The sequence below is a fragment of the Tasmannia lanceolata genome, unplaced genomic scaffold (genome assembly GCF_043159265.1).
Source record: "Tasmannia lanceolata isolate RefF3 unplaced genomic scaffold, GAP_Taslan_0.1 ptg000013l, whole genome shotgun sequence".
NCBI lineage: Eukaryota > Viridiplantae > Streptophyta > Magnoliopsida > Canellales > Winteraceae > Tasmannia > Tasmannia lanceolata.
The window spans coordinates 33,890,718-33,962,806 of NW_027518690.1; the positions used below are offsets into that span (position 1 = coordinate 33,890,718).

Sequence of the window (72,089 nt, forward strand, 5' to 3'; positions counted from 1 at the left end):
AATCTCGAAAACAGCGAGGAGAGAAAAATACCATCAACCCATTACTTACGCAGGAAGTTGATTGAAAATACTGAGCCCCCAGGGCCCTACGATCATAGCCCTTCAGCTCAGCCTCGTCACAGGGAAGGGCAGTTGTCACCCCTAGCTCCACCCCAACCCGGGGATTCGCAAGAACGCTGTCCTCTACACCAATCCTCCAGCCAGGCTTAAACAGTTCCCCTCGCATCTGGAAACTTTGCGGGGGAAGCTCCGCCCGCTCCAGAAGAAGCTTGGTCATTACCGCCCCTTCCATCCGACTGGGCACGTCCTCCGTAAAGATTGAAGGACGCGCCACGCGGCTGGCGGCCCTCCTGGCAGGATGCTCAGACCCCGGGGGTGAGGAACTAACCGGCCCCTTCTCTCCAACCGCTCGACCAGAGGGGCTGGAAGGCATAGATGTTGTGAGCCTCGCTTGCGACCGACCCAGCCTGGCCGCGGCCATAAAGTCAGAAGGAATTTTCTTCCGGCTCGACAAGCCCGTTGTCACCGCCGCAACCTCCTTCCCCTTACCAACGTCACCAGAAGAAGACATCTCTCCTGCCACAAACAAGAGAATAACAATCGCTCAACGCAAAGGAAAACCAAAATAAAACAAAAAAAAGAAGAAGAAAAGAAAAAAAAGAGAGAGGAAGAGGGGAGGGGCTCACCACGATAGCTGGCTGAACTCTCCCCCGTTCCCTCGCCCGTACAACGGACCCTCCTCTCCACAGCTCCCACCAAGCCAAACCTCTTCAGGCTCCTCTCCCACCTAAACTCGGAGACGTCAACAGCCTCCCCAGAGGCGAGCTTCCCCAAGTCAAACTTGCTATAGTCAGACTAGTCAGGAAGGGACTTCCTCCGCCACTCAACGGAGCGCCTCCAAGAACGAGGAAAATCCCAGCCAGCGTCCGATGAAGGGGTAACAAACACATACTCCTTCCACTTCTTGATGGACGAAGGCAAGTTCGCTGCAATCTTCACCTGAGGACGCTGGGTCAAATAAAGCCAGCTGTCCTCCCCCTTCACCAACGGACTAAGGGCCACGCAGGCCCGGAGCAGCGAAAGGGTGGGCTGAACCTTATGAAGACCCGCCTTGGCCACAAAGGCCAGGAGTGTGCGCCAACTATTAGGCGCCAGTTGGGAAGGAGCCACCTGGTAGAACTCGAGGGCCTCTATTATAATGTCCAAGAGTGGAAACCTAACCCCCGCCCGGAAAGCTTCCACGTAGAAAGCTACCTCTTCCTCCGTGGTACCCCCACACACCCCTTCTACAAAGGAGGGGACTCTAATCCCATAATCGTCGGGGATACGGAACTCCCTCCTAATTTTCTCAGCCGCCCCTTTTTCCAAAGTGTTCCTGAAACACGCCACCCGGCCGGGACGAATAACGGCGCCAGGCCGAATGTCCCCAATCTCCGCCCCACGAACATAAGAAACTCGAGCCGGAGATTCCGAAGTAGCGGCCCCCACCGACGACCCGGAGGTCCCGGAACTGTCCCTCAACTCCGTCGGCTGTCGCACATCCTCAGCGACGCCGCTCCCACCCTCTACAGACAACCGCCTCCTCTTTCTCACCGGAGCCCTCTCCACCACCTCTACCGACGCGGAAGAAGGGCTCTGAGGCACAGTCGCAACAGACATCTTAAGCTATGAAACAAAGACACAGAACTCACCGAGCGAAGCGTGGACGACAAACAACGCGTAGAAGAATCGTCGCGGAGAAAAAGCCCGTTCTAATCGAGGAAGACGAAGGAATAAAGTAAAAAATGAAATCCCCAAAAAGGCTTTAAAAAGGGCTAGGGTTTTGACACCTGTCGTTCGAACTCCCGTCCTTTCTAAGTCGATGGGACGCCCACACGTGGCGCCGATTGAGAAACCCAAGGCAACCGCCATGAGTCGAAGCGCCATACGGAAAGGACGTCTCTACCCCTACCCACGACATAACTTCCCCAGCAAGCCATCCATACACCTCCGCCAGATGGACAAAACTGCGTTCATAAAGAAAGGGCTTGGACCCCGTCACAAGGGCCCGACATACCCTTCCACAAGATGAAAAAAGGTACGACTAGATATCCCATACAAAATACCACCGGGCCGAAAATATCGAACGCAGCGACAAGGGCTCAGAAATGCGCGAGAAAGCAAGCATGCAACAAAAAAGCAAACACGAAAGGAGAAAACACACATCAGAAACAGGAAAAAGAAAGACGCCATTCATAAACCACTTCCTCCTGGCCCAAAGGCCTACAAAAAAGGGAGTAAGGACAATAGGCACGCAGGCCCGAAGCCCCCAAGATCCCTAAGACAAAAAAAAGAAAGCGCAGAGACAAGAGGCTTCCTCCAAAAATTCCGAACTCCCACCGCAATCAGCTCAGAGGGACTGGCCGCTGAAAGAGTTCTCCGCATCAGAAATCTCCCTATCACTCTGTTCCCCGTCCGAAGAGCTTCCCCAACGCCGATTCCCAGCCAAACGGGTCTGGTCATTTAACCAACGCACCCGGTTCCTCAGCAGATCGTTCTCCGCGCACAAAGCAGCAATCTCCCGATCCATGTCCCTCATCCGGCTAAAAACCTCCATTCCCCTACGATGGACGCACGAAAAGAAGGAACGGTTGCGGTGAATCATGAATAGCGTTAAAAAGGAAATGATTCGAAAAGGAAAGAGATATCATAAACAGAAACAGAAGAGGAAATTAAACTAGAAGAGGAAACAATTTGATTAGATTTAAGGGCATTAAAAATCAGCAATAAATCATGAATAGCGTTATAAGTGTATTGGGACGGAAGATTTGACTAGATTTGGGCCATTAAAAATCGGCAATAAATCATTTCCTTCCTCGTATATCTAAAAAGGGATAGCATTGTTGAGAGATACGAAGAGACGTAGAGAGACATTATACCCCAAGTTTCAAAACGAAAAGTTTCTTTACAAATTTGCAAAACCCAAAGTTTTTAGGGATTTTAATTTATAGCTTTCTCTCCCTTCATTATTTCTCTCTTTCTCTTTTGCGTTTTGGAATACTAAACGGATAAATATAAGGTGAATAATGGATATTTATGATAGATATACGGGGTAGAGCGAATCTACCCTGTATATACGGTGAATAATAGGAAACGTTTTGCCAAAGAATTGCGTTATTGAACTGTGCTATAGAGAATGGGCTCCACGTGGCACAACTCCAGAGTTCCACATTCCCTTTTATTCAGTAATTATAATTATCAATCGTTTTTAAATTTTGAGATGCAGTCAGGGTGCCACGTGGCAACACCCTAACTTACCACATTCAGCTTTATATATAGAGAGAGACGAAAATGATTGTGAGCTTGAGGGCCCAAACACATGAGTCCCACATTTTTTGTGGTGATCCAAACCATTCATTTACAAGGCCCCATCATAGATAGGGTGTGTACCAAAAATCAGCTCCATCGGATCATCCTAACAACTCCAAAAGCGAAGGGCAAAAATGGGCAAATTTGTGGCAAACGGTGTCTGTCCATTTTGCCCTCCACTTTTGGATGGGTTAGGATAATCCTATGGAGCTGATTTTTTGTACACACCCTATCTATGTAAGGGCCTTTCAAATGAATGTTTTGGATCATCTTAACAATGTGGGCTCACATGTGTTTGGGCCCTCAAGCTCATATAAGCTATATGAGTTTCAAGCTCACAATCATTTTCCTCATATATATATATATATATATATATATATATATATATATATATATATGAGGAAAGTGTTTCTACTCGGTCCCCTAGATAAGCTTATCTACTCCTCCCTTTAAAAAAATACAGTGGGCCCACGCTGTTTGGATGATCCAAAGCATTCATTTGATAGATCTTAACATAGATAGGGTGTGCCCAAAAAATCAGCACCAAAGGGTCATCCTAGCCCTTCGTTTTGTAGTGCCTTGTGGTGCCCAGAATGGACACATATAAACGTCCACGTTTATATGCGTCCATTTTGGACACGGTGTGCCCAACAAAACGAAGGGCTAGGATGACCCTTTGGTGCTGATTTTTTTGGGCACACCCTATCTATGTTAAGACCTATCAAATGAATGCTTTGGATCATCCAAACAGCGTGGGCCCACTGTATTTTTTTAAAGGGAGGAGTAGATAAGCTTATCTAGGGGACCGAGTAGAAACACTTTCCTCTATATATATATATATATATATATATATATATATATATATATATACATATGAGAAAATATTTCTAAGTTACCTACACACTAGCTTAAAATACAATGGGGGCCCACATTGTTTGGGTGATCCAAGAATGGTCCTCACATAGATAGGGTGTCCACAAAAAATCAGATCCATAGGATCATCCCAACCATTCAAACTATAGAGGCAAAAAATGGACTAATTTGTGAAGGTTTATACACGTCCATTTTACCTCCGCAAATCGTAGGGTTGGGATGATCCTATGGATCTGATTTTTTGTGGACACCCTATCTCTGTGAGGACCATTCAAATGAATGGTTTGGATCACCCAAACAATATGGGCCCCCACTGTATTTTAAGCTAGTGTGTAGGTAACTTATCTACACAAGTGTGTAGGAAATGTTCTCTCTCTCTCTCTCTCTCTCTCTCTCTCTCTCTCTCTCTCTTTATATATATATATATATATATATATATATATATATATATATATATGAGGAAATGGTTTGTCAGCAACTGCTCAGATAAGCTTATCTGAGCAGAGCTCACAAACCATGGGGGCCCACATTTTGGGGGTGATCCTAAGCATTCATTTGGAAGGCCCCATCATGGATGAGGTGTATACCAAAAATGAGCGCCATTGGATCATCCTAACCCTTCTATTTATGGAGGGAAAAAAATGGGCAAATTTGTGGACAAATAGTGTCTATCCATTTTCCCTCCACAAATGGACACCCTAAGATGATCCAATGGAGCTAACTTTTGGTACACACCCCATCCATGGTGGAGCCTTCCAATAATGCTTAGGATCACCCCCAAAATGTGGGCCCTCCTATGGTTTTTGAGCTCTGCTTAGATAAGCTTCTATATATATATATATATATATATATATATATATATATATATATATATATATATATATATATATAGAGAGAGAGAGAGAGAGAGAGAGAGAGAGAGAGAGAGAGAGAGAGAAGTGTAGCTACACACCAGCTAACTTAGCTACACACTCGTGCCTAAAATACAGTGGGCCCCACATTGTTTGGGTAATGCAAACCATTCATTTGAGGGGCCCTCACGTAGATAGGTTGTGCCCAAAATATCAACTCCATAGGATCATCCAACCCTATGATTTGTGGAGGCAAAAATGGACGTGTAAAAATCTTCACAAATCTATCCATTTTTTGCCTCCACAGTTTGAAAGGTTGGGATGATCCTACGGAGCTGATTTTTTTGGCACACCCTAACAATGTGAGGGCCTATCAAATGAATGGTTTGGATCACCCAAACAATATGGGCCCACTGTATTTGAAGCCGTCGGTGTAGCTAAGTTTGCTACACGAGTGTATAGCTTCACTTTCCTCGTACATCTATCTACTACAATATAAGAACGGGGAAAAGGGATTTTTTTTTTATCTCTCGATTTTTCTCCTTCATTCTCTCTCATAGGATTTTACCCTGAAGCGCTCACAAATTTATATTCATAAGCTTGGCAAGGTTGTCGTTCAGAGGAGGTGAAATCGCAGATAAAAATCTGCTTCTCATCTACGACTATAAAAAAATATAAAAAATCTGAGACATCTCAGAGAAGGATATTTATATTCATAAGCTTGACCTTGCCTACCCACCCTGACAATTCCATATCTTATCCTGCAAGGTTGTCGTTCAGACGAGGTGAAATCGCAGATAAAAATCTGCTTCTCATCTACGACTATAAAAAAAAAAAATCTGAGACATCTCAGAGAAGGATAAGAATCTGCTTCTCATCTTTCAATGCCCCTCCCTTGCCACGTACGCGCCCCCACCTGCCACGTATGGCAAGGCAAGAAAAAATCTGAAAGTTTTTAATATTTTTAAGATGCAATCTCGACAGCTGGTCTCGTCCTGTCCACGCGTCTCTCTCTTCCCCATACCCTTTCTCGAGATTAGTCAACAACTTTCTTCCACATTTAGCTCTCGCTCTATCTATCTCCCTCTCTCCCTTTGTTTCTCTCGAGCTACAGCTTACCATTTCATTTAATAATTTGGTTTGGTATTTGGGTATTTGGGTTTTGCATGTAATCAGGGTATTGAGTTTGGGTTTTGTATATAGTGTTTTGGGTTTTTGAAAATATATTTACTTCCTCAATTTTTATTGCAGGTGGAGTGAAAAAGACGAGAGAGAGAGAGAGAGGGGACCACAGGAGGAAGATGACCTGGCTTTTGTGGATGTGTTATTCGAGCTGGTTTTCCAATTTCAGGTTAGGCTTTTGTTGGGATTTCTTTTACACATCAAAAGAAGAGAAATAAAATAAATTAGGGATACGGATGTTATGCCTTTTTTCACCGAGAAGAACAAGAGATTGATTTTGTCTTAAACAAACTGAAGTGAATGTATTCCTTACCTGTAGCCAATCAGAACTATCCATGCAAACTTTATGTAAATTGTGATTTTCCTTCTTAATTTCGCTGCATTTTTTGAAACCCTAGGTTTATGTAAATTGTGATTTTCCTTATTTTTTTCTTCGTTTTTGTTTTTCTACATTATCTAATGCCTGTAGATCTAACGATTTATATTCTTGCTTAGGTTGTTATTTGTCAGTCCATTTGCTTTATTTAATTCTTGCATGTCCACCATGTGGTTGGGAGTAAATAGTAGTTCATAAATGAACACAGTAACTGTTAGCTAATGCATGGTTATGTATAAACCTTGAAGGTGTTTTGAAAGTTGCAAGGGCCTAAAATTATCATTTCATTTAGAATTACCGGAAAAGATACTACATTATTCAGCTGTGATTCATCTTCATTTTGGTTGAAGATTGCTGTAAAATTCTGTATTTGGGTGGTTGACATTAGCTAATTATAGCGTCTATAGATATAATTTCCAGACAATTAACAAATTACGATATTTCTAGGCTTTTCATTGTTTAAAATGCTTAAATTGAATTATTTACTAATTATCATAATTTGTTTAAAATACTTAAATTGGATTAGCTACTAATTATCATAATTGCTCTTCCAAGTGTTTTTTTTATTGAGCTTGGCTTGACTGAGGATATTTTGGTTGTTTCCCTAGCTATAGAAAATTGGTCGAGATTGGGTATTAGGGAACTTCAAAGTTGACCTTATTTTCAACCACCTCTTTTAAAGCAATTAAAATAATTACCATTCCTATTTTGAAAACCATCTGCTCTTTTCATTATTTATCTGCCCTTTTCATTATTTATTCTGTATATTACTATATTATGAAGCAATTTATACCTTGTGGAAGTTTCATGCGTGGAAATCCTGGGAATATTTGCCCAAATATTTCCAATAAATCAATCCAATCTTGATAAAGGTTCCTATGGGTTTTTTTGCCTTTGCTTAGGGGTTTTATGCGATGCGAATAGGCATGTGCCCAACAAATTGTAATGGCAAGTACCATTCAAAGAGCTTCTTAAGTACCAACTCTCTTTTTTTGCATGTAATTCAAATCAATTAGAATCAGTTACTGATATCCTGTTGTGTGATCTTTTATGTTGCCGTTTTTCCCCTTTTGCCACTTATCCATTTATCTACTCGATGCCTCTAAGTATTATTAATAGGAATGGATACCTCATAAAGCCACATGGGTTACATTTTTGTTTATTAATATCTTTTTACATTATCCATTTTATATTCTCTGGAATCTACCAATAGTTATCTTGAGCAAAATATATAAAGGTTCATCATTAACTCACATTTGTATTGATGTTTTCAAGAGTTTTTGCTTTATTTTTTCTTCTACTCATTAACTCACATTAATTTTGAGTCCAATAATCACAATAGGCTGCCACAATCGGCTACCACAATCTCAAACGAACAGGGCCTTAGATTAGGAGTTTCTGTAATGTCGTTTATTTTGTGATTTCTGCCCTTGGTTTAATATTTCTTTGGAGTTTGTTCATCTTTCTGAATAAATCTTCATCATTATAAAAATTTGTTTCTTCTTCTACTCATTCTTTCATAAGAGAATAAAAGGAAAAAATAAATGGGTATTTCCCTATTAAATTATTTCTTTCAAGCTGGCAGTTAACAACTCTCAATTGTAAGTTAAAGAAAGCATATATAAAGCCCGTGAAGGGAACAAAAATTACTGTAAAAAGACAGATAGTTTTTTGCTACAGTTTTTTCTTGGATTTATCCCTACAAACCATAGGTAGATAGACAGCTATATCTCTTCCTATTTACCTATCTATGATTTTACTTGATGCAGCTATAACATTATTTTGTTTGATTGTAAATACTGTTAAGTTTTTTTTTTTTTAATTTCTTTCATTTTTCCACGGAATCTAGCCTAATCCCAAATGTTGTGTATGGCATTTATTTATTTTTCTTTTCTCGCTCCTCTTCTTTTCCTTTTCCCCTACCTCACACCCCATCGCGGCCCTCTCCATTGGTTGAAGAACTTGATGTTAATTGGATTCAGAAATGCTACATGATTGAGTATTATTTATGAAGACTTTTCTTTTCATTACATGGTTGCATCACATTAAAAGAAATGACGTGATAGACTCAAGGCCCTGTTCGTTTGGGATTGTGGCAGCCAATTGTGATTATTGGACTCAAATTTACTGTGTGAACTCTGCCCTTAGTTTAATATTTCTTTAGTGTTTGTTCATCTCTTTCCTTTTTCAATGATGTTTCCTTGTGCTACTTATCCAAAAAAATGGCTCATTGTCCTTTTCCTTCAAACCGCATTTCAAAACTTTTGCCTTCTCAAATTAAATGCTGCCCAACTGCAGCCAGAACTCAAGGTTAGAGGCTTAGGTTTTATTGTACTCAACCATACAGTTCAAAATAATAGTGTGAATTGACAAACATAAATCAGTGTCATGAATACTTACATACGAATGTGTTCACATTGAATCTCACATCGGACAGCATCCTTTATCAGCTATTCTGCTCATTAATTTGAAGTTCATGAGAACACATTGTGCAATTATGAAAACATGTAGTGCAAATATCAGTATTCTTTTCAGTCATCTATCTTATCTTTCGTAGGCTGATTTCTAATTTATTTTACAGACACACGCACAGACAAATGAAAGGTGTAGACAGACCAAATATTAAGCTGAAGGAAATTCATTTACCCAAAAAAATTACAAGGTTGGAAAGGCTGCAGGGCCAGAATTAATGAGCAACATAATCTGAAGAAAATAATCCATCTCAAATGTATTCCAAATCCAGATCATTTATGCGCATTGCTGATTCTTTTCTCCATTTCCCCGTAGGAATTATGTACATTATCACGAGGGTGTTTCTCCTATCGAAAGTGCGCTCTCTGAACCACATTTGTTTGGTTGCTGCCTTTTCAGAAGGTTTCTTTTTCCATGCTCAGAAGAAATCCATTATAACTGAAGCAGAGCGTAGTAAGTATTTATAGTAATTAAGGGTCACATTTGTCATCTAGAACATAGCCAGGTCAATCAAAGGAATTTTGCTATTGAGTTTAAAGTTATCTACGAACAAACATAATTGCCAATGAATGGGATGTGATATGGTTTAAAAGAAGTTACTAATGTTGAAACCAAAAACTATTTTAAGGAGAGTACTGTATTTGATACTTTAGAGTGATCATAATGTTCTTTAAATGATGACTACTAATAGCAAACAAAGCCACAAGTGAGATTTATAGAATTCATGTGCTTTTTTGTATGTAATACCATGTGTTTTAATCATTACATTTGATTCCTATGGGTTTTACACAATATATATGGTAGATTAATGGGTTAATGCTACAACTGCTATTGCACTTACGTTTCCTTCTTAGCATTAAGATTTAGGTGTTTGAGAGGAATGATTGTCTTGGCTAACTATGTTATACTATTTCTTTTTTAGGAACAAGTCTGGGGAATCTCTTTTGTGATCCATTATAGACATTTGGATGCCATAATATCAGTGCAATTTAGTGCTAGCCACCAACCTCCAAGCAACTCCAAATTCTTGAAATTATTTTCAATCAATGCAATGGGACTCTGACCAAGCAGAGGATAAAAGAGATAAGCTTGTGCCCGAAAATAGGTTCAAATTATTTGTAGCCTCTTAGGTCTTTTCTAGCTATGTTTCCCGGCAATGGCAAACTACTGATTATGTAGTATGCATGCCTATTTCCATGCGGTAATTTTCTACAATTATACCAATTTTTTTTCTGTTTATGTAAATAAAATTATGGTACATATCAGGTTTCTTGGAAAATCTGATGGTGTCCATGCTCTTCCTCTTTAAACCAACCAACAAGTATTGGTGAAAATTTTGCAACAGATATTCTGATTTTGAACTTTGCTGTGCAATTTTTTTTGTCCTCTTTTTTCCCACCTTTCATAGCCATGTGTGTGTGCAATCTCTAATGCATCTTTTTCAGATGAAAGAATTATACTCACAAGTGACATGAATACGACTTTGCTTTGGATAATCAGAGGAAACACAACTTTTGCTAACTTTAAGAACACGAGGTCTGCTTACACACAATGCCTTTCAAAGTGTAACCTTCGGGTCGCATGGCCAATCAATTCTTTAGTCTCTCCTCTTTCCACTTCTAATCTTTGTCCCAGGTTATTTTCTATTTATTTCTCTTTGTTGCCCATCCCGTGCATCGCACGGAGTTTTGTACTAGTGTGTGTATATATATATATATATATAGATGAGGAAATGGTTTGTGTGCAGCTGCACAGATAAGATAAGTTATTTGTGCATGACTCACAAAACATAGGGGGGGAAAACATTTTTGGGGGGCTCCAAAGCATTCATTTGGAAGGTCCTTCCATGGATAAGGTGTGTACCAAAAATCAGCCCTATAGGATCATCCTAACCTATGAAAGGTGGAGGAGAAAATGGACAGACATTGTTTCTGCCCATTTTTCCCTCCACAAATGGCAGGGTTAGGATGATCCTATAGGGCTGATTTTTTGTACACACCCTATCCATGGAAGGGTCTTCCAAATGAATGCTTTGGATCCCCCAAAAAATGTGGCCCCCCCTATGGTTTGTGAGTCATGCACAAATAAGCTTATCTCACAGATAAGCTTTATCTGTGCAGCTGCACACAAACCATTCTCTCTCTCTCTCTCTATATATATATATATATATATTGAAAAACTGGGGCGACGATCCTAATCGAACACTTATCGGGCCCGAATTCGGCCCTTGATTGTTCATCTTCTTCACGAAACAATAATAAATTTTCAGAAAATTCACACAAATTTCGATTTCACACTACAGATTTGTTTGACATTCGATTAAGGCGCCGTTTGAGCCATTGGACTTGTCTCTGGACAAACTGCTCATCCATGCCAGAAAATCACCAGTTGGAGCAACCAGTCGCTGGCTGCACTCCGTTTTCTGACGATGCCCAAAACTTAAAAAAAACTGAAATTTCTTAATTTAAATCGCCACCAAATACAATCCAGACATCGGATCGACTAACCATTTGTTGCGTTGGACTCGTATGACCGCAAACAACATTTCTATGCCATTCATACAATGATCCGATTTGAGAATTGCTAGTGGCAATCAAAATACCAGTTTTCACAGCATGTTCACCCTTTCTGTTTGTGTTTTTGAAAAATGACTTTAGATTCCGAAAAAGACAAACAAAAGGAGATCGAAATGCCCACTGGTAGTTTATAGAAATATGCAACAGCTATTGACAAAATTTTAAAATATAGTGGGTATATATCTAGCAACCCGACTGGTTGGATGTAGTGGTGTCTTTTGCAATTTGTTCATGCCTATTGGCAGCATAGGAATAGCTGTTTGCACACCCTTGTTTTAGTTGATACACCCCTTTCTCTTTATTTTAACCTCCATTGGCTGTTGAAAAGATTATTAGAGTTGTATTAGCCAACAAATGAGAAAAAGTCCAATCCTTTCTAAGAGGTCATGGAGCTTACCTGACATGATGTGGGACAAGGCCATGCCATAACTTTGACAGTTGCTACCCTTAGAATTTGATTCAAAATTACAACATTAGAGGCACTAAGTTGTACACCAAGACTTGAAGAATACCTTCGGGTGGAACAACATGAAAAGAGAGATCACTGTTCAAAAGGATTGTAAAGTGCAGCAAAGACCCAAGAGAAATACGATCAAAACATACAAAAGAAATATCCAAGGCTTATCTCAAACAAAGATTAAAACCTCTTTAAGTCTAACTTCTTTAATTCTTTTTTTTTTTTGGTAGGTAAGCTACCTTCCTTGACTCTCAACTCTCTGACTGCCCAAAAAACCTCCCGGAAATGGCAACCAAGATGTTCAACATCACAACTTCATCATCCAATTCTGATTTCTCGGCCTGAAGGGTTGCACATTTTCGAAGCAAGCATCTAAGGGAAGCAGTTGTTTCTGCATCAAGCGGAATATCCACGGTCGCACAAAGTGCAAACACCCACAAACAATCATGCCTAGATAACGTGCTCACGGCTTCCAGTGTACTTACACGTTTTCTTAGCATTGAAGCTCGAGAGACGGCATCCATCCCTAGAATTACTGACACCATTGGAGTATCCTTCGGCCTCTCGGGATCATGGGAAATTTCACCAGAAACTTCATCAACCAATTTAACAGAGGGCAGCTCGCAGAAATTCTCAATGCTAATAATTTCATGGCGTGACATAGCCTGAAATTCATTAGGAGGAAAAAACCAAGACTTGGAAAATATTCACCGAAAGAGAAATGGCCTAAACTTCCTGACATTTTCTATTGATACCAGGATAAGTCCAAATAAAAATATAAAGTTGAAGGGCATTTTGGGTAGTTCCCAAGATTCCCTACCAATTAGTTAGTCAGGCAATTGAAGAGGAATCAGATGCATAGAAAATTTACCTTTCTGAGCTCTGAAAAATCTGCAAGGAAAGCTTCTTCCCATTGTTTTGATGGCAATAGGTGTTCGGGACACTTTGCAATGTCTGGGATATAGGGCATATAAGCCGTCTGTTCAATGTTAATTTTACTAGTGTTGAGTTTCACTACTTTCACCTTTGGAATTTGTGCAGCTTCCCACCTATGTATACGGAGCAAACGTGATATTAGTAGTACATTACTGATTCCCTACATTTTCTTCAAATTACAAGAACTACTTCTGGTTACAAAAAATGCCAACAACGAAGTCACAATTTTCAAATATAAAATAAGATCCTTCGAGAAGTATCCCTTATTGATAGCTTAATTGCTATAACTTATTCATTGACATCCTGGACTACATATTGTGGTGGCGCTGTCAGGTATCAGCTCATGAAGCTAGAAATCTTCTTCATGAGCCATAACTCGGAAATAATTAGAGAACAATTTTGTATTCCATTCTAATTCAAGGATCTGGTAATTTGCTCCGCGTATATCAAAAGAAATACCTGTGAATAACTATTATGCACTTTCTAACACAAGGGTGTAAGTCAAGCAGGATGCACTATGTACCAGAAGTAAAAATAAAAAAATACAGCTTTACTGGTTCACTCTGAGAAAGAAGAGGCTTGGTTAAGCTATACTTTTATGGAGCACATAATTGCCCTTGTGCTATGTCTCAACTATCGATAGCTAATAGAACTCAACATAGTCAATGAGTGGGCAATAAACAATAGTTGTGATCCCACGGACCATGCTACAGCCTTGAAGAAAATGCAATGAGTGAAGTGAGAGTCACCATGCAGAAAAAATGAGTGAAGTGAGAGCCTGTTAAAAATATAATTGATGAAGATTACAAAAGACGTGGAATAGAAGGAAGATATGAGGGAAAAAAAAGAATCTGTGGGGTTTGACAAACAGAGTTTTTATACGATGAAAGGCCTTGTAGTCCATTATTTTTCAAAAAGTATGGTACAGTCCACACCATAGGATGATCCAAACCGTCCATAAGATGGGACATAACCTAAATAGGTTGTGCCCCAAAAATCATTTCCATAGGTTGATCCTAACCCTCCAATCTATAGAGGGTAACCCTCCATTGTTTTCCATAGGTTGTAACCCTCTATAGATCAGATGGTTAGGATCAACCGTTGGAAATGATTTTTGGGGCACAACCTATTTAGGTCTGTCCCATCTTATGGACGGTTTGGATCATCCTATGGTGTGGGTTGTACCGTACTTTTTTGAAAAATAATGGACCATAAGGACTTTCATCATATAAAAACTCTTGTAGTACAACCCCATGATTCATATAACTTATATAAAAATTATGACATTACTACAAGATGGGCCTTATCATAACCCCATGTTAATGTGTTATTTATTAACACTCAAGTTCAAGCATAGATATCATTCATGCACATCATGAAGCAAATAATACCAAATTGATACTGAAGAAGGACCTCCATGCAAATGTTTGCTAACTGATCTTTCGACCTAACATAAAGTAGATACTACTTTGCTCATGACCTTTCACGACCAAAATGACAATCTATTTCAATGTGCTTGATTCTCTCGCGGAATACTGGATTACTAGAAATAGAAGTTGCTGCCCCATTAGCACAGTACAATATTGGCTTGTCAACAATAAAACCCATCCATTCCGTAAGTCTTCAACCACATCATCTCACACGCAGTGTGAGCCATCACACATTACTTTGCCTCTGAGCTGAAATCTGCAGCTACATTGTGTTTCTTACTCATCTAAGTAATAAGATCCCCACCAACAAAGGTACAACATCCAAAGTAGTCAAGCACCTGTCATAAGGGGATCTTGCTTAATCCATATCACAAAATCTTTCCACTCTCAAGGGGCCATTCTTCTTAAAGACGATTCATATGCTTGATGCACCCTTTAGATTAATTATAGTCCAATGATCAACTTTACGACGTTGCATAAATTGGCTCACTAAATGCAATATTAGGATGTCTAATAGTCACATAAATAAGCCTTCCAACAAAGGGACCGATATCTATCCAGGTCCTCAAACATATCTCCTTAGGGGTGGCAACGGGGCGGGTCGGGGCCGGATGTTGGGGTCCCCTTCCCCTTCCCCTCTGCGGGGAATTTTCCCCCTCCCCTTCCCCTCTGCGGGGATGGTGGGGAATCCCCCTCCCCTCCCCGCGTGGAATATCTAATCCCCTTCCCCTTCCCCTCCCCGCATCCTTCGGGGACAAAATCCCCGCCCCGCCCCCTCTTTGGAACCCAACCAAACCAGCAAACAGAGCTTCTTTCTTCTACGTCCATTACAGACAATATTGTGATGAATGCTATGATTCTATTCATGTGATCAACAAACAGATGGACAAAATCAGAAATGCATGGATGAGACAACAAACATAAATAACAACAGGACCTCATCTTTCAGCAATTTTCTGCATAAATTATGGAATGATAAATAGGAAATGAGCACCAGGATTACCTTCATTAACATGCAGCCAATGTGCAAAAAGTAACTATTTCAGTAGTCACAATGAACTTTAAAAGTCCATAAGTGGGCGCTCACACACGCAAAATAATGTTCATTAGTTCATTCTGTATAGCATGTTAACCCCCAGATGAGCATGAGAAATGAGAATGGAGAAGAGAACAAAATCAACAAATGACTTATTTCTTTAACTGCAATTCAGTCTAGTGCTGACATGAAACAAATTTCTAGTAGCTAAATTTTTCTTGTTGAAAATTAAAACCTGCAATCCAACCCTAAAATTCTGTTGGCACTACGATTTTTTGATAATTGCATACACTCAGCGTCTCAGGCTCTCAGCTTGTCTTTATTATTTCAACATCTGTGAAAAGGTTATTATAGTTCCCAAAATGCTCTCAGAAGCTAATTAAAAGGAAAAGACAAGCTAAGTTTATGTTTGGGGGAATCTTGTAGCCGTTCCACAGAGTTTCTAGTAGTTTTCCTTAAAAAAAAACACTTAAAAATTTACAAAAAAATGGCATTGATTAGCGGGGCGTAGCGGGGCGGGGCGGGGCGGGGACAACTCCATCCCCTTCCCCTTCCCCTCCCCGCACCGGGGAATTTTTATATTCCCCTTCCCCTTTCCCTTCCCCTTTCAAATCGGGGAATCCCCTCCCCAAACGGGGCGGGGCGGATCCCCGCTTTTTCGGGTGAAATTGCCAGCCCTATATCTCCTTGTTCTTTAACCAATTAGATATTAGGATCCATGCAGCATGGTTTTAAATTTCCCCGATATTTCCCCAAAACGACCAAAATGTTTCCGTTTCCCTCCCCACGAAATCTTAATGAATTCCTTCCACATCATTATTTCCGTTGAAATTCCTGAAATTTCGACCGAAGTTCCCAAAATTCGACCAAAATGGTCGGAACGAAAAAAAATGGGAAGATATTATGATTTGCATTTGCATTTCATTTCATTGATGTAGAGAATGATCTTTGGTAGGCCACATCAATGAACTGCACAACAAAGTAACTGTATCTTACGCATAGGATGTCAGATTGGCATGGGACAAATAATACCTCGTAACTCTATGTGGTATTGATATAGAGTTGTAGTACTTCTTTATTGACTTTACTGTTCCAAACATATGCAATAACACATGTCACTAGGTGTTCAATGTCATTAAGTCATAATGGATGGCTTTCTTGCTTATGTGATTTTCGATGTGATTAAGTCATTATGGATGGCTTTCTTCTTATGTTTCTTCTAGCATTTCTTAAAGTTTCATCTTAAGATTTCATCATTTGCATATGTTTCTATAGGTTTTCGTGATTTTACAAGACTCCCACCGAAACCGAAAAAACCTTGTACTCCTAACACACTTGTTTCTCACAATAAGTCATTAACATAGTCCCTCTGTGACAAGCTGATACTAAGCAATGAGCTGGATTCTTCGATCCCAAGAAAGTAGTTCAACTATCCCAAATCCTTGGTCTGAACAAGTTCTTGTAGATGCCTATTTAAAGCATCAAAACCCCTTTGATCATTGCATATGGTGTCAGTAGAATCAAGCATAAACACTGAAGGCTACAATGATGTATCCTTTGTCCAAAACATACACAAAATGATCTACATGATGCCAACAAAAACCATAATTGATTAATTGGTAATAGTTAAGAACTTAAGATAAATTTATCAAACTGAGCACGAGGAGACTGTATTAAACAACAGATTACCATGGTTGATTTACAAATCTAATCTGATTCCTCATGAGAAACAAAAACCCTGATTGTTGCTCAATGTAAAGTTCTTGTAGGTTTGTCATTAGGAACGCCATTTTTTTCATTACCATGGTTGATTTACAAATCTTATCCGATTGCTCCTGAGGAACAAACCCTGTTGCTCTATGTAAAGTTCTTGTAGGTTCGTTGTTGGGAATGCCATTTTTAACATCTAGTTGACACAATGACCAATCTTTATTTGCGCTAATAAAATAATTACTAGAACAAAATTAAGCTTGGAACATGTGCAAATGTATCAGTGTAATCCATGCCAAAGGTTGGAGTGCATCATTTAGCAACTAGCTTGGCTTAGGCCTCTTAATTTTACCATTAGGGAGAAACCAAACTATTAAGACTCATGTACAACCAATCACACGCGAAGAAAAACAGCAAGCTCCCATGTATCATTTTTGTATGACAAGCTGTTAGACGCAATGGTGTAATTTACATACCCGATTAGGGGTATTCTTGACATATCACATGTAACCCCAGTGACACAAATATATTATACCTTATGAAAGGGAGAGTCATTCCACTCTCCTTTCTCTTCTCCTCATCTCATCTCATCTCATCTCCTCTTTTCTTCTTTCGCTCCTTTTTCGCTCTTCTCCAATGGACCTTAGGTTAAAGCAAACATGGTATCAGAGCTATAGGTTCTAATTAGGTTTTTTTGGAAGAAAAAAAAATTGAAAACCCTAGTTGTCTCACGAGCCGAGTATGAGGCCTTCTTGCTCTCTTGGGGCAGAGGCAAGCGACCTACTGCCACTCTTCCCTCCATGGTAGCACTCCATCCTGTTTCCTTACTACTTTTGGGTCTTTGCTCATTGACTCTAGAGCCTCACACGACTGGTGAATCCGATTTACTGTCTACCTTCCAAACCTACTCTTCTTCGGGTCCTATGGTTAGCTTGGCTGATGGGAATACTTCTCCAGTTACTAGAGTTGGTGTTGCCTCCCCTCATCTAATAAGTCTTTCTTTGTCTTATGTTCTTTGTGTCCCTAAAATTCCTTTTAATCTTCTTTCTGTCAGCCAACTTACTAAGCGTCTTGGTTGTTCTGTGACATTTTTCCCTTCATTACTGCATGTTTCAGGATCTGCAGACTGGGAGGAGGATTGTTTGGGCCATGAGGTCGATGGCCTATACTACCTTGATTGTGGTTGTACAAATGTAGCATTGCGGAGTTCAGTTGACAGTTTTCAGTGGCATTGTTATTTGGGCCACCCACTAGTGGAGAAGGTTCACCGTACTGCCATTGTTTCGAGTCCAATTAGTAACTTTTAGTTTGAGTCTTGTCAATTGGGTAAACATCATCGCCTCTCGTTTCCTTCTCGTGTTGTTAGTCGTGTTTCTCGTCCTTTTTAACTTGTCCATTCCGATGTTTGGGGTCCCTGTAGGACCACATCCTTGTTTGGATTTAAGCATTTCATGGTATTTGTGGATGAATTCAAGGATGACTTCGGTATTTATACTGAAAGATTGTTCCGAGATGTTTTTTGCTTTTCGCACATTCTATTCTGAGATTTCTAACAAGTATCATTGTTCCCTTGGTTGTTTGCGCATTGATAATGTCGATGAATATTTTTCTTCCTGTAATGGTTTCCAGGATATTCTAGAAAGCCCCGATATCATTCATCGGTACTCTTGCGCCTACACCTCTCAACAAAAGGGTGTAGCCGAGAGCTATGTCATAAATATCTCCGATATTTTCAAAATATCTCGTTTTTATCGTGATATTTTGATAAAATGACAAAATTCTGATATAATACCGAGATTTTAAAGATATAGCGACATTTCCATTTTTATCCTAAAATATCTTGATAATATCATGATATTTTCCCGATGTTTTTATGATATTTTTATTTTATATTTTTTCTTAAATTTTAAATTTTTATCTATTTTTTAAATAGTTTTATTTGTATTGCTTTTTTCCCGATATAAACCTGAAAAAAATAAAAATAATAATATATCACTAGATTTTCCCTTGCCGAGAAATTCCCAAGAACGATATGTGTGACATAGGCAGAGAGGACACTTCAATACCTTCTGGACATGGCCCACACTCTTATGTTCCAGATGAATGTGCCGAAGTCCTATTGGATGACATTGTGCCTGCTTTTTGGCCAATAGTATGCCTTCTTCTATTCTGCAAAATCGGACACCCTACTCTGTTTTACATCCTTCTAGGAACCCTTTCCTCTTCTCCCACAAGTCTTTGGTTGTGAGCTTTATTCACAATTTGTCCCCTTGCTCACAAATTACATCCTCGTGCTGAGAAGTGTATGTTCCTTGGTTATTCATGAACCCAAAAGAGGTGTAGGTGCTATATAGTCCTCGCTTGAGGAAGGTCTATATTTCTGACGATGTCGGTTTCCTTGAGACTACATCCTTCTTTTCTGACTCTGCAGCTGACCCCATACAGGACACTGGGCTTCCTCTTCTTTTGTCATCTCCATCTTTGCCCTTCCTCTTCTCCTCTGTAGGCGTATAGTCGTGGCCTTAGGTAGATCGTGCACTCATCCAACGCTACGATCCATCCTCCCAACCATCCGCATTCCCAGTCTGTTGGATCACTTGTTTATTGCACCTTTCTTTCTGCTTTGTCTTTGGCTACTTTGTCTTGTTCTGTTGCAGATGCCTTCGCTCACCCAGGTTGGCATGCTGCCATGGATGCTGAGATGATGCTCTTCATTCAAGTGGTACTAATGGTAGCTGGTTTCTCTACCTCCAGGCTATGTCATAAATGTCCTTCTCGGGAATTTCTCAGCAAGGGAAAGTGTCGGATCTATTAAAAAAAAGTCTTAGTTGAGTTGAGTTGAGAATTAAAAAAATTTATTTTTTTCGGTTTCATATCGGGAAAAACAGTAAAGATAAAATTATTTAAATATACATATATATAATTATTAAATTTAAGAAAAAATATAAAATAAAAATATTGTAAAAATATCAGGACAATATCGCGATATTATTTGGATATTTTATGATAAAAACGAAAATATAGCTATATTTTTAAAATCTCAGGATTAGTTCGGGTTTTTGTCGTTTAAGAAAATGTCGCAATAAAAACATGATATTTTGAAAATATCAGAGATATTTGAGACATAGCCTCCAAGTGCTCAGCCCGTAGGTGTCGTTGGATCGGTAAATAACAGCCAAATAGGTCCATTGAACGCTTGAAGGCAAGTCTAGTTGCAAAGGGCTACACTCAGACCTTTGAGGTTGACTACACTTGAGACTTGTTCCCCGGTTGTAAAGATTCTTTCTGTTCGTATTTTGATCTCCTTGGCAGTGAATATGGGTTGGTCATTGTACCAAAAAAATGTTTCTTCATGGTGATCTCAGTGAGGTAGTCTACATGGAGCAACCTCCAGGGCACAAATCTCTGATTTTTTCAAAATATCACAATTTTATCACGACATTTTGATAAAACAACAAAACCCCAAAATAATACTGAGATTTTAAAAGGCTACTGATATTGGCCCTACCATGTTTTAATAATTGCAAAAACTTAACTTGTCTTTTCTTTTTTAATCAGCTTGTGAGAGCTTTTTGGGAATTAGAATAACCCTTGATAGCTATTTAAATAGTAAAAGACAAGATGAATTAGTGCAATTATTAAAACAAGGTAGTGCTAATATCAGAAGCCTTTAAAAATATCGCGATATTTCCATTTTTATCATTCATTGGGAAAAATATCACAATAATTTTATGATTTTTTTATTTTTTCTTAAATTATTTATTTTAATATATTTTTAAAATATTCTATGTTTCCAGTTTTTTCTTGATATATACCCAGAAGTAACAAAAAAACAAAATCTCCTACGATATACACTTCCCAAAGAATTCCTGAGGCAAATAAGGGCTATACACAAACATATGGAATTGACTACCAGGGGATATTTGCTCGACTTGAAAAAAAAAAAAAAAAGAACTCCATCCGAGTGCTTATACATGTTGCTGCAAATCTATCTTGGTCCACCTATCAGTTGGATTTGAATGTCATCCTTCATAGTGATCTAGAGGTAGAGGTGAGTATGAAGTACCCCTAGGGTTCCAGTTTCTTGACAACATGAGAAAGGTGTAGACTTAAGAAGGCTATATATGGTCTCAAACAGTAACCCCGAGCACAGCCCACCCATTTAGTGATAGTGAGGAAGAGCACACACACGTCCCCTGATCTACTGATCATCTCATCCTATGCACAAAGCCAAGCTGATCAAACAATGTTTGTTAAACTAAGCGTTTCCAAGGGTGAACAGTACCACTTATTGTTTATTTTGATGACATTGTGGTGCTTGGGGATGATGAGAAGGAAATTCAGAGGATCAATTACAGACATGCGCCCTAGTTCCAATTATTGCACATTCGTTGGAGATAACCATGTTACTAATCAGAGTAAAAGATAATATGTGGAAGCTAGATCGAGTGTAGAAGCAGAGTATACGTCCATGGCTCATGCAGTATGTGAGTTGATGTAGCTTAAGTTTCTACTGGCAGAGTTGGGGTTTATACTTGTGTTTATACTTGTGTCACCTAAGTTATATGTAAATGGGCCCATTTTGGGTTTACATGAGGAATGATAATGAGTTTGTGGGTTGGGTTTGCACCCACACGAACATCTTTTTTTTTTTTTTTTTTGAAAATCCCCACACGAACATCCTTCCGTTATTCTCTTCTTTCTTTCTTCCCGTGTTCCTTCTTCCCTCTATCTTTCCCATTTAAACACTATCACATTGCAGGCTTATTTTCAACTCACAATGGATCTAAAGTCATGCTTGCATGAGTATCAGTATGCATGCATTTTATATTTGTGCCCAAAAATGTATGTAGGAATGTTTTCATATGCATAATTAATGATGCTTTCTTCAATAAAAATCCAAAATAAACTCACTAGACCTGATACAAAGAAACAATTCTAATATATTAGAACATGCTAAACAAATTGTACCTATTACAACCATTTCAAATGTCTGAGAAGCACTAACACCTCAAAGAAAACATTTGGTCAATATCAATAAATAATTGTTCCTTCAGTTGAGTGAAAAATATGCACAACTAAGACGTGTAACTAAATACATAGATACTGCATCTGCTAATATGCGTATAAATACAAAAATCACAGAATGAGCAGGACAGGACACAGTAGTACCTGACACGTCTGAGATATTCCAGCCCATCTTGTGGGGGCCCAGATTCAAAGTCAGGTTCTCCTTCAACTAAAAAGGCAGGTTTCTGAATGCTATCATAATCTTCACTGCTGTTCTCATCTTCATCAGAATCATCACAAACTTCTTCCACAACTGTACAACTATGGTTATCATCAACAAAGTCATCACAAGCAAGATTGAAGGAATTCCCCTCTTCAATGTCCTCCATGTTTTGAAAACAGACTTTACCTGAGATGCATTAAGGAAAGTGCTTTTAGCCATTCACCATGACATGAAGAACCCTTCACAGCAAAGATTTTTCCTTCAAAATAGGAGTAAAATGTAAATAATGTTCATCAATTTCAGTGCATGTATGCAACCATTTCTTTTCATTCAAGTATTTCAATTATATTGATATGTTCGACAATCCCTGTGAATTTTACAAAAATACTCATCAACATGTATCATCAGTCTGGTATTACAAATTGCATGTACAACTACAATTTACAACATATAACAACATCAAAATGTTAACCATTCAAAAAACAACATCAAAGTGTTTTTCTGTAACCAGCATAAAAATGCAAACAGAAACAACTTCATGTTCAGAGATTGTGTCCAAGTGCCATATGCCACTTTAACTAATCATCTGCCTAGGCATCCAAAAGTCTAGAGGTTTTCAACAATTATCTTGCACATATGACTTTTGCCATTTGCTTTTAGCCATTCTTCATTGCAAACAGACTTGCAGGTGGTTCCCTTTTCCTTTGCAGCCTTCGCACCTGTGCACAGTAAAAACAAACCCATCAAATTGACTCTATTGGACACAAGCACCAAAGAGAAGAAACAAACTTAGTCAGAAAAGAAAAGGGGACTGAGTTCCTGGTTCATGTGAGATGAAGTTTATTTCCGCCAAATTTGGTTAGCTAAATTAAGTTCAGAAGAACTTCGAAGGATCTAAAGAGTGGTGCAAGTTACAGGTGGACTTTCACCAATGCCAGTAAATGAGCTTTATTGCAGCTATATGAATTTTGCCCATGGTTATGTTCAACTGAAGTTAACGTAACCCAGGACATCCAGGCATTAAGAACAACAACACACAAGTGACATATTTGATTGTGTTAAAATGAGAGTTTGTGCAATTAACAATATATCATAGGTGAAATAGTACCAAGGACAAAAAGCTCGGGGCCACTGTATAATAGATGGATTTGAAAGAAAATTGGAAAAGAAAAGCATCTACATAAGCAGTACCAGGATCCAATGGCATGCAAATGATATCCACGAGAAGTTAGAAAATGATATGATACATGAGCTGAACACATTATCCAAAATGATTTCCCCCTCCTTTTCTTGAATATCCTACTTGATCTTGAATGAGTCTGTAACAGTTGCTAGTGAGAATGGTTTGGTAGTGGGAATGCTTCTCATCCTATCATTTGGGGGCAAAATTTTCAAAAGATTTTGGTGTCTAGCTCTCAATGGTGAAGAAAATTATCGACAACTTGGCGCATGCTTCTCAAAGTGGGTTCTCAAGGGGTCCCAAACTCTTCACAAGTCTGCAACAATGAGGTGGCAGACATAGTGCATAAGTGACTTCCAAGAAATTGTAAAAGCTAGATCTAAAGAAGGCATGAAATGGTCTTCCGTTATCATTTCTGAGCATTGAAGGAGTGTGTCATTGACACAATTGTAGAAAATGGTTTTTGGACTACTGATACTGTCATATTCCCAGTGATGATGAATCGTTGTCATGAGGTTTCCTTCATATATGACCTTAGAGGAGGTTGTGCGGGACATCTTGCAGGACATCGGGTATGTATTTAGTTAGCCATGCCCATGGCAACATGCAGGCCCTGAAGTTAGTGGTGGGTCCAAACGCCAATCATTACCTTATTTCAAGTAAATGGGTCATATCATCATGGTTACTGAAGCTTTGATGCACCAGGAAAGCATTTCAGATTCCTCCAATGATGAAGAATTTTAAGGATCAGAATCTTAATCATTTTTTCTGAACAAGTGAAATTAATTGAAAAGTAAAACACCCAGCTAGCACAACAAAAGACCAACCCATGCAGGCCTGACTATATCTCAGGCATTTTGTCCCGTACACTTAGATTAGTACAACACACTGTGAAATTAGCTAAATGATCGGCTTTAGTGTTCCTTTCACGATGTATGTGGGAAATATAGACTTCTAGGCGGGGATAGTCGATTTTTCATTTTGCTAGACATTTCTCACCTGTCCTGGATGAGGGTTTTCTTCCTTTTCCATTGATTGTGATCAGGATTCGTCTCGATCCACACCTTAGGACCATCTAACTGATTCAGCAGGTTTAGACCTGTACATGGCTCCACGGTCTCAGCACCAAATCAATGAATTGCAAAAGCCAATTCGTCAGACTTATCTTTCCAAGAGCATGTTTTACATTACAGAAGTATGAGAGATTCCCTCTCGACACCCTTCCTCACAACAAGACTTGTGCTTCATTGTCACTTCTAGGGATGTGCTTAAGCGATATACAACCTTCAAGATTCTCCTAAAAAATTTGAAGACCACTCAAAAGCACTGACATCTCCGCTTTCTTAGGTTCTTTGATGCCAATGGGACAAAAGAAAGATTGGATTATCTCCTCTACATTATCTCCTAATCAACACCCCCCCTCCCCTGTTCAAGATTCTCCTAAAAAATTTGAAGACCACTCAAAAGCACTGACATCTCCGCTTTCTTAGGTTCTTTGATGCCGATGGGACAAAAGAAAGATTGGGTTATCTCCTCTGCATTATCTCCTAATCAACCCCCCCCCCCCACTTCTCTCATCTCCCCCTTCCCAACCACCAGTAGCCACCGAACCTGGATTGCCCCTTGAGCTATCATTGGAATTGAGTTTATAGAGCCCAAGGCAATATCTGATGGTTTCAATCTCACTCCCTAGTCAATAGAGAACAACTTGAGATTATAGCTCCCCAATTGCATAATATATCACCCTCCGAAAGAGCCAAATTTCTTTCCTTGCTAGATCTTCATGTATTATGAAAAGCTTGACTTCAATACCATACTTCATGGTGGACTTACTCTATAATCAAATAATCTCTACCATTAAAAAATCAAATAATCTCTTCTTCCTCTCATTTAAAATAACACATGGCACCATTATAAGGATAGATTCTCCAAGGAATTCTACCTTTCCCCCAAGAAGCCCTTTTGAATTAATAGGAGAATATAACAGGTGTTGACCAAGGTTTCATGTATAGGTTTCCGTATATGTGTTTCGGTCGTGACGAAAATGGAAACATGTCGGTTTCATATGTAAATTTCTTTCGAAATTTTGTGAAATCACGGAAACATGTGGAAATATATGCAAATGATAGACATTTAAGATAAAACTTCAGAAGTTCCAGAATAAGCACAAAGAAATTCAGAAACTTTCACAAAAGAAAAAAAGTATCCATGATGGTTTAACGTAGAACACCTAGTCAAATGCATTGTCGCCTTAGTTGTCAATACCGCATCGTTCGGCATTCCGTTTGGTGAGTGGGACAGGACGTTTTGGTGTTTCAGCTGTTTCGGGGTTTCATTTCAGAAAAGAAGCTATAACTGAATAAATTTTTCTAATAGTTAGAATTTTATAAGAATTCAGAAAAAGGGAAGTTGCTGGAACAATATAAGAAACCATTATACAAACCAAATTTAACAAAAAAGATACAATTTATTACTCAAAACAACAAATTTATTGCAATACATCAATGAAACTAAGGGTCTTAATAGGCTTTTTTTTATTTTGGGAGGCAAAATGGCATAAAATACAATTCAATAGCTATAAAACGGTCAAAAGACAAAAAATAAGGCCAAACGGTAAAAAAAAGTCGTTGGGGCATTGCTATAATATTTTTTTAAAATACAATTTTAGATGAAAGAGGGCATTTTTTTCATCTAAAATGAATGAATTAGACTGAAACAGCTTGATACGGAATGAAATCTGGACCGAAACATTTCTTTTTAGTGTTTCATAACAATTTGCTTACCTGTACAAATTGTTTCGTCGATTTCGGATGAAACAAAACGAACTAGGTTTTCGCATCAGTACATACCACATTTCACATGTAATATATATAAATATTAACAGGTAATACATACACAACGTTTTACATGCAATTCATATAAATCTAATTATATAACATATAATAGCATAGCATACCACTAATACACTAAATGGAAAAAGATATTTTTCTTTTTTAAAATAACTTTTTAACATCTTTAAAAAATTATAACAACGACAAAAATAGAGAGAAAATGGGATTCCATAGTAAAATGGGACTCAATCTCTACATGAATAGTTCTAGCATGAAAGATGGTGTTATGACATATCTTGATTGCATTTTGATTATCACAATAAAGAGTGTGACAAGTAGAGTAAATAAGAAGCTCCCATAAAAGATGTCGTGCCCAAGAGTGCTCATGAAACCAAGCAATTATTCACCATGATGCGTAACTGTGCTACTCACCTCAAGAAAGAGTAAAGAAAAACAACACAATGCCAATCCAAAAGGAGAAGTGATTACAAGATTAGAAATCCGAATGCATTTTGACACATCCTACTATTCAAAAGAAAACATTTTGGCACATCCTGCCAGCCCAGCCCCCCCCCCCCCGATACCAAAAAAAAACAATTTTATACTTCTTGAGCAGGTCAATCGTACTGATTTTTCTAAAAGAACCAATTTATTAATTTTTTTTAGTAGTAAAGGGAATAAAAGAACATCGACAGCAGCATCCAAAACTGTGCAGGCAAAGCCACGGTTCGAATCACTAAAAGCTTTGAACCCTAGGACTAGGAGGAACTTGGGTTTTCCAAATGCAGTTCTAAGACACAATCTTTCTCTCATATGCCTTTTTCAGACAACCAAACAACGCTACTAAAGCATCAAAGTCGGGACGGGACGGTTTGGGTTGAGCTTTTGACAAAAAATGAATTGGAATCAGCCCAAACCCTACCCGATTTTAAGGTAAAAGCTCAACCTGAATTCCCAGAAATTGACCCGTGTTGCAACCCTAAAACTAGATACTTTTGTGATAGTCATTCTTCATCCAAAAGATAAATAATCCTTGTTCCAGTGGATTACTATTGTGGCTTTAACACTTCATAAGGTAAGCCAAATCATGAATGCATTGGTCTACATAGGTGTACCTTCGAGGTAAGGCTATGTACTTGATATTATGCTCATGACTAGTATAACATGATAATATCGACTATATGAAATAAAATATTAAAATCCAGTGCAAATATCTTCAATATTTTCTCTCCAAACTATAAGATTGAACCATTCAATATGAAAAAAAATGATACTCTATATGACTATAACACACGCACACAAGCAATAATGAGCATATTGGCATCATATATGACATAACAATACACTTAGGACATACTTTTATTTTCTGTTAAGCAAGAACTCAAACACGAAGCTTTCCGTGTCCATGAGTACTAATTTCTAATATGAAGCTAATTTTGGAAAGCATAACTTTTGTGAATCTTGTAAGGAAGAGTTATGACGCTCTCAAGAAAGAAAATCCAATAAAAAATTACCCAATCCAGATATTCAAGCTCATAGAGGGAAAATATGAACTCCACAACTGGCAGGTATCAGTGTTTTAATAAAAGAAAGAGAGACAAAAACCAACATATGGAAGTAGAAAAGAAAAACATACCGAGAATCGTGCCAGCCTCTTTCTTCCTTCCCACATGCTGTCGCCGATCAATGTTCCTATGACCCTGCTTCGGTTGCTTAGCCTCTGCCATCTGATCGAGCTCCTGAGCTACAATAGCTCCCAAACCTTTGTGTATCTCATTCCAACACTTCAGCTGTTCTTCACTGTTCAAAAACCTCAAGGCCTCCAGATCAGTCCTTGAGTAACTTCTCTTGGATCCATTTCCCTTCCTTTCACATACATTTTGAACTTCAGCAATGCAACTTGGCACATTTTTCTTTCCATTCATCTCAGAACCATTTTTCAGACCTTTCGCCCTTCTCCTGGGACGTTTCTCCTTGTTTCCACCTGTTTCTTGGTTTACAGTCTTGTGTAATAAACCTCCCGAGAGTTTCCCACAAGCCCTTGAGCCTTGGGCGTTCAGACCATCACCATTCCCAGCTTTAGATACAGAAGCTGTGTATGTCTCCAACGTTTGTTCTTTACCGAATTTTACACCATGTTTCGCAGTTTTGTCGAAACCATTTGAATTTTCACTGCCACTCACCACCATTTCTTTGATCATTTCCAGTGGCTTTTCCCCAAATTCTTGCACTTCAGAGACAGTAATAGGGCCGATTTCATCCGTTTCACGTTTTTCATTGATAACCCAGACAGTTTCTGAGCCGTTTTCGCTTCTTGAACTGTTCTTGCCAGAATCTTGAACTTCAACGACGAATTTCTTCCCATCCTCATGAGTTTCCAATGCCTTTTCCCCAACTTGCACTTCAAAGACAGTGATAGATCCAACTTTAGGCGTTTCATGTTTTTCATTGATGTCTGAGACAGATTCGGAGCTTTCTTCGCTTCTTTTTGAACTGTTCTTGCCAGAATCTTGAGCTTCAGAGATGAATTTCTTCCCTTCCTCATGGATCTTTGGCCTTTCTTTGGACTCAGAAATGAATTTCTTTTCATCCTCATAGATCTTTGGCCTTTCTTTGGTTTCAGAGAACTCCAGATTACAATCTTGCAAAGCTTCAATGACAAATCCAAGCTCAGTTTCTGCCGTATCACCCTTCTCCTCTCTGCATCTTTTTGAACTGTTCTCGCCAGTATCTTGATTTCCCACCATTTCTTGTTTCTCATCGACTACCAAGAAATCCTCGTATCTTCTTGAATCCCTCATCATCTCTCCAGCAAAATCTTTTGCCACTGTAGAGACAAATTCCACGCACTCTTTCTCTTTGATTTCGGAACTTGTGGGACTTGTCTCACTTTTTCTAGGGTTTTGAGTTTCGGTGAAGAATTTCGGAACTTCTTCGAAAAAAACTGGTGAGCTTTCTTTACATGTTGCAGAATCGTTCTTTGTTCGATCGATGTTTTGATCTTTGCAGAGAAGAGAATCCTCGTGAACATCTTTCGAGATTTCTTGATTTTCTTTGGTATCTGAGAGAATCCTCGTGATGTCTTTGGATCCGTTAAAACCTTCCTCCATGAGGAGTTTTTCAGATCCAGAGACGGAATCTGACTTGTTCTTCACCATTTCGTGATTTTCTTTGATTTCAGAAATGAAATCTGTGCGTATTTCAGATCGATCTTGAGCTTCCGAATCGAGATTTTCGGACTCGATTGTTGCCAGAACTTCCATTTGCAAATCTTTCGGAGGGAGAGAGAGAGAGAGAGAGAGAGAGCTTTTGTTTGAAAATGTGGAAAATGGAGAGCAAAGATTGTTATTTATAGTGGGTTCCCCTCTTCTTTACTTTCCTTGACTCGAGTAAGGACTAAGGAAGAGACTAGGGGTGTAAACGGATTGAATTCGGAGCGGATATGGCTATATCAGAATTCGATTACAGTATACACCATCCGAATTCGGATTCGACGGATATTTAATATCTATTACTGAATTCGTATCCGCCGGATATTGTTCGAATTCGGATATTATCCGTATCCATTTATCCGGTAAATTTGAACATTTTATTGCAGCACTTTATCTTTTTTCTCCTTCTTACTCAATGAATTTTTCAAACCCTAAAACTAGACCTATGAATTTTTCAAACCCTAAAACTAGACCTCTACATTCTCTTCAAAAAATAAACTCTCAAACCCTAAAATATATGAGATCCTCTTCTTCCTTTTAAAACAAAAGTAGAGAGAGAGAGAGAGGCGGTGGGGATGGTTGATAGAGTTGGTTGGTAGTGGTCTTTGGAATTTTCCTTCTTTTTTTTTTTGTATATGATGGAATGGGTTTGGGCTATTTTTGTTTTTGTTTTTGTTTTTTTTTTCTAAAAAGAAAATTCACTTTTCTTTTAGAAACAAAAGATAGTGTGTCATTACTAAAAATAAACATTAATGATATTATTAATAATAAATAAAAAGGATTTACTTCTCGGATTCGGATGTTAAATGGATCGGATATACCATTTACCAGATTCGCATCCGCTAAGAGCCGAATATCTCATAAACGAATTCGGATAATATCCGCTTGAAACGGATTCGGATAATATTCGCTTTAAACGGATTCGGATGCGGACGATAATCGAATTTCCAAATATCCATTGACACCCTTAGAAGAGACTCTTCTTGCTAACTTACGCCGGGGGCACCTTTCTCACATGATCGGAATCTCAGGAATGCTCAAGTAGGGGGCCGACTACAATGTTTGGTTAATGGTGGGGTATCTTTATTTTAAAAATAAGGGTTATCCTTCCTTGTTGAAGAGCAACTGCAACGGGTTAGGGTTAGGGTTTGGCATTTCCTCCCATGTGATTACGGTTAGGGTTTGTCATTTTCTACTACAAGTTTGTATGGTTTAGCATTACAACATAGCATTTCTTCATTTCATTCTCTGAAAAATGAAGTATTTATGTGTCTATGACGTGTCTGTGGTTATTTAGGAGAAAACTTTGCCATTTCTTCCAATGTGATGTTTCTTGCTTACTTGTCTGTGATTAATTTAGCATTTCTTACGTAAACCCTAATATTATTTCTTACCTAAACCCTAATGTTTCTTCTTTACTTGCCTGTGATTATTTAGGGGTTTTGTTGTATTTTATCGATTCTGTTCAAATGTGTATTGGATTGATTCTTTTGAACAGAAACCCTAATTGCATTATGCATCTTGGTTCAATTTTTTGTCAGAAACCCTTATAAGTGCATTATGACAATTAGGGTTTGCCTAATTTGGGAAAAAGATGACAGTTGGTCTTTTTTTTTCATAGGTAGATGGCATCAACTGGTTCCTCTTCAACTGGACAACATTCACAGGGTTCCGCCTTTACACCATGCTACTGTGGACAACGAGTGGCAATGAGGACATCATGGACGAGAAATAACTTCGGGAGAAGGTTCTTGGGTTGTTCTGGGTATGAGGTGAGAAATCTTTTGGTAATGGTCATGTTTTGGCTATGAATTATGGGTAACCCTAAATGACCTTATCTGATTTCAGATAGGTGCTTCGTGTGGTATCTTCGAATGGGTCGATCCACCAATATGTCTTCGAGGAAGTGCTATCGTACCAAAGGTTATGGAGAGGTTCTCGAAATTGCTGACGGAGCTTGGAAAGTTGGAGGCCGAAGTCGCCAAGTATCGTGGTAGGGAAAAGGTTTTCCAGACCTTAATTGTCATTTCATGGGGTGGTACTCTTCTCTGTGTTGTTTTCATACTGGTTGTAGTTTATTGGAATGGGACTGTCAGTGGGAAGAACATGTGGTAGCCATGGATCTGTCTGTATGGAAGTGCTGTTTTGAAATATTTGTAATCTAACTCTATGTAAGAAATGTTTTGAAGAAATGAAAGTGGATTTTTATATGTTTCTTATCATGAAGCTTGCTTTGATTTCAGTCTTTACTTCTTAATTTGAAAATAATAAAAGGCATTCAATCAACATCAATAGGCGATGGATTTTACCCTGTCCAATGATGAACAGCCAGCAACAAGCCATTCAATTGAATAACCAGTACCAAGGTCATTCAATTAAATAAACAGTACCAAGGTAATTCAAGATGGGCTGAAAGCCATTGAAAAACCAATACCAGTTTTTAAGGCATTGAACAGCCACTACCTATTTCTTATTGGACTAGCTGAAGAGATCAAGTGCATTACAAACCAGGCACATAACAGAGTAACATGTGCATTACAAGCCAGGTGCACATTGAACAAGAGTACCTAAGTCAAGACAAGCATTATTCAACAATACCTAAGAATTGTTGCTTGAACCCAAAACATAGACATTGAACAACAGTAGTTAAGTGAAGACAAGAATTGTACACCCATAGACATTCAATACAACCCATATGAACCATATGCCATTCAATACAACCATAGAAATTGAATAGTACCCATCTAAACCATATACCATAGACATTCAATACAACCCATCCAAACTGTATGCTAACCAATACAACCCATCTAAACCCTCCGAACCCTATACCATAGCCATTCAATATAAGCAATACAACCATAGCCATTCAATACAACCCACCTGAAATACATGTCTGTCAGTTTCATTAGAACCCACATATGCCATTCCACTACAAACCAGCTCAGCCGGCAGATTCAGTACAACCCAGAAACTGTGATTTACAACCAATAAACTGTATTTAACTCCAAAATATACATGAAGACCATAAAAAATAAACATTGTTTACATAACATTGTTAACATAACAATCCATGGATAAACTTCCAAAACAAAACCATTGTTGCTTGAACCCAAAACATTGGCCCTTTACATGGTCTAAAGTAAGCATGGAGACCATCAAAATCCTCCCTCAATGCAGCTCCGAATCCATCAAAAACCACCCACATGCAACATGAAGACAACCCAAACATCAGTCCTGGAACTGAAGACTGTTGGGTCCCAAAATAAGGTCCAAAACTACTTCCTCACCTGAAGTACTTGCACCAGGTGCTCCACTAGATTTGCAAGGTGACTGCAAAGTTGCCAACAAGAAGAAGAAGTTAGGTGATATGGATTAATTCATGTATGAAGAAAAAGAACTAGGAAGATTAATTACTTGTCTGGTTGGATAAGAGAAAAAGTAGCCTTGATAGAGACCAACCCCAAATGGTTCACCTCTGTTGCCTCTTCTTCCACCTCTACTACCTCTACCACCTCTCCCTCTTCCTCCAATTCCTCCAATATCAATAGTAGGCTACATGTACCATTCAGACAAATACATGAGTAAAAGAATAACAACAATTGATTTAACAAAAACAATAACAATGAAGGAAATAGTTTGAAATGAATACTATATTACCGGGTGTGTACAATCCCTAAGTACACTGCTATCAGGTCTCTCACTTCTTCCTCCAGAAACAACATGTCCCTACAAGTACCATTCACAATTGTATTACAAGAGAAGTACTAGTATATGCTTTAACTAGGGAAATTGGTTCCAAAGGATGTGGGATTTACCTGGTCTATGTGTGGGACTCGATCCGAGAGGAAATCCCTACACTACCCACGAGGGTGGCTTGGATTTGAATTACTCTTTACTGGTTTATGAGTTTTTATTAAAGTATTTCTTTTCTGTGAACTTGGGACTACAAAGGCAATCCAAATTTGACACAAAAGATATGACCAGAGTCGCTACCTAGGTAAGGGACCTAGGACCCATAAGTGACACTGCAATGATCTGCAATCCCAAAAGTCTAGATCTGTTACCTGATTACGAGAATGGAAGGTATGATGAATACACCATATGCCCCTTTCTCGCCCGGTAATTCAATCTCCAATTTCAAAGATTAATTCACTTAAATTTCTTTTAAATTGCTCATTTAAACTCTCTTGATCTGCGAACTACGGGACATGCATCCTAAATGATCTAATTTCAATGTGGTTCATAGATGCATTTTTTATTCTCTTAATTTAGTTTGATTCAATCTATGTGAAGGTCCTCCTAAAATCTAATTTGGGAGAATCCTAGATGATTCATTAGATTTATTTAGTTAATTTACGGTTAAAAATTATCAAGAAATAAAATACAACCCTAAAACCCTACTGAAGTGTGTGTAGGGTCGACCTGAGCTTGGAATTCCATCCAAGTTGCTTATGTACCCAAGCCTCACTGGGATTAAGGTCGACGTAGTTCGGTGGCCTAAACTAAGCTACATATGCCTAACTCATCTAAGACACCGATCTAAACTGGACTCAACTGTTTCAACATATTAATTAATTCAAGTTGATTACGTTTTCTTATCCTAAGACTCCATCTAAGATGCTATATGATCCTATCTAAATGCAAGATACTCCCTAAACTAATGCAGGTGGGCCCCACATCCTGGGTTTACCTAGGCTTATCCTATGGGGAAAAATGTTGACTAAGTGAAACCTAGTCTAATGCTTGGTTACTAACTATAGCAACCAGAACTGATGAGGCTTACCACACTCCTAACTCTAGGACTTCTTAAGACCTAGGACTCAACCGCGACCTAAGTTTTCCTAAAGAGGCTCTTCAGGGTTCCTATTAGGTGGACTGTGACCAATAGTTCCAGAATCATTTTGCACGTGGGTTTGACCAACCCAATTTATTAAGTTGGTAATTTTCATCTTTGATGGGTCCATATCACCTAGAAATTAGGGCATTCTAGGGCTCTAAGGGTAAATTCACCTATGCTAAGATTTTGACCAAAACAGCAGGTTAGGAAGACTCTTACTGATTTTTAGGGATCTTTACTTCAATAACTTAAGAATTATGATGGTTCTGGAAAATGTTGATGTTATGAAAATTTTCAGGATTTTATGAATTATAGTTAATTTTTTATGATTTTTATCAATTTAGGCAATTTATCGATGTTCCAAAACAACCTAAACTAAATATATTCCAATTCAGCCCAAAACAGTATTAAATATGCTCATAACAGTAGTAAGTTACAATAGAAATTTCAGGCATTTACTCTGATTTAATATTTTTTACAGATTAATCAAAATCGGGTTGATTTGACAAGAAAATCATTAAAATAATCTAATAAGATCCAAAAATTATGAAAAATTCATGGTATGTTAAGAAAAGATCAATATATTTTAGTACCAAATTTCGGCCTCGGAAGATTTTGTTTTTATCAGAATCATAATTTTTAGTTGAAAATCAGTTATTTTCTCTATCAACTTACTCATATTAATGAATAATATGTACTAAAACATCTCATAAATCAACCAAAATTTTACGGGAACATTTCAGTAACATTCTTAACCTGTTTCAAGAGGAACATTTCAAAAATTATTAGTTTCAATATCAAAATTCATCACCATGAGTAAATCAATGTTTTGACTATAAATCCATGAAAACAACTGATTTTTTTGAATTCCAAAACATAAATCTATTAAGATATATAAGACATTGATTTTTGAAAAGTTTTAGAAATTTTAAATGTCTTTTTCTATTTTTAGTAATTAAAGCACTTTTCAAGTAATTCATAAAAATACTAAATTAATCCGAAAATTCTTGAAAATGTTTGTGTGGTCTAAAAACCTTAAAAAACTAAAGGAAATAATTTTTTAGCAATTTTGGACTTGTTTGGACATACTTTTGGATTTTTTCTATGGGAGAGGGAAGGCAGACGGATTTTCAAGAGAGCCAAAAGGGTTAGCTTGATCAATTTTTATAAAAAAAACTAGAACAAAAAGCAGGAATGACAATTTCCCATGTGAGAGTTGTCATTCTATCTCTCTTTCTAATTCTCTTTATTCACTTGGTTTTCCTTTTGTTTCCAAATTCCATACAAGAGGCTATTTTAATGACCAAGACATCCTATTTTGCATAAAAGAAGATATTTCATGATTTTTCTAGAAGCTCCACATGGGGGGAAAGAATCTTTTCGCAAGATTTTTTAATTTTGTTTATAAATCCCTCCCATATGGGGGGTGCCCAACATGTGGGGACCACATGTTTGGACGCCCAACCCATGTGGCCGAACCACTCATGTGGTTCCCACGTGGGCTTTGGTCCATGGGCGTTTTGAATTTATTTGCTTTTTGGGTTCTAGTTTTGGACTTTTATAAAAAAATCACTTCTTTCAATTGAAATTCAACTTTTGTAATAATGGGCCCACGCTATGTGACACACATGGTGGGTCCCATATACATGGCCGAACCACTCGCCCCTTAAGAAAAATCATTTTTGATTAAAATGACCTTGTTTGATCTATTCACGCCAAAAGTGACCAAAATACCTTCGAACCAGAATACCACTTAAGGGTGATGTTAAAAATGGAAAGTAAGTAATAGGAATTTTCAAAAATAGAAAGTATTGAAGTTCACTTGATATGGTGGATGACATCAAACATGATCACTTGGAACTCCCTGGAAATGCCCAAAATGCCCTTAGAACACAAAATTTTCAAGAAAGATAGAAACCCTGAGAAATTCTAAAAATAGAAGGCTTCCCAAAATACTTGAAATCATTCATGATTTCTCAGACAAACTTTCGGGATAGTCCGGGATATATTGAAAATGACCAAAATACCCTTAAGATGCAGGAAATGATAAAAATGGGGAAAACCCTAAGAAATTTTAAATATAACAGGTTTTCACACTTGATTGGAAACACAAGATATCATCATCTGGAGACTAATGGAACTCCCTGTAGACCTTCGTGATTGCGAATCAACATTGGAACACTTGAAATGAGATGAATTTTTTCCTAAAATGTAAGAATGCATAAGCTAATGCAAAGTGACTGCCTTGGGATTTGGTAGACTTATTGAACCCTTTGCCTTTTAAAGTATAGCAAAATGGGGGTGTCTACAGATGCCCCTCTTTGGCAAAGGTGACATAGTAACCATATGCTAAAGCAAAAGAGACATCATCATTTTGCGTAGCTTTAGCCAACAAAGGACTCTCTACACAAAAAGCAAACTAAATGTAGACGCATGCAACATAACCTAATGCAAGATCCTAGATGGGAACCTTAAAACTTTGAGAAATTAGCAGAGCTGAATGAAATTCTCTGTCATAGAGGCATTTGTGGACCCTGATCCGAGAGTGGCGGGGGACGAGCCCCCAAGAGTCTTTAGATCATCCACGTGAATGGAGAGCTCTACCAAGGAACTCTAAAAAATGTGCCTCTCACAGCATGAGTGGCGATGAAAGGTGAGATACCTCTCAATTCGGGGACCAGCCCGGATTCAAGACGTACCTTAAACAAAGAAGAGTCGCCATCAAAGGAAGTAGGCTATGGATCCCATACTATGCTCTGTTGCAATGGATAACCAGAGATATAAAAGAAGGTTCGTGCCTAATTACGAATTTGGAAGGTCCGAAGAGCACCTCATCCGCCCAAGTGCAAACACCTGGTCTCTTATGCCATTTATTTATTGATTTTGAAGAGTTTTGGGCAAAAGTCATGTGAAATGGGAACATATATCTCCAAGAAGACATCTACCTAATTATGCATGTCTCGGAGATGATTAATAAGCACAAAAAAAGAAAGAGAAGTGTCACCTAAGAATAACTAGGTTATGAGTGTCGTACCTAATTGGTGTCTAAGTTATGGTGTGCAAACACATGCATGCTACAACTAAAGTTATAGGGTCTGTACATGAAAGTAAGAAAACAACACAAAACACACATCACGACTTGACTCTACACTCGACTCGACACAACAAACCCTAAAACTCTAATGCAATACTTGACTCGGACGAAGATGGCCGTCCATCCTGGCTGCTCTACGTATTCTGGCCTCGGGAAGAATCAGAATCAACATAGTTCGATGACTTATTCTAAACTACGATGTCTAACCATCTAGAACCGCTATCCTAGACTTGACTGGTTTTTAAAGCTTTTTGTACGATCGCTTAAGTTCAAGTGAATTGTAATTTTTAGGACTTTCTATATGCCCTAACTAATGCAAGTTGGTTAGCCTTAAGCTAATGCAGGTGGGCCCTACATCTTATGTGTAATTAGGCTGTGCATCCTAAGAAAAACCATGGGCTGACTAAATGCTTCCTAGTCTAGCCATCGGTTCGACTAAATGTCCAACCGACCACGACTCGAGGCCTCCTAACTCTAGGGACACTCACACGACAAGACACACAATATCAACACAAACAGGATAGACTCCTGACTCTAAAACACCCCAAATATATAAGACAGACTCCTAATTCTAGAGGAAGATCTTTTTGAAAAGATTTTGAAGAATTTTTTATATTTTTTGAAGGTTTGAAATGCTTATTTTTAAAGGTTTGGCTGGACTTAGGATATAAAATCACATGACTTGATGAGAGGATGGACAGAATCCTAACTCCTATGATGATAAGACCGACTCTTGTGAAATATGCAAGAGGGGGGGGGTGAATTGATTTTAACACTAAATTATGCCTTTTGAAAATTTAAGAATTGAACTTAATTTGATTTATCTTCTTTTGATTAGATTTTTTGGTTAGTACAAATAAGTTTAAACAAAATGAAATTCCAAACCAAAAAGAAATGAAAGTGCAAGAACAAGAAAGAACACACCGATATATAGTGGTTCGGGCAAAGCCCTACTCCACTCTTCTTAAGATCGTCCTTAAGGTTTTCCACTATTGTGAGACCTTCACGATGCCCGGCTCCGAGGCGATTACACTTCCAAGGGATATTAAATAAGGATGCCCTTACACATTTACACCGACTCTCCTTCTTCGCCGAGTTCTAAGCGATGCTCCCTAGGGTAGTAAGGTAGGATGCCCTAGCCACCTTTACAAGAAATAGAAGTTGAATAGCTTGGCTTCTCTTGAAAGCTTGATGCACTTTGTAGTCCCTTGATTGCTCTTGAATAGTGGTTGCAAGTGAAAGCTCAAAATCCAAACTCAAAAGATTTGCAAGTTGCAAGGCAAGTTTGGGAAAAATAAATTCTTAAGTTCAAATGGGTTGCAAGTGTGTTTGGAGGCTTAAGGAAGTTTTTCAAATGTTTAAGAGAGGAAAATAATCCTCTTGATTGAGTATATATAGCTTCTCCTCAAAATATGACCGTTTAGGGGTGGTAATATCAAAAACCAAATTTTTATTCAAATCCCAACGGCTCTTTTCTAAGCTGTCGTGAGGTTCTCGGAGTTCCGAGAACCATTCTCGGAGTTCAGAGAGAAATTCTCGGAGTTCTGAGAGAACGGCCAGAAGAAGAAAAAATTCTACCGGACCATTTCTCGGAGTTCCAAGAAAATGGCCAGAAGCTACTGGACCATTTCTCGGAGTTCCGAGGGAACTCTCGGAGTTCCGAGAAGCCTAAAAATCAGCAGACTCTTTATTTTTATTGCTTGTTTGATTTTTGGGCTTTTGGAACTCAATTCCTATGATAAATTTGGAATGTTTATGAGGGTCCCAACATGTTAAGTGTTTTCGAAAACTCTTTTGAAAACCTTGCCTTGACTTATAAATCTGAAGAGAGAGGATGTACAATGATGCCTATGTAACCTTCAACTTCTCTTTAGTCTTGGTCTTCAATTGATCTTCCATCTTGTGTATGCTTGCTTGAGAGATGAGGTGAGCTCCACTTAGCTCCTTTGACTCTTGTGTGGTACATCTTCAAGCATGACCATGTAGTGTGTTGGTTTCTTCAATGATCAATCCTATCTTAAACACAACACTTCAAGGCAAATTGATTAGTATTCAAAACTATAATCAATTATGTTTAGAATCATCAAAACAAGATAGGAGAGTAGACCCTTGGGCTTACATCTTGAAAGAAAGACTCTCTGGCTAAGGACAGACTTCTATGCCAGTAGACTGACTCATATACGAAAGAATTGACTCCTAGTGCACAACCCTAAGAGGGGAGTGCCAATGAGACTAGGCTAGTCTCCTAAAAGAAGATGAGATAAAAAAGGGTGCTAGTGAGACTAGGCAAGTCTCCTAAATACAGAGATGAGCTCCAAGTATTTTCATCATTGCCCCTGCAATGATATATCCGGATATGTATCTAAAAGGCTAAGCTAGCCTCTGACTAATGAGGGGAAAATGCTCTAGCATGAGACTGAGCTAGTCTCCTAGGGGTGCAACTTTGTGAGACTTGAATAGTCTCTTTTGGGTTGACTCACCAATGAGACAAAGCATGTCTCCAAAGGGGATGACATTTCTATACGAGACATAGCTTGTCTCCTAAAAGGGTTGGGCTCTAGATGACTCTTTCATTGCCCCTTGCAATGAACAAGGGGAATCTGATGTCTATAGGGGATACACATCTAAAAGACTGGGCAAGTCTTTTAAATAAAAGAGGGGAGTGATACTTGAACTGAGCAAGTCCCCTAATGATAGGCTTGGGCTAGCGCCTTCATCGCCCTTGCAGGATAAAACTCCAAACCATTTAAATCTTACATGCTTGGACGAGACGGGGTGAATAACAATATAGACAAGACAGCACTAAACTCGCATGCAATACAATTGGAGTTCAAAAAAAAACTGCCAATATAAAGGCAAGAGATTCACTTCACATACACTGCACTATGTACTCAATCTATAGACACAAGCTCTATAACACAAGTTAAAGACTTAATGAAAGTCTAAGCAGCATATGTTTTTGCTCAAGGTCATATCCTCTCCAATCTACACAAGGATCCATTAAATGGAGACTCAAGCACCAAAAATCATAGATCATGAAGAAATTAAGCTCAGATTATTGACCATATAATCGAAACAAGCATAAAATCCTATCCAAAACATAACTTAGAGATTGGGCTGATGCATGATTGGGCTGATATTATTATTTGAATAAATGCCCCCAATTAAGTTCACTCCCTTCGTCCTTGAACTGCATGGTTTACTCAATATGACTTGGTTTCAGCAACAATCATCTAGACTAAAAGAAAATGAAGCTACAAGAGGGGGGAATAGAACCTGTTATACAAGAAACCTCTACCTAAAGCATACAAATGGAATGGCACTTGAGGCCTATGTTATGGTTATTACACATGGCAACAAAATTCTAAACTCAAAAGCTAGCACTTCCTTGAGGACAAGAATGTGAAACCAAATAAAATATAAACTCAAAGAAACTCTGTAGCTCCAAACATTATGAAAAACTGAACCACTAATGACCTCAAAAATCATGTAAAACCAGTTAGCATGTCCAATGAGAAAGGAAAAAATGTGAGCTGCTATGACATACATGATGTTATGACCTGAAATGAGCAAATATCTGATGTTGCACTCCCACAAAACCGAGTCTTTAATACCCAAATATCACTCTTTACCATGCTATTCTTAGCCATTTGCAGACCAAGCTAACAGCCCTAACATTTTCATCTCCTTCTACCAACATATGCCCACCAAGTTATAATAATAAAAAAAAACCTATGAGAAAACCATCTTCTTAGCCTCCTGACGCCCATATTAATACTTTTTAAAAAAAAAAAATAGCTAGACATTGGCTCAATTAACTCAGTCAATTTCTTCTTCATAAAACAAAAAGAAATGAGATACTCATCAGATTATTTGGAAGTCAATTCACAAAATGAAATGATAAAGACGAGGCTCTTTCACTAGTCCTTATACGAGATTTAAGAGATCGGATTTAGTAGGATCCAATTTCTTAAATCTATATAGTTGAACCAAAAAAAGAGAGTAATGAATCAAATACCTACAACAATTCAATCAATACTATCTCCAAGCCACATGACTGACCCACATTTATCCTAGGCAACATGATCTATTAATTAATCACAATTTAGAGGGGTGAGAGAGTTACCTGAATCAACTTAACAAAATCCGATGAAGATTATTGTGATAAACGGCACCAGTGAAAAGATCATAGAGCAGCCAGAATTCCGGTGATCCGTTTTTGGAAGAAGCTCAAAACCCTTTCTGCTAAAACCTTGAAAATGAAAGACCTCCTCCCTCTGATTTTTCTCTACTCTCTATTTTCTCTTTCTCTTGATCATTCTACTCTAAATCCCTCTTTGATCTCTCTTTCCAAATATCTCAAATTCTCACTCCCTCTCACAAAATCTCTGCATAGATCTAGAGTTTAGAGGGTTTGAAGATGAGATCCAATGGCTGATCTAACGGAGAAGAGAGACAGGGTTGAGCGTGGCTGGAAAAACAAAATCAGAGGTGCTAAGGGTGATTCGATGGAGGAGGAGATGGGTGACAAATGATCTAGGGTTTGGAAGAATAAAATGAACTAAAAGTTAGGGTGTTCCTACAGCTCAAAAGAAGCAAAGATAAAAAAAAAAGTTTAAGAGATGAGATCTGTATCAAGTAGCCGGAGATCGGCCAGAACCTGGCCGAATTTGCCGGAGATGACAAGCTTGATCGGAAAATACTTGAAGAAGAAGACTTTTCTAAGATTTTCGAAGAGGAGAAAGAACCAGTCTCCTAAAAAAAATGATGAAACAGGTTTAAAAAATGAGAAATCTGTTGTGAACACCAGCATATGTGAGGAGAAAAGATGCCGGAGATTGGCCTGAGTACGGCAAAGTCTTGACCGGAGAAGAAATGTTTCAGCTTAAGGTTTGAAAATTGTGAAAATAATGGCTGTTGTGATGGAGATAGGGCAAAAGGAACTAAACACATGATGATATTGAGGAGGGATTGGCAGGATTCCGGCCGAAATCCGGCGAAATCTCACCGTAGAAGAAGAGCAAAACCGTGAAACCCTAACCTTTTCCCCCTATTTCTCTCTTTGTTTCATTCTCTCTCTGCAGATCTCATTTTTTTTAAATGAGTTTTTTTCGGCTTTTTATAGAAGAAAGATGGGAATGATATTGGCACCACCATTTTTTATAAGCACGCGGAGAAATCTTGTCTTATTCAATCCATGCTCTGCACCATTCAGGATAAATCAGCCCCCTTATATGTATTTACACTACGACCTCGCTTGACTCGTTCGCTAGGCAAACGCGCTCGGATTTCGACGAAATTTCACAGGGACCTTGGTGGGACCCTAACCAAGCTTAGGGTAGAATTTGAGATGCAAAATCACTGATTTGAAGAAGTTTTGCACAAACAATGGAGGTTTAGGGCACGGTCAAAATGGGGTGTCTACAGCATTAAGCTTTTTCTCTAGGGTAGAACAAAGAATATTTTTGGTTTAGAGGCTCTTGCGCTTTTACTCCAAAAAGGAAGAATAAATTTTCGAAGAGAGAAGAATATTTCGATTCAGAGGCATTTTCGCTTTTTCTCTGAAAAGAAAAGGAAGATGGATTTCGATCCAGATGCACTTTTGCTTTTTCTCTGAAAAGAAAAGGAAGAAGAATTTCGATCAAGATGCACTTTCGCTTTTTGTCTGAAAGGAAAAGGAAGATGAATTTCGATCTAGATGCACTTTCTCTTTTTCTCTGAAAAGAAAATGAAGATGAATTTCGATCCAGAAGTAGTTTTGCTTTTTCTTTGGAAAGAAAATGAAGGTGAATTTCGATCTAGAGGCACTTTCGCTTTTTCTCTGAAAAGAAAAGGAGAATGAATTTCGATCCAGAGGCACTTTCACCTTTTTCTCTGAAAAGAAAAGAAAGATGAATTTTGATCCAGAGGTACTTTCGCTTTTTCTGTGAAAAGAAAAGGAAGATGTATTTCGATCCAGAGGCACTTTCGCTTTTTCTCTGGAAAGAAAAGGAAGATAAATTTCGATCCAGAGGCACTTTCACTTTTTCTCTGGAAAGAAAAGGAAGATAAATTTCGATGGAGAGGCACTTTCGCTTTTTCTCTGAAAAGAAAAAGAAGATGAATTTTAAAATTTGAACTGAACTCGATTTGATGACTCGAAATTAACTTGAATTTGAAAATTTGAAATGGACTTGAGTTAATGGTTTGAAATAAAATCAAACTTGGAAATTTGACATGAACTTGAATTTAAAAATTGATGAACTTTAGATTAGCACTGAGGCTTTGACGAATAATGAGACAATGCATATCAGGAACTAAACACAACAGCGATGAACATCTAGCTCTAGAGAAGAAATGATGAAACATGACTTATGAGAATGGTTAAGAAGCTTTGGGGAAGCTTTAAAAATAGTTTATTACATAGAGACTGTTGGTCTTTACTGCTGAAGATTCTGATAATTGAAACCCTGATACATGAACTGGTAATCTAGAACAATGGCGTTTTCTTCTGAAAGGTATTTGGACAAATTTTTTTTGATGGGGATGGTATTCAATTGGCTGGAAGAAAATTCTAAATTTTAATGTTTCATCTTATTGAGGAAGTGGCCCAACCATCATCACCTATGAGACTCTCCCAAACCTAAGGTATTACCTCCTTAGATGATCCTTTGACAAAACTGCATTTCCTGAAGGCTTTTGTTGTTGAACTGTCATTCCAGTTGAACTGACTTTGCTTAAATTGGCTTTGGTTTCACTTGATTTCTGAAGTCCTTCTTTCAGGATTTGCATGGCTCGGGTACCGTTGTAGATAAGCTAACACCGTACAACTTTCACCAAGACGGTTGCAACCTTTCGATATGAAGACAACGACCGACTCTACTTAAAAGGGGAAAACTGGTGGAAGATATTATTCGAATAATTGGGGAGTTCTAAACAACTGAACGAAAATGAACATAAATTGATTTACTAGACAAATACACAGTGATGGTTCTAACTTAGTTAACATTTTGTTTGGTAGGTCTGGCCATTCAAAGAGTAATTTTGCAATTGATAAACACTGAACTTCTTCTTTAAAATAGAAATATTCCAAGGATTTGATTACCACTCCTTGAATTGCTTGGTTTCATGCCCCTAGTTTCGAGGATGTAAAGTGTGCCTGCTTGAACTTCTTGAATCATTAATCTTCATACTGGATATAGCCTTCTTGGATATCTTCTCTTTCCATGACCACGTTGCCTTTTTTATGTTTTCAGCTTGACAGACCGTCTGACCTTAACTTTTGCCTGAGCCACCCTTTCGGGTTTTCAACTCAGCAGGTGATTGATCCTAAATTTTGCCTAGACCACCCTTTCAGGGTTTTCAGCCTAGGGGATCTTCAAACTCTGTTTTGTTTCTTCTTCTCTCTCTTTTTTTTGTCTAGAACCTTAGCTCTGAACACCAGAAGGACTTTTATAAGTAGGGTATGGTTGGATAAGAAAGAGGCTAAAGGCTTACAAATTTCGACTGAACCTGTAAACAGGTTGCCTACGTATCCCAGTATAAGAATCAGGTCACGCGTAGTTCGGGGCAAATGCCCCTAGTATAACGGTAAAATGGTTCTTTCTCTTTTTCTTTGTGGGTCATGATCCCGCAAGAAGGGCACGACCCGCCTCTCTTGGTCTTTCGTACCCACTCAAATTGCGTGCTGTAACGACCACCCTTGGATCTTCCTAAATAACCTTGTTATTAATTTTAAATAAGCCCCTAGAGTTTAGTCCGACCACTTAGTGGCATTTTTAACTTTAAAGCCTTTAATTAAGTTTAGAAAACAAAAATAAAAAGGGGTATTTGAGTAATATCCTATTAATGAAGGACAAAGTTGGAATTTTATTCAAATTGAGGGAGATATAGCAATCTCCCCAAATCAGTTGCCGTGCACAACTCCTGGAATTGAGAGTGTGCGTGTGATTTTAGTGGGCCATGTTTGGGTGTGCCATTATAAAAAAAAATGGTCAAAGAGACATAGCAAGCTTGGAAACTTGTAAAACTATTAGGGCCTGTTCAGTTGCGCTAAGAGATGGAAACAGAAAGGAAAAGGAGGTTATTTTCCGTGGATTTGCGCTAAAAGGAGCGTTTTGTTGCGGGGAAACAGAAAGCGCTAGGAAAATAAAAGTCCAACGTGGAATCATTCTAATCCCACGTGGCTACCCCCTTTCCGCGACCCAAAATCCGTCGCGTACCCACGGATTCGTGGTATTTTCTCTCAACAACGCCAAAAAATGAAACCGAGTATCTTGTGCGAAAAAAAAGAAAGAAACCCAGTCTCTCAACTGTTTCTCTCCGCCTTCGCCGCCGTCCCTCCTCGCCGCCCGCCCTCGTCGCCGCCGGCCTCTCCTCTCCACTCCACTGGTAATCTCTCTCTCTCTCTTCTTCCAGACCCTTTTCATTTCCAGCCCCTTTTCATTTTTTTCTTTTTTTCTCTCTCCCTTCCTCTCTCCCTTCCATTTTTCTTCGGCGAGAGATCTCAGGCGAGAGGGTCTCCGGCAACTGAAAGCCACCTGCAAAACCCTCTGATTTTCAATTTTTTTGTTTCTTTTTTAGCAATGAAACCCTCAATTTTTTCGGATTTTTCGTTTCAACCTCTCCTTCAGATGTGAGTTTCTACAAAGCTCAATCACTAAAATCTGATTTTGGTGTTCATACCAAAAATAAACATATCAAAGGAACCAGTGAAGCATATTCTTGAAAGGGTGTAAGAAAACCTTGAAGTTTCCTTTTTCTTTTTTCATTTTTTTGAGAGGGAGAGAGATGGTTTGGGAGGAGAGAAAAGAGATTTCCGTGTGAAAATGCAACACCAAGGACAGAGGTGTGGGACCAAATCAACATTAGAGTTAGAATTAACAGTAGAATCAGAAAAAGAGATTTATGTGTGAAAATCCAATTCCTAATTCTAATGCTTTTCCATACACTAGAATCAGAATTAACATTCCCTTCACCGTGGGAATAAGAATAAAATTGGAAATCGGGTTGGGTTGAATAAATCAGGTTGAATTAGGGTTAAGTCACTTGGACAAAAGGTTTTGGTTGAATTAGGGTTAAGTCACTAGAATAAAAAAAGATGTTTATTTTCTGCATATTTTCTAAAATACTGATATTTCTTGTGTCTTTTTGTAAAATATCTTTTCAACATTTCCAAACATGGCCTTTTTGTTCCCAGTAAGTACCTTCATTTCTTAATTATTAATGTTTGTTTGCCCATATTTTTACCTGAAAAAATATAAATTAACTCCGTATAATTTCTCATAGAAAATGATATTTCCACCACTTCTGTGATGTTTCTTTTCTGTTTCCCTGGCAACTGAATGCACATTCCTGTTGTTTCTTTACTGTTTCTTTTCCGTTTCCTGGTAACTGAACGCGCACTCTTACTGCTTTCTTAGCAGTTTCTTTTCCTTTCCGTTTCCTTCTGCCACGTCATTTCCTTTTCCTTTCCGTTTCCTGCGCGCAACTGAACAGGCCCTTAGAGTTTCACTAGGATTCAAACTCTACACATTAGAATCTAAAGTCTTCTATAAAACAGAAACAAAATTCACCGCGTGGCTTTTGCACACTCACAAACTCACGCCCAAAACTGTAAAGAGAGAAATAGAGAGAGAGAGTGACAAGGAGAGAAAAGATCATTGATTCTTTTGCTATCTACCTTGTTCTTTTTGAACAAGTGGTTTTGCCTCAAAGTCCTTGCATGTTCATTAAATTTATGAAACTTTTCTACCTTCTCAACCATGGTTAATTTTTATAATCTCATATTCCACAAATCCCTTGCCCAAATCCCACCTTGTCTTCAACAGTGCCGATGCCCAAAGCTATGCTTTGTACAAACCCTCTCTGCCCAAACTTCCAACCCCTTGCAAATCTATTCTAATTAATAGAACCCTAATTAAAACAAGGAAAAATAAAGTATTTGCCCTATTTTTTTCTTGGGTCAGCCTCTTTGGTGACCATATGACTGTTTGCCTTGTAAAATAAAAAGAGGGGTACGAATATCTCGTGGCGGGGGGTATGGCTGCTCTGTTACACTAACAAGGAGCAGCCCTGGAAAATAAAAAGGGGGACGAATATGGCGTGGGGAAAGGAGGTGATGGGAGCATGGCCATATGTGATATCTGCACCCTTGTTTCTTGTCACCCAGCACATATTGAGACACTAAAAGGTCATTAAGTTTTCCCAAAATAAATGAAAAGTCTAGAAAGCCATTGGAAAAAAAACAAAAAGGAAGGGGGAATAGGTTAAATACAGACACTATAAATTCCAAAACTTATTCAATTTCAAACCCATCTTGAAATCCATCTTGGAACCCATATCAAAACCCTTCCATGACAACTGATTGTAAATTCAAAACAACCCAAACCCCATTAATTTTTATTCCTCTACAAACCCTTGATAGAAAACTGATGGGGTCCGGACTCAGCACTGAGGGAATCCGGACTCACCACTGAGGGAATCCGGACTCAGCACTGAGGGGTCCGAACTCAGCATCCAATTGGCTGCTGGCACGTGGCCCTCACAAGGACCGTTGGAAGGCCAACACCTGTCCCCACTAGGTGTGGCACCTGGACCAATCAGGGACTTCCACCTGCCCTTCTTAGGTATGAGACCTGGTCCATACAGAGCCCACCACCTGTCTTGGACAGGTGGCTCAGAATTACCATCTGTCCTAGACAGGTGGCTCAGAATCACTATAAATAGCCTTCACTTGTGCTAAGGTGAGGGACTAAGATCTGAAATCCAAGATCCTAAGCTCCTCAGTTCGGAATTGCTCTGCACTCCTGCTCATACTGACTTGAGTGTCGAAGCGCCCGTCCGGAGCACCACTCCGGGCTGGTCTTCTGACCCTTTGTCTTCTTGTCAGGCCCAGATGAGTCCTTCAGGTCCAGATGAGTCCTTCAGGTCCAGATGAGCCCTTCAGGTCCAGATGAGTCCTTCAGGCCCAGATGAGTCCTTCAGGTCCAGATGAGTCCTTCAGGTCCAGATGAGCCCTTCAGGCCCAGATCAGTCCTTCAGGTCCAGATGAGTCCTTCAGGCCCAGATGAGTCCTTCAGGTCCAGATGAGTCCTTCAGGTCCAGATCAGCCCTTCAGGTCCAGATCAGCCCTTCAGGTCCAGATGAGTCCTTCAGGTCCAGATGAGTCCTTCAGGCCCAGATGAGTCCTTCAGGTCCAGATGAGCCCTTCAGGCCCAGATCAGTCCTTCAGGTCCAGATGAGTCCTTCAGGCCCAGATGAGTCCTTCAGGTCCAGATGAGTCCTTCAGACCCAGATGAGTCCTTCAGGTCCAGATCAGCCCTTCAGGTCCAGATGAGTCCTTCAGGTCCAGATCAGTCCTTCAGGCCCAGATCAGCCCTTCAGGTCCAGATCAGTCCTTAAGGTCCAGATCAGCCTTTCCGGCCCTACCATAACCTGTTACCAATTTTAGACCTAACAGATTTGGCGCCATCCGTGGGACCCCGCAACAAAAAGCTGTTCGAAATCTCACTCAGACAAAAATGGTAGGACGGATTGGCGCCGAGAACACACGCCCCCATACCGGAATCAGACTCGTCATTTCACAAGACGAGACAACAGCCTCCAGGACAGGCATGTGCGTCCTGAGTCTAAGTGTTTGCAGTGCTTGCAGACTTAGACCTCAGCAGCGGTGCAGAGGTTCACTCCGTAGAACCTGTTTGAAGCGCAGACTCAGCGGTGGTGCACTCCGGCTCATCCTAGTGGCTTGGAGATCAGTTCCAGCCGAGGACGCCAGCAGTGAATATCAGTTCCAGTCGAGGACGCCAGTAGTGTGGCCCACTCCGGCTCATCCTAGTGGCTTGGAGATCAGTTCCAGTCGAGGACGCCAGTAGTGTGGCCCACTCCGGCTCATCCTAGTGGCTCGGAGATCAGTTCCAGTCGAGGACGCCAGTAGTGTGGCCCACTCCGGCTCATCCTAGTGGCTCGGAGATCAGTTCCAGTCGAGGACGCCAGTAGTGTGGCCCACTCCGGCTCATCCTAGTGGCTTGGAGATCAGTTCCAGTCGAGGACGCCAGTAGTGTGGCCCACTCCGGCTCATCCTAGTGGCTCGGAGATCAGTTCCAGTCGAGGACGTCAGTAGTGTGGCCCACTCCGGCTCATCCTAGTGGCTTGGAGATCAGTTCCAGCCGAGGACGCCAGCAGTGAATACCACCTTCGAAGACTCTAAGTGTTTGCATACTTAGCTCTCAGCTCGGTGCTTGCAGACTTAGAAGCCCCGCAGTGGTGCACTGCGGCTCATCCTGTTGGCTTGGAAATCAGTTCCAGCCGAGGACGCCAGCAGTGAATACCACCTTCGAAGACTCTAAGTGTTTGCATACTTAGCTCACAGCTAGGTGGTTGCAGACTTAGAAGCCCAGCAGTGGCTCACTCCGGCTCATCCTGGTGGCTTGGAGATCAGTTCCAGCCGAGGACGCCAGCAGTGAAGACCACCTTGAAGCAGCGGTGGCTCACTCCGGCTCATCCTGGTGGCTTGGAGATCAGTTCCAGCCGAGGACGCCAGCAGTGAAGACCACCTTGAAGCAGCAGTGGCTCACTCCGGCTCATCCTGGTGGCTTGGAGATCAGTTCCAGCCAAGGACGCCAGCAGTGCCCACTCCGGCTCATCCCGGTGGCTTGGAGATCAGTTCCAGCTGAGGACGCCAGCAGTGGAGGTCATCTCAGGCCGACCAGAAAATGAGGTCATCTCAGGCCGACCAGAGAAATGAGGTCATCTCAGGCCGACCAGAAAATCATGGTCATCTCAGGCCGACCAGAGAAAATGAGGTCATCTCAGGCCGACCAGAAAATCTGGTCATCTGAAGAAGACAAAATTCTGCCCGGCCGAGCCGCCCAGAAGGGCTCGGGCCGACCAGAAAATTAGGTCATCTCAGGCCGACCAGAAAATCTGGTCATCTGAAGAAGACAAAAGTCTGCCCGGCCGAGCCGCCCAGAAGGGCTCGGGCCGACCAGAAAATGAGGCCATCTCAGGCCGACCAGAAAATCTGGTCATCTGAAGAAGACGCCAAAAGTCTGCCCGGCCGAGCCGCTCAGAAGGGCTCGGGTCGACCAGAAAATGAGGCCATCTCAGGCCGACCAGAAAATCTGGTCATCTGAAGAAGACGCCAAAAGTCTGCCCGGCCGAGCCGCTCAGAAGGGCTCGGGCCGACCAGAAAATGAGGTCATCTCAGGCCGACCAGAAAATCTGGTCATCTGAAGAAGACAAAAGACCTGTCCGGCTGTCCGGACCAGATATGGCGCAAGCGCTAGAAGACAAAAGACCTGCCCGGCCGAGCCGCCCAGAAGGCTTAGCCGGACAGGATATGACACGTTCGCTGAAGAAGACAAAATTCTGCCCGGCCGAGCCGCCCAGAAGGGCTCGGGCCGACCAGAAAATTAGGTCATCTCAGGCCGACCAGAAAATCTGGTCATCTAAAGAAGACAAAAGTCTGCCCGGCCGAGCCGCCCAGAAGGGCTCGGGCCGACCAGAAAATGAGGCCATCTCAGGCCGACCAGAAAATCTGGTCATCTGAAGAAGACGCCAAAAGTCTGCCCGGCCGAGCCGCTCAGAAGGGCTCGGGCCGACCAGAAAATGAGGCCATCTCAGGCCGACCAGAAAATCTGGTCATCTGAAGAAGACGCCAAAGACCTGTCCGGCTGTCCGGACAGGATATGGCGCAAGCGCTAGAAGACAAAAGACCTGTCCGGCTGTCCGGACAGGATATGGCGCATTCGCTAGAAGACAAAAGACCTGTCCGGCTGTCCGGACAGGATATGGCGCATTCGCTAGAAGACAAAAGACCTGCCCGGCCGAGCCGCCCAGAAGGCTTAGCCGGACAGGATATGACGCGTTCGCTGAAGAAGACAAAATTCTGCCCGGCCGAGCCGCCCAGAAGGGCTCGGGCCGACCAGAGAAATGAGGTCATCTCAGGCCGACCAGAAAATGAGGTCATCTCAGGCCGACCAGAGAAAATGAGGCCATCTCAGGCCGACCAGAAAATCATGGTCATCTCAGGCCGACCAGAGAAAATGAGGTCATCTCAGGCCGACCAGAAAATCTGGTCATCTGAAGAAGACAAAATTCTGCCCGGCCGAGCCGCCCAGAAGGGCTCGGGCCGACCAGAAAATTAGGTCATCTCAGGCCGACCAGAAAATCTGGTCATCTGAAGAAGACAAAATTCTGCCCGGCGAGCCGCCCAGAAGGGCTCGGGCCGACCAGAAAATGAGGCCATCTCAGGCCGACCAGAAAATCTGGTCATCTGAAGAAGACGCCAAAAGTCCTGTCCGGCTGTCCGGACAGGATATGGCGCAAGCGCTAGAAGACAAAAGACCTGCCCGGCCGAGCCGCCCAGAAGGCTTAGCCGGACAGGATATGACGCGTTCGCTGAAGAAGACAAAATTCTGCCCGACCGAGCCGCCCAGAAGGGCTCGGGCCGACCAGAAAATGAGGCCATCTCAGGCCGACTAGAAAATCTGGTCATCTGAAGAAGACGCCAAAAGTCTGCCCGGCCGAGCCGCCCAGAAGGGCTCGGGCCGACCAGAAAATGAGGTCATCTCAGGCCGACCAGAAAATCTGGTCATCTGAAGAAAACAAAAAGCCTGTCCGGCTGTCCGGACAGGATATGGCGCATTCGCTAGACGACAAAAGCGCTAGAAGACAAAAGACCTGTCCGGCTGTCCGGACAGGATATGGCGCATTCGCTAGACGACAAAAGCGCTAAAAGACAAAAGACCTGTCCGGCTGTCCGGACAGGATATGGCGCATTCGCTAGAAGACAAAAGACCTGCCCGGCCGAGCCGCCCAGAAGGCTTAGCCGGACAGGATATGACGCGTTCGCTAGAAGACAAAGACCTGCCCGGCCGAGCCGCCCAGAAGGCTTAGCCGGACAGGATATGACGCGTTCGCTAGAAGACAAAAACCTGCCCGGCCGAGCCGCCCAGAAGGGCTCGGCCGGACAGGATATGACGCGTTCGCTAGAAGACAAAGACCTGCCCGGCCGAGCCGCCCAGAAGGACTCGGCCGGCCAGAGCTCCAGTGCAGATTCTGTCCGGCCGAGCCGCCCAGAAGGCTTCGACGGACAGACCTCCAGTGTAAATTCGGCCCGGCCGAGCCGCCCAGAAGGCTTAGACGGACAGACCTCCAGCGCAGTTTCTGCCCTTTCAGGCCGCCCAGAAGGGCTTGGCCGGCCAGACTTCTGTTCCAAAATTTGGCCGTACTGGATAGCTCAGAGGCTCCTATCCGGCCGTGCTCCTTCAGGCCAAACTTCAAGGCCAGACCAGAGCGCCCGGAGGCCCCCTGTCCGGCCGCAGTTTCTTCAGGCCTAGTCTGAGGCCGGCCTGAGCTGCCCAGAGGCCTTAAGGCCGGCCAGATGCTGTTTTTAACCCTCTCTTTGCTTCTCCCAGCCACTCTCATGGCTCGAAGAACCAGGGGGCAACTGATGGGGTCCGGACTCAGCACTGAGGGAATCCGGACTCACCACTGAGGGAATCCGGACTCAGCACTGAGGGGTCCGAACTCAGCATCCAATTGGCTGCTGGCACGTGGCCCTCACAAGGACCGTTGGAAGGCCAACACCTGTCCCCACTAGGTGTGGCACCTGGACCAATCAGGGACTTCCACCTGCCCTTCTTAGGTATGAGACCTGGTCCATACAGAGCCCACCACCTGTCTTGGACAGGTGGCTCAGAATTACCATCTGTCCTAGACAGGTGGCTCAGAATCACTATAAATAGCCTTCACTTGTGCTAAGGTGAGGGATCTAAGATCTGAAATCCAAGATCCTAAGCTCCTCAGTTCGGAATTGCTCTGCACTCCTGCTCATACTGACTTGAGTGTCGAAGCGCCCGTCCGGAGCACCACTCCGGGCTGGTCTTCTGACCCTTTGTCTTCTTGTCAGGCCCAGATGAGTCCTTCAGGTCCAGATGAGTCCTTCAGGTCCAGATGAGCCCTTCAGGTCCAGATGAGCCCTTCAGGTCCAGATGAGTCCTTCAGGCCCAGATGAGTCCTTCAGGTCCAGATGAGTCCTTCAGGTCCAGATGAGCCCTTCAGGCCCAGATCAGTCCTTCAGGTCCAGATGAGTCCTTCAGGCCCAGATGAGTCCTTCAGGTCCAGATGAGTCCTTCAGGCCCAGATGAGTCCTTCAGGTCCAGATCAGCCCTTCAGGTCCAGATCAGCCCTTCAGGTCCAGATGAGTCCTTCAGGTCCAGATGAGTCCTTCAGGCCCAGATGAGTCCTTCAGGTCCAGATGAGCCCTTCAGGCCCAGATCAGTCCTTCAGGTCCAGATGAGTCCTTCAGGCCCAGATGAGTCCTTCAGGTCCAGATGAGTCCTTCAGACCCAGATGAGTCCTTCAGGTCCAGATCAGCCCTTCAGGTCCAGATGAGTCCTTCAGGTCCAGATCAGTCCTTCAGGCCCAGATCAGCCCTTCAGGTCCAGATCAGTCCTTAAGGTCCAGATCAGCCTTTCCGGCCCTACCATAACCTGTTACCAATTTTAGACCTAACAAAAACCATGGCCAACACTCCATTATTGCATGCCCAATCTCCACAGTACAATACCCCAATAAATACACCCAAATATAAATACAACATTATGTCTCCCAAATCTGTAGCAGAACCTTCAAAACCCACCAAGAAACTCAAAACCCATATAAGACCCACCTCCTCCAGCCGATCTCCATCTTCATGGCCTAGCTTTTGAGCTCTTCTCTTTCCTGCAAACAGAAAACAAAAAGAGTAAAATATGGAAGGGAGGATCCTATAAGAGATTGATAAAGTGGAAACATGCATTTACCCTTCTTTTCCCTTTGGACCACCCAATTCGTTGTATTTATGACTAACTCATTTTGCAATGGGGTGATTAGAAGAAGAAAATTGGTGGGGCAGATATAACAGTCCTCATCAGAAAAAGAGAGAGCTATTGATGTGCACATATCATTTTTGATAACTGCACATCAACAGGTTGTACTTTCCTAGTTTAAGTGAACCATTATGCCGTTGATGAAAATACTCAGGTTCTGATAACTTCACATCAGCATCTTGTTTTGTTTCTCATACAAGCTGTTGATTATAAATTGTGCAATGTTTTAATAATTGCACAAATTCAGCTTGTCGTTTCTTAATTAGTGCAAGTATAAAAAATATAGTTGTGTTGATGTCATTTCCTAGAGTTGACTAACATAGAATGTGTACCCAAATAATAACTACACAAGTCACCCACATATGGATTTTGAAGCCATAGGAATCAAAAGCCATAGGAATCAAGGAAACTTGATAAATTTATCGACATACTACCTTCTTTTCAGGTCGATCACATTCTCCTTTCATATAGAGATTTTCAAATTTTGGTCTCACATAAATCCAGTTTGAATTCAAGGCAGGTGGCGGTACTCTATTTTAGTGCTTTAAATAATTTTTGATTTTTAATTATGTATGATATGAATTAATTAGCGAGCATGAGATTACTACCGTATATGTTGAACTGTAAAGTCAATGAATGATAGCGGTTCTTGTGTAACATTGGTTTCATATTCTAATATGTTTGTGTTACTATATATAAAAAAAAAATTGAAGTATAGAATTATTTAAATGGGTGTATGAATATGATTGGTAGTTAATATCAATACACTGGCAAGAGTTATAAATCCATGAGCATTAGGGTTAAATGGTGGGTTGGGCGGAGGTATGAGTCGTCCAGGAATCATTGAATTCCAAGCCGGCCTTGGGTTTTAGCGCACCCCCTTGGCGGTAAATGCATCCTCTAAGACCTTGATGTCAAGAGGCGGAGCGGCCAGTAGGCGCATCGTAAAAAGTCTCCCATGCCCACTATCTTTGACAGGCGTAGTAGAACGTATTGGTGGGCGAGGTAACATGCGATTTGGGAGTCTGAGTACCTTGGTAAAACCGTCACATGTTATCATCTCATAATTAAGAAATCCTAAATTTTTATTACACTTACATAGCTTGTTTAGAGTTATAATCGTTTGGTTATGCCCTGCTAGTGTAGTGATAATTATTTGGATACATAGTTCTCTTTTAAATTAATTAGTTGCCATATTCTTTTGATTTCGTTATTAACCTGTGCTGACTAATAGTTTACTTATGCACTTTAAATTCAGTAATTATTTTTAGTACTTCTTTAGAGTATCGAATGACCCTGTATAGTTCTCTGAACTAGCACAAAAATCACCCTATAGGTTTCGCAACTTTGGATGACAACGAGAACAACTTAAATGGGGCGGATAGATAGATGTGCAGAGAATTGGAATAAGGCTTAGTGTCATGACGGATGTCGTCATTATGGACTTTATTTTCATTTATATTAGATTTCTCAGATTTGTTTAAGTAGTTAGAAGTTTTTAATTTATCCCAAATGGAGGGGATTGAACTTGGATGTGATGGTATTTTATTAGGATGGTTTTATTTCAGCATGCTAGTAAATTTATATGGGTTAGATGTTAATTGTTCTCTTATGTTTTTTTTTTTTTTTTTTAATTCTTGGTAAATTTATTGCAGGTTTTTATGTTTTCTTTATGGTAACGGCCCGATATGGTTTTTGGGTCGTTACACGTGTGCTTTTGATTATTGATATGAATTATCTTTTCCGTGAACTTGTGATCACTAAAGCAATCCGAATTTCATGCAAAAGAGAATGACCAGAGTCGCCACCTGGGTAAGGGACCTAGGACTCATAAGTGACACTGCAATGATCTGCGATCCTAGAAGTCTGGATCCGTTACCTGATTACGTGAATAGAAGGTATGATGGATTACCACCATGTGCACAATTCTCGCCCCGTAATCCGGTCTTCAATTCCAAAAGTTAACTCTCTTGAATTTCTTTTAAAAGGCCCATTTAAACTCTCTTGATGTGCAAGCTACGTGAAATTCATCCTAGATGATCTAATTTCAATGTGATTCTTAAATGCATCTTTTGATTCTCTTGATTCAGTTTGGTTTAATCTAAATGAGAGTTCTCCTAAAATCTAATTTTGGGGAAGTCCTAAGTGTTTTAATCAATTCAATTAAGGGTTCGAAAAATCATAAAGAAATAAACAAAATAAAAATCCTTAAACCGAGTTTGTGTAGGGTCGACTTGAGCTCGGAATGCCACCCAAGTTGCCTACTGTAGACACCCCATTTTGACCGGGCCCTAAACCTCTCTGTGAAAATGAATAACCTCATCAAATCATTGAATTGGAACCCCAAATTTCACCCTAGAGTAGCTTAAGGTCTCCTTTAGGTCCCCACAAAATTTCAGGAAAATCCATTGAGAGTTGCCCTATAAATGAATGTGTTTAGATAAGTAGCGTAAAAGAGGAGTGCATTGGCCATTAACCTTGCTAGCTAGGGCAGAAGAGGGGTGGAACATCCGAGCTGTGTGTGCCAGTATCAATTTTCCAAGCAGAAAAAAGAAAAGACTTGAAACTTACCCCTTTTCTTACTTGTACCACCTTAAAATAACCAAAGCAATTACGAAGTACATCTAAGGGGGGGTTGTCCCGAGTAAAGAGGGGGTTACAATTTTTTATAATTTTTCTATATAATGCAAAGGAAGGCTCGTTTGAGAGAGGGGGGTGGGGGCTCATCATTTTTTGATACAGAGAGAGAGAGAGAGAGAGAGAGAGAGAGAGGAGAAAAATCCCCAAATCTAGTAAAACCCTAACTCTCGTCCCCACTTCTTCTTCTCCGGTGAGCTCGCCTGAGCTCTAGTAATGCTCTGGCCGGCCTCTTTTCTTCATCCTTCGATGGATACCAACCTTTGCACGCCATCAATTCTTCGATCTACTGATTTTACAAGCTTACAAACCCTAGCTCCGTTCATCTACTTCTTCTCCGGCCGGCACTATATTTCGGTTCCATTAGTTCAGGCGTTCTTTTCTACTTGATCTCTTACTCTTTCATACTCAGATTTGTATTTTTCTCTTTAGAAATTTTAGATTTACTCTTTCTTTCCTTAGAAAACCCTAGATTTACGTCATTTCTTTTAGTTTCTTCATTCCTTAAACCTTAGATTTTATTGTATTCCATTTTAAAACCTTAGCTTTCAGGCTGTCGATAGAAACCTTGGATCTATAGAGTACAAGCTTAGATTAGTTTATCTCAAGGTTAAATCTATAAAGAACAAGTCGAGATTTGTTGTTCTCTAATGAAATTTTGACGATCTGATTGAAATTCCCTTATTAATTTTGGATTTATTGCAAGAAGGAGAAGGAAGACATAGTGATTGCAATTTTTTTTATATATCTTTGCTTCTAATTTGCCTTGGGCGACAATTCTCAGGTAATATTCTAAATTTTTCTTTGTTAAAATATGTGTGATGTATTCCTTTTCCCAATCTGTGTTTTGCTATGAGAAAGTTTAATTAAGGAATTCGGTTTTTTTTTAGCTTAAAGTTTGGTTTGAGTTTCAATTACAAATCAATTAGGTAGCAGTTTGTGTTTACAAATTGATGACTGATGTCTGTAAAGTGAATTAATAATACCTCATGTTTACAAATCCATTTTAGCATTATAATAGCAAGTTAATTTGTGAATATTCTGTCCTCATATAGTTGATTTCATGACAGTCATTGAATGCTTTCATTAGACATACATTCCTTGTGAATAGCTTGGATAATTCGTTATTGATTTATGCTTAATTCTCGGATTAGGGGTGAGATCTAAGCAAGGTTCTTTTTCTTAGAACCTTTGGTGTTTACATTATCATCTTTAACAGTTGTGTGAAGTTATCATGTTGGTTGAGTCTCTTGTTAGACCATAAAAGTTATACATTTTTGTTGAAAATAAAGGTATAAGATGATTGAGTGTAGCTCACAGAGCATGGTAGAATAATGTATTTTATCTGAAAGAGACTTTTGCATTTCTATCCTCTTTGATAAATAATATCATATTCCAATTTATATGTTACTCAAATCCTCTCCAACCGAACCTGTAACCGCGTCTCTCACCTAAAATTTGGTTATCTCAAACTAATTTCTACCACTTATCTTCATTTCTTAATCCCCCTTTTTAATTTTTGAGATCCTGAAGAGTTATAATAAACAAAAAAGAAAAGGAAAGGTTGTGGTACGTCTTTGTTTCAGAAAAGGTAATGAGGAAGAAAATCAATTCATTATTGAAGGTAAGGTAATATTCAAAGTTTTTTGACATTATTTTGGTTAATGCTCAACCACTGTGTTATGGTGCTCCTATGTGTATATGCTTATTTTTGAATTGATATGCTTGTATTGATGGTATGGTTGTGAACTCCTTTACAATTTTGGAGTTTAGAAGAACTCATTTGTTTTAAGTATTTCCTTTGATTATGGCTTTCAATGAACAATACTCATAATTTTTCTTTGTTCACAATTTTGGATGGCATTTCTGTCATGTTTGGCAAGCTAGACAAATTTAACATGGTCTGACTACAGAGATTCCTGTTTAGTTAGAACAAGTGAAATTGGGTTTGCATGTGTTCTTCTTTTTTGCATAATTCAGGTGGGTGTTAATTAATTTGGTTGTGTTGCTATTTTCGTTCAACAGATGTAAATGCCTGAAACATGTGTGTATTTTATTATGGGATTTGAATAATGCAAGGGAATGAATTTTAAATGCCAATATGTTCTCTTTATTCAAATACCTAGTGCTTTAGGATATTGGTGTAATGCGCACTGGATCCCAAATATGCATATGGCACAGAATGCACCCACTTCCCAATTATTTACCCAATATAGTGTCATATTCTTCCTATCCATAGGATGGTTTTCTTTTTAAGGTCTTGTCCTTTAGTTTAGGAGGTTATCTTGTCAAATAGCCTAGGCGTCTCTTCCATCATAGGTCGATGAAGGCGTTAGCCCAAGCCCATCTTTAGAGAGACTTATCCAGTCGTGGTAGTATTTTTTTCTTTCTTCTTTTCTCTCTATAGACTTGCATAGTCTTTAGAAACCCTTAGAATTTGTCCTCTCATTGCATGGGCGATGAAAGAGTCATCTAGAGCCCTCTTTTAGGAGACAAGCTATGTCTCGTGCAGAAAAAAGTTTGTCTCATTGGTCATAATGCTCTCAAAGTTTAGGAGACTTGCCTAGTCTCGATGACACCCTTATTTGTCCTCTCTTCCCTAGGATACATGCCATGTTTCATTAGCACCTTTCTTAGAGTCACTAGTCTGAGAGTCAATCCATAGCATATGAGTCTGTCCTTAGTTAGAGAGTCACTATTTCAGGAGTCTGTTCTATCATCATAGGGGTTAGGAGTCTGTCCAACCTTTCATCAAGTCATGTGATTTTATCCAATCTTGCAAGGCATATGATGCTGTCCAACCCTTGCATTTTCGTGTTCCTGTTCAGTTCCCCCGCAAAGTATAGGATGCTGTCCAACCTTTGCGGGACATCAGGAGTCTGTCCTACCCTTATGATGATAGGATTCTGTCCTCTTGAGTCAAAAATATCAAAAACATCGGAAAAACCAAAAATCTTAAAAATCTTGAGTCATTAGGAGTAGTTAGGAAATTCTATTTCCGAACTACGTTGGCTTGATCCCTTTCCAAAGGGTACGTAGTGCAGCTTGGGATCCACATCCCAGGTCCAGCTAAACCTTTAAAAATAAATATTTCAAACCTTCCAAAAATACAAAAATTCTTCAAAACCTTTTCAAAAAGATCTTCCCCTAAAGTTAGGAGTCTGTCTTAGATGTTTGGGGTGTTTTAGAGTTAGGAGACTGTCCTGTTTGTGTTGATATGCCGTGTCTTGTCGTGTGAGTGTCCCTAGAGTTAGGAGGCCTCGAGTCCTGGTCGGTTAGACATTTAGTCTAACCGATGGCTAAACTAGGAAGCATATAGTCAACCCATGATTTTCTTTAGGATGCACAACCTAGTTACACATAGGATGTAGGGCCCACCTGCATTAGCTTAAGGCTAATCAACTTGCATTAGTTAGGGCATATAGAGAGTCTTAAAAATTACAATTCACATGATTTTAAGCAATTGTACAAAAAGCTCTACAAATCAGTCGAGTCTAGTGGATCGAGTCTAGGATAGCGGTTCTAGATGGTTAGGCATCGTAGTTTAGAATAAGTCATCGAACTACGTTGATTCTGACTCTTCCCGAGGCCGGGATACGTAGAGCAGCCAGGGTGGATGGCCATTCTGGTTCGATTCAAGTATTGCATTAGAGTTTTAGGATTCGTCTTGTCAAGTCGTGTATAGAATTGAATTGTGTTATGTGTTTTGCTGTGTTTTCTTACTTTCATGTACAGACCTATACCTTTAGCTGTAGCATGCATGTTTTTGCACACCAGAACTTAGACACCAATTAGGTATGATACTCATAACCTAGCTATTCTTAGGTGACACTTATTTCATTTATTTTGTGTGTGCTTATTATTCATCTCCGAGACATGCATGATTAGGTAGACGTCTTCTCAGAGATATATGTTCCCATTTCACATGACTTTCGCCCAAAACTCTTCAAAATCAATAAGTAAATGGCATAAGAGACCAAGTGTTTGCACTTGGGCGGATGAGGTGCTCTTCGGACCTTCCAAATTCGTAACCAGGCACGAAACTTCTTTTATATCTCTGGTTATCCATTGTAATAGAGCATGGTATGGGATCTAGGGCCCACTTCCTTGGATGACGACTCTTCTTTGTTTAAGGTACGTCTCGAATCTGGGCTAGTCCTCGAATCGAGAGGTATCTCACCTTTCATCGCCACTCATGCTGTGAGAGGCACTTCTTTCGAGAGTTCCTTAGTAGAGCTCTCCATTCACGTGGATGATCAAGAGAGAGAGAGAGAGACTCTCTCGTGGGGCTCGTCCCCTGCCTCTCTCGGATCGGGGTCCACACCTACGTACCCAAGCCTCACTGGGATCAACCATTTGAATTAGCCCTCCCACAAGGTCTCTTCGTTTTATCTTCTTATGTTGCTTGTGGGGCGATCAATTTCATGCATTGTTCGCTTGATGAAATGATTGAGAGGAATATTCCTTTAGATTGCAACTTGGATCTGGCATGCTCGGATGGGTCCAACGGCCTAGCTGTGGCAGAGGGGTGGTCGGCTCGGTTGGATGACCTCCGTTCAAAGAACACAGCCAACAGTGCCCAGAGTTGAAACTCCAGGGAAACCCTCCGATGCTTAAGTCAAACAAAACTGAGCAAGAAATGAAGAGCTTGGGAATCTGAGGTAAAGGGGTTAGTTGTGCGTACCTGCATTGCCTATAAATTGGATGTTAGACTAAGGGTTCCCCATGGGTTCACTCAATCACCTTGTTTTGATGATTAACAAACGCAAATTGATTAGTCATTTATGGACTAATTATTTGCCTTGAGTGTTGTGCTATAGACAGGTAATTCACAAGTCAAATCATACTAGCACGCACCTTGTTGGCCTATGCTTGAAGATGAACCAAACACAATGGCAAAGGAGCTTGGAACATACTTGGACCAATCACACCTTGGAGGTACCAAGGAGAAGCTCATCATCAACCATCTCAAAGCATTGAACAAACAAAGGAAGATCAATGAAGGTCAAAGCTTGTGGATCAACAACTTGCAAAGGAGCTGGAATCAAATAGTGGCATCATCCTTGGAAGGTGTCAAGCAAAGAAGCTCAACCTTGAAGATCCCAAAGCAAGCCATGCACTCAAAGAGAAGATCAAGCAATGGCTACCTCAAGAGTTCATTCAAGAGAGTGGTAAAAATGGTAGATTGTATCACCTATCTCTCTTGTGTTTTCTCTTATCAAGGCACATCGTAAAACCCCTAAAAATATATTTTTCAAAGAGACTAACACACCCTTTAAGGACTTAAATGGATAAGTGAATGGCCATGGTGGTGTACCAACATGTTGGGACCCATATGGCATTCAATACAACATTGAACAAAATAGAGTTCCGAAGAAACAACCTGGACCAGCAACTAAATCCTATCAAAACTTGTTTAAGACATTTTCAAATATTTTGAAAATATTTTTAACAGATAGCTCTCATTCTTCTCATATCCTTAGAGTACAGGAACGTCAAAATCCGATGAGAAATGAGGGAGATATGAATTTTACAAGTTAGACACTAAATGTTGGAAAACCAGTCTCGGAATTCCGAGAATTTTTCTCGGAGCTCCGAGAAATGGTCCAGGGAATAAAATCCCATACTCTGTTTGAATTCTCGGAACTCCGAGAATTTGCTTGGAACTTCGAGAAATGTCTCGGAACTCCGAGAAGTGTTTTTGTTCAAAAAATTATAGCTGTTGTGGTCCAACGGCTAGTTGACTGTTTGACCCGAAAATAACTGTTTTGCCCCTGAAACGGTCATATTGAGTTGGGACACTATATATACTCATCTAATGGGTCTAAAATACTTGAGGAACATTGTCCAGCTCTAACAAATCCTAGAAAATCATTTGTGAATCATTTTTGGGTAAAAACTCTCACCAAACTCATTGTGCCTTGATTTTGGAAAAATCACTTGAGATTGGTTTAGGCTTTCATTTGCAAATTATTCTTGAGAGAAAGTGTGTGAGCTACAAATTGTAATCAAGCCTAGTAAGAGGCTAATACTTCTTCTTCTTCTTCATTTGATCGGTGGCAAGGGCATCCGTTTTTAATTCCCTTGGGAGAAAGCGCTTAGAACTCGGCGGAGAAGGAGAGTCATTGTAAAGGTGGAAGGGCATCCTTATTTAATTCCCTTGGAGTGTAAAAGCACCGGAGCCGGGCGTCGTGGAGGTCTCAATAGTGGAAATCCTCAAGTGCGACCTTGAGTAGTGGAGTAGGCCATTTGCCGAACCACTATAAATCTTTGTGTCACTTGTGTTGGTATTTCTCTATCTCTCTCTTCCTCTCACTCTCTTATTTATTTGTGCTTGCACTTTTACATATTTGGAATTGAGTGAGTAGTTAGCATTTTGGTTTTGATTGAATATTTGTACCTTGCTAACTAGGCTATAAATCACCTAATTAAGTTTGCTAATCAACAAGGGTTTTTGAACTAATATTAATTTGTAATATTGTTTAAAGTTCAAATATTTCTAACTTAATTAAACAAGGGATAAGTCTTGGGTGAAATTTTAGAAAAATGATCTAAAAGACAAAAGTTTTATAAACATCCTATTCACCCCCCCTCTAGGTTGCCAAACCAAGTCACTCATTGGATTTCATTGGAGTAGGGGTTTCCTTTTTATAAGTGAAGGTTCCAAGTATTGTGAGTCGTCGACATGATGGACGGGTAGGTAATGAGCTCGTACGGTCTTCTGGGAATTACAAACTGGCAATCTCTGGTCGTATTGCCCTAGGCCAGGATTTCCGCCAAGCCCTGAGATTTTTGTGGTCCAGAGTTGACCGGGCACCGTGATTTGGCTATGTCACGCAGCAGCTTCTTGTTGGAGTGCGGTCTTTGTCCCACGCCAAGTGTTGTTCTCTGATTAGGGCTCGGAATTGACCCCAACATGTTGCCCACCCTTACCTTGGGTCGGCACGAGGAAGTTGTCCAAGCTTATTCAGTTGGGTTAGTCCTGCAACGAGCCCCCCGAGTTTGTCATCGGGGTTACACCTTGGTGCAGCGTAGTCGAATGATGTTGGATCGACTTGTCATACTAGGTCGGCTCGGTCGTCCTGTATTCCAATGGGTCCAGGACAATCTTCGACTTGTCTGACCAAGATGGCTCGAGTCAGGACTTCGTCATTGCCTTGGATTTGGCAGGAATTTTGAATTTCCCGGGTCTGACATGCCCATTAAATGTAGGTGCCTCGAACCCCGTGAGGAGGTTCATAATGATGGAGGGACATATGTCTTTCATCCGCACCGAGGAAGCGAGTGGTAGCAATCTGGGCCATCGATATCGGTCGTAGAGTTCTGTAAATGGGGGATTAGCATCATTTTTCCCACTTCAATCATTCAAGCAACGCGTGAGCTCACAATCCGTCCATTCAGTTCAGTCCTCGTCTTCAGTCTAGCTCAAACTTTTGTCTTCTCAAGACTAGCTCATTTCATAGTAAGTCTTCCTTGCCTTAATCTTCGTGTCAATTTCTATTTTGTCAGGGTCTGGCACTAGGTCAGACCCCCTATTTCAATTTTTCGAGCCATCGATCTCGATTCGCCGATCCTGATCCAAGGAGGTTTCGTCCGGAGCTTTTGTCCTTGCCGCCGACCAAGCCGTTGAGTGGCCCGGCTCCCCTCGGGGCGACGGGGAGAAGCCGACTGTGAGTGGTCAGTTGAGTCTTCCATGTCAAGTTGGGAATGAGATGGTACGGCTAGGTGTGCTCCACTTCGGGTCTGCAGGAGAGTATTGCGTCCTGGGGAAAGGCGATCTGAAGAGGATAAGGTCGTACTACCACGTTCTAACCTTGGTGGGCTTTTGTCTTCCTAAGCCCGGCGAGTGGGCGTGTAACAGGTTGTACAAAGTGTGTTTTTACGAGGACACACTCCGGCCGGCTTCAGGTTCCACATGTACCAGCTCTTTGTCTATGTCCTCAACTATTATGGGGTCATGCTGGCCCAAATCCTACCGAATGACTAGCAGAGTATGGTCGATTATGTATACCTCCTATGTAAGTTAGGTCAGATGTCATCTTTAGAGAATTTTTGGGCTTGCTTTACTCTGAAAACTCCTTTGAAGGAGCCCAGTTAGTATTACTTTAGCCACCAAGCTGGGCTGAAGGTCGTCACTAAGATGCCTACTTCTATCCATGGATGCAAGAACAAGTATTTCTTTGCGGCGTTCAAGGACAAGGAGGTGTACTAGGGGTTTTCACCAGGTACAGGGGACACAAAACTTAAGGATGAAGAACCGGTTCCAAGATTGGATCATAAAGACGAGGTTGTTAATCTTTATTTAATTCAAATTAATGCGGAACTTACCTCGGGCCATGGCGATTAGAATCGAAGACAACGAATCCCTCTAGCTTTGGCGAGCAACGAACACGAACCACGATCTTCGCTGCGTACGAACAAGAGAAGAGAGATCTTCTAATCTTGAGTAGACCTTAGGCTCGTTGATGGATCACATGCACCTCTCAGATTAGGGACCCTTTTTAGGATGGACTTTAGCTATACATATGTGTTTGTTCCCATCAAACGCCCACATATTTATAGAGATTGGGAGTGCATGTATTTGCATCCTACCACAACTCAACCACCTAAGTGTTTCACAAATTAAAAACACTTAGGACTTATTTATAAGACTCTCTTTGTGAATAGGATACAAAGTAGAGAAGGAAAACTAATGTTTCTACTTGAGGTGGGTCCCACCAATGTGGGCCACACATTAAAAACACCAACATTCTCCCACTTGGTCCACATTGGTATATTCACAAAGCAACTTAGAGTCTTAAGATAATTAAAATTTTAAAAACTTTATGACCATGGTTTTGAAAATACCAATCCCAAATATCTTTAATTCTGACTTTATTGTACATCCTTATAGTATGTCTCAAATGTACAAATCATAGCGGCATACATCTCCAACCGGAACTGTTACCTTCTATGTATCACATACACCGATTCACACTAATGTACACTTTATGTGTGATTTAGAACTTTATTGAATAAGCTCTCAAATGCTTATTTGAGTCCAACTTTATCTGTCCTCATAGACAGTCTGTCTTATTAAACCTAGATGTATATACACTTTATATAAGACATGATATATGTAAAAACATATAAACAGAATCATCTTCTTTATGTTGCAACTAAAAGTGGCAAATGTAAAACAAGCACCAAATACAAGTAGACCCATACGATCCACACGTTCCTTATACAATTTGGGCAGAAGCCTTTTAGTCATGGGATCTGCTAACATCTGCATGGTAGAAATGTGCTTAGTAGCCCTTCGATGATTCACAAAATTTTCTCTAACTTTAAGGTACTCTATGTCGACGTGCTTATTTCGACTACCGCTCTTGTTGCTGTTAGAGAAAAACACCGAAGCAGAATTATCACAGTAAATAACTAATGGCTTAGATATGGAATCCACAATCCTAAGCACTGTGATAAAATTCCGCAACCATAATGTCTGCATTGTCGCCTCATAGCACATAATGAACTCCACCTCCATAGTGGAAGAAGCTGTTAATCTTTACTTTACGCTTTTCCACGAAATGGCACCTCCAATAAGTAGGAAGACATACCCCGATGCCGACTTCCTAGTATCAAGGCATCCGACAAAATCTGAATCCGAATATCCGATCACTTCTAAGAGATCTGATCATCTATATGTAAGCATTTAATCCTTCGTACCTTGAAGGTACTGTAAAACTTTCTTTGTAGTTGTCCAATGATCCATTCATGGATTACTTTGGTATCTCCCTAACATCCCAACATCAAATCTGATGTCTGGTCTAGTACAGACCTATGCATACATCAAACTGCCAACTGCCGAAGCATAGAGAATATTCTTCATCTGTTCTCTTTCTAAATCATTTTTAGGGGATTGTTCCTCACTAGGTTTATCACCTTTAAGGATAGGTGCCACGCTTGGTGAATAGTTTTGCATCCTAAACATCTTCAAAACTTTGTTAATGTAGGCCTTCTGAGATAGTCTCAAGATACCTTGAGATCTATTTCTATGAATCTCAATGCCAATGACATATGAGGCTTTACCCATATCCTTCATATCAAAATTTTGAGTTAGGAAATTGAAATACCCTGAACTTGTATTTTAAATTAACATGGCAATTCATGACTTTAACTGTGATTAGGAAGATTAATTACGATTAGTGGTTAATAAGGATAACAATGTAATTTTACATGTTAGAAATAATGGAGTTTTAAATTTTAAAACATAAGGGATATAAATGGAATTTACTCAATTGTTAAATAACTAATTAGGCTAAAAGATTAAGTTATTAGAGTTGAGGTTATTTAATTGTGTGTACTTCAACATTTCTTTTACAAGTGGGTCCCACCAATAAATATAGAAGCTTGAAATATTAGAGTTGGTTTTATTTAATTATTTACACTTTGAACACCCCATCACATGTGGGCCCCACCGTATATCCAAAAGCTTGTGCTGTAGAGTGATGTTAATTAATCACTTACACTTCAACACTCCCTCTCACGTATGGGTTCCACTAATTACATGTGGGTCCCACCATCCCCAGCTTAAGACGTACAATTGATATTATTTAATTAATATACTTCAACACTCCCTTTCACATTTGGGCCTACCATTTATCCAATAGCTTGCTGTTAGAAGAGAAAAGTACGAAATGGGGGCACATGTTTCGAGGAATTACGGATTTCGGCCACCTTTTAAAACAAGAATGAAACACGGGCGAATCTTCAAAATCGGGTGGGGAAAAGACCCTGATACCCTTCTGACAATAACATAGTCCTCGTGTGTTGGTCCTCATCATTCACTTTTTCATTATTTTACTAGTTTCTTCGGAGGGAAAACCTCCATCTATTTAATGCATCTCACCCCCATTTACATTTGGCGCACTGCAGGAGGTTTCATCGAGTTCATCTGTATGTGTATTTGAACTGACAGAAGCTTGGGTTCGTTTGGATCCGGGCCGTTGGAAATAACTGCAGATGGAAGGATGCTTGACACATCGTAAATTAACTTTTCCGAACGGTGGCGCCTTTATTGACAGTTGGTTTGGTTTGGATTCGAAATTTTCGTTTGAATCAAGAGTTTTGGAATGAAATTTACCCACTAAATTGATGTGTGCCAATTCGTTAGGGTTGGTTTGATTGGTGGGGAATCTACTGGTAATCTGTAGGAGTCTTAGTTGTCTGCAAAGTGGTTACTCTATAGGAGTTTATTTCCCTCTATGGTATCGCAGTGCCTTGTGCGATACCATAGATCGAGGACTCAAGAAACAACACGAATGCAAATTATAATATAATCAGTCGTCTAAATTATCAACCATTACATCATACAATGTCATTTCTCAGTAATATTTTCCACACAGTTACATTGTCATTCCCACAAATTATTTCCTGTCAGTATAAGCGATGTTGGGAGTGAGAAGGCGAGCCGATTCCCTTTGGGCAGAGAGGTAATACCATTTACTCTTAAGGTGCAGGCGTATTTTTGGTTGACCTAAAGTTGAACGGTTGAAAGAATTAGTAGGAAAAAGGGATAGGGAAGCAATAGTAGAGAGTGTACAACTACTTATAACGTTAGTGATAACTCGCTACAAACAAGTGGAACAGTAACCTTATAAGGAGCCGTACAGATTCTACTACTACTTCCCCACCCCCTCTTCCAACTAATACTTTCAACCGTCCAACAATAGGTCACCAAAAACTATGCTTGCACATTAGGAGTAAATGATACTACGTCCTTGGCTGGAGGGAAACGGCACGCTTCCTCACCCCAACATCGCTTATACTAACAACAAATTTGCTACAATAAGAGATAACAACACTACAAGAAGCGGCGCCAGAAGAGTAATGGTCGATGCAGGTGTAGGCTGGACGTGCACAGGATCCTCTACTTCCCCTGGTCCTGACAATGGCACTTGCCACCCGTACTCTCTTAATTGTGGTTCAACCTCCTCCAGCGTGGTATAAGAATAATGGACGGCGCCATTGTAGCCTATAACATGGGGCTCACACTCAAGCCATGAAGTGAAGATTCCCTATTGCCTTTCCCTGAAAACTATATAGTACTTCTTCCTCCCCATAAATTTTCCAAGGTATTTGCTGAAAATGTATCTGTGCAGAAAAATCAACAAAGAAAATAATTTTCGGATCAGAAACCATGATTCATACTATTCGTTAAAAGGGAATCGAATAAACCCTAAGAGCAACACATACCTTAGTGATCTAGAAGAAGGAGATCAGTTACCCATGTTCTATTCACAATCTAACTCCAACAGGATAGGAAGAGCTACACCAGCAATACTGCGCTAGGGTTTCCTTAAGGAGTCCTTATAATATATATATATATATATATATATATAGAGAGAGAGAGAGAGAGAGAGAGAGAGAGAGAGAGAACGAACCGACGCAAGGTTAGGGTTGCGGGTTCAATACAAAATAACGTCGTCGTTTCTATAATAAGTCACCGACACATTATGTACAAACTTCAGCAACAACATGACAGAAAAAAAAAGGAAAAAGTCAAGCCCGTACACCACCGTTACGCAACTGTTACGCCACCGGTACGCCATCAATACGCCACCGAATTTACCCACTTATGTGTCTGGTGGGTGTTTTCAGCCCAGCTATGTGAGATCGTATTTTCGAGGATAAACCACCCGATGTACCAGGGAAAGGCACCGGAATTCTTAGTGAAATTTACCTAGTTACTTTGTGGGGAATCCTGAAGTTATACATCTGGACATAATTCATTGCTTTTGTTGGATCAATTATGAGGAAGAAAACTGACAATGAAATGAGTATTCTATGTACATAGTCACGAATAAAAAGGTGGTTGCCCAACTATTTCTGACCTGCAATCAACCATAGAAAGGGTATTACAATATTGGATTACAAGCGATACTAACTTATACTGTTTTCAAACATTCATGGTGTAGATTTTACCAAGTTAACGGCCGTGAATGTAAGAGGCAGTCAACATCAACTGCAGATCTCCTGATCGGATCATTCCCGCACCTTCATTTGTTGTGGCCAAGTTGGCTGCAATTACCACATCTGTTATGTACTCCAGAACTAAAGGTTGATTCTTTTCTCTTTTTCTTTGGCCTTCCAAGAAGTCTTTCAAATTTTGGCGAATCGATAGGCAGCAATCGATCTTTTGGTTGTTGCCACTGTAACCTGTGTAGTGTTGTGTCAATCACTTCTCTATACGTATCACGTAGAGTTTCCGACCGGTACCATTCCTCGGTGAAGTCAAAAGCATCGGCTTTTCTAAAACCAATTGCTGCCATAGCATGAGCACATGGTATCCCCAGAGTTTGAAATGCACGACATGTACAGGTCTTATCTCGTAAGTCAACTCTGTCTATTGGAGACAAAAGTGATGCCCGTTCTCCGATGCGCTTGACAAATTCTCACACGAAGTTGGCACAAAACAAACTCTACGTCTCGATATTCTCTTTCTCAACAAAAGCATACGCAAACGGAACTATCTCATTGTTTCCATCCATCCCGCATGCAATCAACAATACACCGGCATACTTTCCCCGTAAGTGAGTACTGTCCATGGTGATAACGGGTCTGAGTGATTTATTCCAGGCATGAATACAAGGACCGAGTGCCCAAAATAGTCGGTCGAATGAATCATCTTTGCCAGATAACTCGCATAACCTGTAAACTTCCATGAAACTGCAAGGGTTTGCACGGCGAAACTCTATTGCATATGTCGGTAGTTGGCGGTAAGACTCGTCATGACTTCCAAGGAAATGTTGAGCAATTAATTCCTTCTCCACATGTGCCTTTCGGTAACTCAGCGTGATACCCCATTCGGCCATCAAGTAGTCAATAATAATATTGGCTTCTATCGGTCGACCAAATTTAGCTATGCAAGTTTTAGCTGCCCAATCTGATGTGGCTTTAGGATGATCATGTCCAGGTAGTTGAGGAGTACAAGTATGTTCCTTCACAAATGTTTTCACCTTCGCATTACCGTTGTACATGATTGCTCTTATTCTCCAGGGGCACTCTTTTGTTTTGCACACAACTACATACTTGTTCGTGTTGCTATCAACAGCAAGGAATGAGAAGCGCCAGCGTAGAGCATATTGGGAGACTGCTTTTTTGAATGTTGCGAGACTTTCAAAGATGGCTCCAATCTTCAATTCATGTTCCTCACTTCCAAATGCATTAGGCTGCTCGTAGTTGACCATCTCACTGTTATCATATGTGCTCGGATTGGAACCATCATAATTGGTCGAGGTGAGTAACATAACTGAGCATTTTTTCCTACCTCGTTCCCAGTCCCATTGTCGTTTCCGTTAGTGGCCTCATCCACGCCCACGTCAAAACCCATATCATACACGTGTTCATGTCATCATCACCGAGGTCAAACGCATCCCCCGTTGGATTATAATTAATATCGGGAACCATAGGAGGTACCTCCTCCACATCTTCATTCAAATCAAACCTATAGTAAGAACATATAAAAAATTGTGATGAGAGAGATTCCATTTCTAAGATGATACCTGCCAAAATAGAAATTACAATGAATCATTATATTTCACCTTGCATCATCATCATATGCATACGAAATTGGGAGAATCAGACTGCTTGAATTGGGGAGGGGTGCATTGGGCAACGGATTAGTATCCTCCGGAAGATTAGGGCTTCGTTTCAAATAGTCACAGCATACAATAGAGTCTGGAGGAGAAGTATCCTCTTGCACGTTGGAGCAGCTGCACCGCACATGATAGACATTGGTGCAGCATACAGGATAAGTATCCTCTTCCACAGGATAACCTGGCCAGTAAGTCTCCTCTTGCACATTATTGCTGCGTACATGATACGTTGGCTTATAAGTATCCTCCGTCACATTATTGTTGCGTACATGATACTCTGGCTGATGAGTCTCCTCCTGCACATTATTGCTCCGTATAGAGGACAC

At 40.3% G+C, this 72,089-nt stretch overlaps 1 protein-coding gene and 1 long non-coding RNA gene across 4 annotated transcripts; one reads left to right on the top strand and one right to left on the bottom strand.

Annotated features, from left to right (window-relative positions):
- Nucleotides 1–6,119: 6,119 nt before the first annotated feature.
- LOC143891410 (uncharacterized) lies at nt 6,120–10,381 on the top strand. Of its 3 annotated transcripts, none has more exons than XR_013255317.1 (5): nt 6,132–6,249; nt 6,324–6,423; nt 9,212–9,292; nt 9,418–9,555; nt 10,025–10,381. It is a non-coding gene; the product is annotated as an uncharacterized LOC143891410 (long non-coding RNA). The 3 variants fall into 3 exon arrangements; XR_013255318.1 differs by having other exon boundaries at nt 6,184–6,240; XR_013255316.1 differs by having other exon boundaries at nt 6,120–6,423.
- Nucleotides 10,382–12,086: 1,705 nt separating this feature from the next.
- LOC143890030 (uncharacterized) lies at nt 12,087–29,791 on the bottom strand. Its single transcript, XM_077394537.1, has 4 exons — nt 28,128–29,791; nt 22,420–22,666; nt 13,007–13,184; nt 12,087–12,800 (listed from the first exon to the last, which is right to left on the bottom strand). Exons 1-4 carry the CDS (start codon nt 29,752–29,754, stop codon nt 12,387–12,389), a joined length of 2,466 nt encoding a protein of 821 aa, XP_077250652.1. The 5' UTR covers nt 29,755–29,791; the 3' UTR covers nt 12,087–12,386.
- Between the last annotated feature and the right edge of the window lie 42,298 nt (nt 29,792–72,089).

Bases quoted from the DNA above. Each gene is read 5' to 3' on its own strand.
- LOC143890030 (XM_077394537.1), bottom strand. From the start codon at position 29,754: ATGGAAGTTCTGGCAACAATCGAGTCCGAAAATCTCGATTCGGAAGCT. The intron at 22,667-28,127 runs GTATGTTTTTCT...AATGCATCTCAG, and splicing joins AGAGGCTGGCACGATTCTCG to GTAAAGTCTGTTTTCAAAAC. The intron at 13,185-22,419 runs GTACTACTGTGT...CCGTATACATAG, and splicing joins GAATATCTCAGACGTGTCAG to GTGGGAAGCTGCACAAATTC.